Source organism: Anopheles nili, chromosome 2, assembly GCF_943737925.1.
Source record: "Anopheles nili chromosome 2, idAnoNiliSN_F5_01, whole genome shotgun sequence".
In the NCBI taxonomy this organism is placed as follows: Eukaryota; Metazoa; Arthropoda; class Insecta; order Diptera; family Culicidae; genus Anopheles; species Anopheles nili.
The window spans coordinates 75,337,524-75,409,358 of record NC_071291.1 but is presented as its reverse complement, the minus strand read 5'-3'; the positions used below and the strand labels follow the sequence as shown (position 1 = coordinate 75,409,358).

General features: G+C 50.8%; 1 protein-coding gene across 1 annotated transcript; it reads left to right on the top strand.

Annotated features, from left to right (window-relative positions):
• Positions 1 to 40,682: 40,682 nt before the first annotated feature.
• Positions 40,683 to 56,654, top strand: LOC128731467 (MOXD1 homolog 2-like). Its single transcript, XM_053824591.1, has 6 exons — positions 40,683 to 40,937; positions 52,807 to 52,962; positions 54,163 to 54,441; positions 54,548 to 54,733; positions 55,100 to 55,927; positions 56,316 to 56,654. Exons 1-6 carry the CDS (start codon positions 40,683 to 40,685, stop codon positions 56,652 to 56,654), a joined length of 2,043 nt encoding a protein of 680 aa, XP_053680566.1.
• Positions 56,655 to 71,835: the final 15,181 nt, after the last annotated feature.

The following is a 71,835-nucleotide window of genomic DNA, read 5'->3' as shown; positions in this document are numbered from 1 at the left end:
CGGTCCAGTGTCGTCTGGGTCTCTTCGGTCTACCTGTGGGCGCGTCTCCGGTGGTGCGTTCCGTTGTTTGATGGACACACGCGGGTTTTGGGACCCCAAAACAAGGAACCCTTCGGAACCGAGTTCCCGAGGGCGGGCCCACCTTGCGCGATGACTATCGCCCCGATGGATGTAGGGCTTCCATTAATGCCGTTCTCTCTTTCTCTCTCTCTCTCTCTCTCTCTCTCTCGATCTCGGTCTCTCCACGAGATCACGACAACCTGCCGTTGCGCGAATAGTTCTTGCTCCCGGAATCATCCCCCTACCAAAAGGGGCGGTTGCAGGCGTATCGGGATCAAGATCGATGCCGGCAGAACCGGTCCCCGATTGGGTGCTGATCAAATCAGAAGCAACCGCAGCAACGACAGTGAACCGTCTTCCGAGAGCTCTCGCCGGGACGGACAGGAGCTTTATCTTGACGACCGATCATAATCTCATAAATGGAAGCATGAAATTATGATAACAAATCGCGGGGCAGCGCTGCCACCGGGCCAAGCCGAAGATCCACACGATCCGTAGTGGATCGGTCGAGAACGATCAGAGAGAACGTCAGTTGCGGACATCCTTTCGTAGGGCCCAAGGTAGAACCATTCCACTGGGATTCCATTTAGTAATCACTTAATTTAAATTCCACAAACACACGAGGGTTTGCCCTCCACTTCTCGGGATGGTTGGGTAGGCTAGGAGACAGGTTTAATGAAAATCCACATCCCGAGAGACGAGAAGAAACCCTTTTGAAGCCGTCGATCGAAGTCGATCGTTCCCTCGGCGCACCGCTGCGTTATTGATCAATCATAAGCGCGACCGCTGGGTGGAAGTCTCTCCTTCTTTGAGCTTCACCAGCTGGGCACGGGCAGTACAAACTGTGCAGAAAGTAGCACTCGCATCGGTAGCCTGCCTGAACGGAACCAGTTCGACCGTTTTCCCTCCTCGGTTGGACGCGGCGCGTTAAAGAATGGCGAAATATTTTGCAATAAATAAATCATTTACCTCACCCTCGAGGGTTGGGACGGCTTTCCGGGTGGCATTACGCGCCGCGATCTCGTCCCGATCTCGAAAGCCGTGGACAAGCGCAAAGGAGAAGTCAATTACGGGATTTATACACGATGTCTGGGGCGCGTGTGGAAGCTAGAAAATCCCATGCGAAGGGCTCGCTAGACAGGTTTTTTCTCTCCTTTTCTCTTTTTTTGGCTTGTGTCACTTCTATAGCTGCCAATTTGCGAGCAAAATGAAGGAAAAATTGGCACGCGGACGCATTGCTGGGCCTATTTGACCGGGATTCACCCAGGTGCGGCTATCAATTGAGCAATCGTTTTGTGAATAATTGAAATAGCGATCATTCGGATGATCTTTGAGGGACGTCGACCAAGACTTTTCTTATGAGCTTAGACACTGTTTACTTTGTTTTCGAGTCTTTTTTTTCACTCAAGCCATTATGCTCTTGCCAGTGGTTCGGTGTGGGTTTTCTTCTTGAAACAAAACCCCACGACACGCCACCCGTCGGAATGAAATATTCATTTGGCGCTGCGTGCAGACCGGCCTCGACGCGGGAGCAAGCCAGTCTGCACTAATATGGCAGCAAATCGAGCGAAACCAACAATGCACCGATGCACTCGAGCACCACGCGGTGGCCACGCACCAATGCTGCACCGCGTGTGTTCCCACCTCGCGAGTACGCTGGCGTTTCCCTTCGAAAAGGGTAGCCCGCCGAGGCGTTGCGCGCAATGGCTGGAATTAATTATCAGCGACAATCATTTATCTTAATTTTTACAACTTTTAATTTCTCCCGGCTCGCGTCACGTTGGCGCTTTTTGGTCCGTTTTATTCCTCTCTGCACGCGCGTTTCTTTGAGACGCCCGGCGTGCAGCGATGCGTTTTGAGCTGCATTTTTCTTTCCATTCGGCCCAGCCGGATTTCGCCCGAAATGGAGAAACCGAGAAATCGTGGAAGCTGCAACATGAGCCTGCCATGTGCCCGCGATTGTGCACGGTCTGTGTGTGGGGTTGTTTGAAAAATAAACTGCACCTTTTAGCGGTGAGCCCAGGCCCAACGGGGGAGCTTGTCGGTGCGCGTTTCGCATGAATCATAAATTTAAATTGCAGCCAAGTGTTGTAGATTTGGAAGGTCTTCCTTTCCAACCATCCAGCCAGTGCCTCGGCACGCTGGAATGTGAACCCATTTCGCAGCAATTAAGAACGCAAAGTGCAAAGTGTGTTCTGTTCGCGTTCTTCATGTTCCGGTCGGTGGAGAAGAGCTTTCCATGGCATTTGGTTCTTCTTCTGCCTCTCTCACGCCGGTCTGACATGGCACTCGAGATTTTGCTCCTCCGTCAGCAAAAAGGTCAACAACAGGCGATTCCCGGGAGTGGCCGAGTGAGTGTTTGTGTGTATTTTTTTGCGATCCTTCATCATCGTCCTCATCATAAGCCATAATATTGACGTCCGGAGGTCTGATGAGGCCGACATAAAACCGAAGCCAATATAATTTTCAAGACCCCCACCGAAGGAAACGCGAGCCAGCGCTAAGGTTGGGTGGTTCGAGCGAAATGGAAGGAAGCATAAAACTGACCCCACCAGGAGGGTGCAGAACAAACCGTTGCCCACCACGGACCTCATCCGTAATGGAAAAAAGTGCATCCGCCGTAGATTTATTGCTCAATCAGCAGAATACGAATTGGCCCCGGGTTCGGGGTTTGGCTCGCGTCTGGCAGGTTTAGGAACGGGCTCGAAATGAGGCTAGCACACGCGAACTTTCCCCACGGGCGTGGAAAAAAACTAGGTGAGCTGGAGTCTCTACGCGCGTGTTTGTGTGTGCGATTGTCGGGAAGGAGTGTTTGTTTATTTGCCGATTTGTGGACCTCCGGGAGAGGAGAAGGAGACAAACCGGGGGCCGGGGAAGAGCGAAAAAAAAAGAAAACCCATCGCGCCATGGCCAGGGATGGCTCCAATCGGGCTCAGGGTCCCAGCGACGTGGCCATAAAAAAATTCAATACCACCCAAATGGGCCGCTACGGTCCCATTCTGGCCGCTCATTACATCATGCATGTTTATTGATTAATGTCGGTACACAAATAAGCCGTAATAAAAGCAGAAATCTATCGCGAACGCTCCAGGCGGAGCGCGGAGGCAGGAGAAAAGATAAATTATTATTGATTCACATGATAAATTTGCAGCACGGCACAAAAAAGGACGAACCCGCGAGGGGTTCGCGCGCTTGCTTAGGCTAGCCTTCATTCATCGGTTGGCTAACGAAATGGGGGTTGGCATTTGAATGGAAAGCTTTCGGTGGGAGAACGGCGTGGCATAAATCATGATTACTGCATCGGCGTGTCGAACGTGTGCTCGCGGATGGTCAGCGCGGAATCCGATGATCGGGACGCCTCTCACAATCGCATGATTTGCTCATGATCATCACGTTAATAACGTGGCGGCAGTGGTGAAGTTTCTCGTTTGCTCCAAGGTTGTTCCCGCTTTGGACCTACGCTGGTGGGTATTTCATTCGGTAACGCGATTAACCGATCGAGCCAATAAATAACCCGCAATTCGATCACATTTGGCACCAACGGTTAAAATCGCGTTTGCAATACCTGCCCACGCACGTGACGAAAAGGGATAAGCTGTAATTTTTCAAACGCTTAAACTGTCTTTGGATGGATTAAATCAGAGCGATACCTTCGTCTCGATGTTTCCACCATATCGTCTTAGTCGTCTAATTAAGCAGGTATATAACTATTTTGACAGCTGTCACCGGTAATAAGGACATGACTTCCAAAATGGCCAACTCGTGCAGGACATTGCACTTTCTTCCTCAACTCAACTACTCCAACGGTGGAAGAACCACATTTTGCCACCATGCAAAATTACATCGTTCTTGTTTGTTGGCCATGCTAATAAAATCACCTCTGCGCACTTGATCGTACTTTTATTGTGCTTTTTTCTTGCGCCTCCGGAGTTGCTCAATTAATAAACATTAAGTCACCATGCAAAAAGCGCCTCTTCTCCATTTGCCGCCCAGGAGCATCCGCATCTTTTCCTTCATTAAAGCACCTCGAGGACATGAAGAAAAACGCGCAATGAAGAAGGCTAAAAGAACCTCAACACCCGTGTTTACACACGAACCTGTGAGGCGGACAAAATCGCTTTTTATGCAATATGCTGCCACAATCAACACGTTACGCCGTACGATACGGATATGCCACCAGGGTGTGTGTGTGTGTGTGTGTGTATGTCGCCAGATGGCCGTAAGGCAGCGAGGTAGCGAACCCGAAAACAGGTCCCACCGATCTAAGAACGATGACGACCCCAGTGCCCGGGCACAAGGTGGCACAATCTTGCCATCGGTGCGAGGGCTCGGTCGGAAGAAATCTTTAATTAATTGCATCAACATGAGGCCCCGCTGGGTGGTCTCTGGCAGCGTCAATAATTACGGGGTTTGCTGTCCGTACACTTACACTTCATTAGGAACCTCGGGGCCGGCGTTTCGAGCCCCTTGGGTGGCGGCGATCCCGGGACCGTACATATGGCGATGGTGAAAATCCTGCCTGCCCTATCTCGTGATATCGTCTTCAGGTTTCGGGTCTTCTTGCCGCTTGTTTTGTTTTGCTTTGCCAACACCTTCCGTTGCGGAACGACGGAGCCCTTTTTTTCTTATATTCCACCCTGTGCCGCCAGCCGGTTCGACTTCTAATGCCCTTTTTTTCGGACCAGCACTATACGTGCCCTTCCGCAAGGCGGTGTATTATTATTCGCTCGTTTAGCTCGCTCATTCGCTCATTTTCTGGCCGGCTTCATTCTGGACCCCTACCAAGCAATCATCTCGCCGAATTCTCGTTGGTTACGTAATTCCGTTTTGCTGCATTTGCTGGTCAGTGTTTCTGGTGCGCTAGCTCCTGCTTCCTGTCAATTCTGATGCGCGCTCGTTCGCAATTTCTAATCACTTCATTTTTCGCGACCCACTCGTCGGCAGCTAGGCGAACAAAGGCGAAACTCGCTTGCCGTGCAGTTCCGCGATAATTTATGGCGATGATCGACACATTCGCCGGTCGGAGACGCGCACAAGCGCACCGTGAGATGATTAAGATATATTAATTCCAACCCCCGGGTCTCATTCGCACCAGCGTATCTCTCCGGACAACCGTGCCGTCCGGAATGCGGGTCCGTGTTCGGAATCGTGATGAAGTCATTAAAGGAATCCGGATCACTCGCAATGGGCAAAACGGGAGCCCGAAACAGCCACGCACAAGCCAAAGAAACAAAAGAAAAACAGCCCACAAAGCCCACAAATGCCGCCATCACTGTTCCAGATGGAGAAGGAAAACTCCGGACTCCCGTCAAACGAACACATCGGCCCATGGGGTGACAATTTTTTCACCCTCCTCGAAAGCCCCAAGGGACAGCTGCGATGCCGCGACGTTGCGGTACGTGGCAAGCCGGAACATGCCGGTCTCGGTCCGTGGAGACGTTAATAAGGTGCTTAAATGGTGCTGATTGATCGAGCTTCTGACCGGTCCGCGAGAATGACTGACAGTGACACTGAGCTTGCTTAGCGTGCCTTTAGCGGCGAGGGAAATATAAAAAATAGACTACCGACTTACGGCCGTTGTCGCGTCGCGGGACGAACGGTTTGCCGCTTTGGTTCCGATCCGACCAGAGGTTTGATGCCACCGGAAACCGAATTAGCTTCTTCACGGTCCGGTATCGGAATCGGTTCGACGGTTGTCGCCTTTTTGGTGGGACTTAGCCGCGACTATCGGAAAGCCGGTCGCGTCCTTATTTAAACCCGAACGCACCCGGCTAGCGGAGGTTGTCAAAAGTCATGTTACGGACATGGAACCGAGAATTAGCCAGCGTTTCAAGAAATGTGTCAAAAAGAGTGTCACGCCACTGATATTCACTTCACACGTTGATTAGAGAGACGAAAACGAATCTAATTATTTCTTCCGTACGCTCGAGCTCTAGCGAGCTTTCTCCCAAGTTTGGGTTAAGCCCATCCAAACGGCTTCAATGGGTTGAGAATCGAACCAGCTGTGTGGTTCTATCCATAAATCAATCCTTAAACACGCCAACTCATCCCCCAGAACGGCTCTACGTTTAAACTGTGAACTCGACTACTTCAAGCGGTAAAGCAGCCATCAGTAGCTGATTCCGGATGCGAGACAACTTCCTCCCCCGATGACCCGTTGACCCGAGCTCCCAACCACCGTGAAGGGCTTCCGTCTTTCAGACAAAGAAAGACCCACCCAATCCCTGATCCCGGAGGCCCAAGATGGACGGGACTGACGTGCGCACGGAACACGTCGGGATGGCAAGCGAGTGTATCATAAATATTTGATCTAGACAACAGCATTTTTCCCTCTTCCGGTGCCAAACCGGAACCCGGGACCGGAGAGACAACTCCCGGTGCCCGCCGACACATCGGTGGGAGTCGATTCTTCGTTCGATTTCACGGCCCGGCTGAGGCGGAACTTCTCCGGAAGCCAGCTACATCAGCGACCTTCCGTTTGCGGGATCTTCCAGCAAAGAAGCCTGGGCTGTGCCGTGTGTAAGCGAAAGATTAGGCATGCATAAACACGGCACGCACGAGACCTCGACTTCGGGGGGGAGCTTTACCATATTTTTCACCCTCGCTTATTGGTGTCCGGACCCGGAACGGGATCCTGCTGACATTAACCCACTCAGCAACTCCTGCGGTCACCAACTCAACCCCCCGAATGGATCATTATTTATGACAGTTTCGGTAATGTTTCGGTTTCGGTGCGAAACGCGCCGCCCTTTTTGCCCCAGGACATTAGTTTTGATTTATTTGGGATAAGTATTTTCGCTTACGACGGACGATTTCCGACCGGCCTCGACGGAACCGATCGCTTCCGAACCCGATCCTTTGCCGGGGTGATTGAAAATCGCTGTTCTGCAATCACACGGCGCAACAGGAAGCACTATTTATGAATCATTTATTACGGAAATATGCTTCCCGGCGGCTGGTCGCGACGGTTCCATTCTAATGGTCGTTTTTATTGTGATTATGCTTTTTTCTTCCCTCTTTCACGGTAGCGCGTCGGCCATTGTGGCGGCATTTGGTGGCTTATTGGAAACCGGGATCGTGACAGAAGCACGTGGAACAGTGAAAAACATACGTCTGGGGCCTTTAAATCGGTGGTTTCGGTAAGCTGTTTGGCTGGCCATGGAGAAGCAGCTTCCGGGTATGGTAAGTCGATTTAATCGGTTCAAAATGCAGCACCATTTAAGGTCGGTCACATCTTTCTCAGAATCTTGGCATCAAGCCACGCTTATTTAGCTCCTTTTTACCCTTGGGAAGCCGCATCGACCGGAAGTACGATTTTATCTGGTGCGACAAGTGCGACCCTCGTATCTTCGAGGATGTTCCATGTTCGAGGCATTGTTTGCTTTCTCGGGAAACTATCGAACATCTCTTCCTCGCTGCATATGATTGTACACCTCAGAGATGATTTAGGAAGTCCGGTCTGTAGGAGTTTGTTTATTCCAAAGCTGAATAAATTATAGCTACCTTGCTTCCGCGGAATTTTTGGAAAACGTATTCAATGATTTGCTTGATCCCTTTTGAACAAACCTGTTCTCAATATTCCATCGTTTAATTAAAATCAAAATACCGTTGCTTTGAAGATGTAACAACAACAAATACCTTCGCGGAGGTTGAGTTTGTTTTGTGCTCAACCCAACCAACCTTTTCCGGCAGCATGTCCTGGGTGGAGCAGCACAGCACGCACACCAAACCAACCAAAGCAACGCCACCAGGACTGGCTTGGAGTGTAAGAGAGGGAAATTTCAATAATCGATTTATCGTTTTGCAGGCCGCCGTTTTCTCCGCACAAACCCGTTTTGTTTTTTTGGCCGAACCTCTAGCCCACAAAACGGTTTCTCGGAAACTCGCGTGTACCTTTCGTGTGGTGGTGCAAATCTTCAAAAGCCTCCAAACGAACGAACGCAATTTCGAAACGCGAAAGACCGGGAAAAAACGGTCCTTTCCTCCGTGCGGCCCTCTCCCGACCCGACGTCCTGCGGCAGATGTCAGAAATCAATCATAAAAGTGTCCAAAAACGGCGACCGAACAAAACCGAGAGTAGGCAAGATTTTGGCCGCCATGCCGGGGGTGAAAAGAAAAAAACCCAGATCAACCGAAGGCTCACCGAAAGGATAACCGGTGCGCGAGTGGTGGCTCCCTGGTGGGAAGTGGAGCATAACCGCGAAGAATCCGCCGCAACGCTTTTCAGCTCGACCGGGGCAGGTTTTCCCCGAATTTTCCGCACACCGGCCCACGAGTGGTGCGGTGGCATTTTATTGATTCAGGTAGCGCAAAGCTTTTGCGCGGCTTCTGGGGCGTTTTTTTTTTTGCTTCCTTTCGCTTCGTCCTGTTTTGTCCTTCTTTCATGCTCGGTCGGGTTTTATCCCGATATCAAAAGGGGTGGCGTTGGTGGTGAGTTCTGGCAAAACAAAAGGCCCACCCCCATCGGTATGTAAAGCTTTTCCATTTGACGCAGCGAAAAACAGTCGGTGGTAAAAAAAGGACACGCGCACATACCCACCCACACATCGAACGTTCCTAAGTGTTCGTTCTGCTTCGAAGGCATCGACGGCCACCCGTGGGCTCAAAAAGGGTTAAGAATCGAGTGGCGGGAAACGCAGGGATGCTGGGTTTTTAATAATGTATATCGCTTTACGCGCTCCCATGCTGCTCGCCGCAAGCCGCACGTCGATATATTGCGTGCGCCACACGCATCCTGATTGCGCCCGCCATGTGCCATGGGCGCTCGAGTGGACGTAATCGGCAATCGGAGCCCCGGCAGGCCGGAAGCCCCCGAGGATGAAGCATCACGGATCGTTAGAAGGGATTAGTGGCTCCAGGGGGGTTGCCGTGCACGACGAGCGACAAAGTTACGACGCGCCGCAACCAGGGACGAAGGGCGAACAATTTCATTTCACGCCGGAAAACCACCCACAGAAAGGTCCTCCTCGTTCCCGTTCCGTAAGGACACAAGCCCACCTGTTCGGCCCGGCGTACGGTGAGTAATATTGTTTCCATCGCGCGATTAGTCGAGCCGTGCATATTTTGTGCCCCTTTCGTCGCGTGACTCCCGTGATCCTTGGTGCGGATTTGGAGGGTGCTTTCTAGTGGGCGATATGACATTTTGCGCGGGATACTGAAAGGTGAACCCTTTGACGGTTTCACAAAGCCTCCCTCGATCGAACCACCGAACGAACCAACGAACGAACCATCCAAGCAGGCGGCGGGTCGTTTGGGAATCGCGCGTGTAAATCGATATTTTAATTTCGCATTTTCCACGCGGCACTTGCGACGGGCGGAAACTATTCAGGTCAATAATGCCTAATGAGTGCACGCGTGCAGCCAATTTCCACTCGAAAAGGATTAATTTATCAACCGTATCGGAGCGGTGTGTGTGTGGTGGACGGATGTAAATAAAAACAATGGCACCGCCCACCGTTATGCGTAGTGAATATCGGTATGCGGTATTTCCGGTATTTCTCGAGCTATTTTAGGGGGAGGAAAACGATGGCAAATGCTGCCTCCGGCTGGATGACGGAATAATGACGTTAAATAGCTGAGACATGCTTATGGAAAAGTTCAATGGAATGTAAATATCGGGTTTCGGAACGCAGTGTACCTTGCATTTGGCGTCCATTCAAGCGTAATATCACACAAATGCCACAGCTTTTTTCTGTGTTTTATTCTGTAGAAATTAATGTGCACAAATTCATTCACTAGAATGTTTTGTTTTTCGGAGCAATAAATGTTGCGATGTAAGTTACCACAGCGAAATCCGCATGAAAAAGGGAAAACTCCGTCCGAATCGCTTACTCGTGTCCCTTTGATTAAGCCATCTGTTCATTTCAATTCGATTCCATCGTAAAGCTATGCATTTGCGCTCAACTTTATAGGAATTGAAACTGAATTACCGACTTATTGGGATGGAACTGCAAACAAAAAAAACCCTGAATTCAAATCCTTTTTCCCTACATCCCTTGATGATCGCTTGAGGCCAGCTAACAAACCAAAAATAAAAATGATCGCAAATGCATCAGTGACACAAGCTCGTTCGCTCACGATTATCTTCCCGAAAGCGCAACCAGCGGGATGATGAAAGCGCACTCTCCAACCGGCTAAATTACTTTCAAACATCATCGTTTTAATTGAATTCGAATCTCGTTAGCAGCAACCCGGTAGGGCGCCCAAATCCACCTCTGGCTGCACATTTGTTACACCGGATTTGGTGCAACGGAAAGCGCTGCATTTCGCAAACTCACCGTGTCACTTTTGCCCGGCGGCCACTAAGCGACTTGCTTGCTGCAGCACCCAGCTGCACCCGAACCAATTTCCTGGCGCAATTAATTAAATCCAATTTGAACGGCAACCCCAAACCCGCCGAACCAAGTTCGCCCCCTCTTTTCTGCTGCCGGAATTACCTTTCAAACAATTACACGAGTGCCAGGCGACTAAAAAGCCACGCTCTTGCCGGTTGCACCTGTGTGCCGAAATGGCAACCCATCAAGGTCCGTCCTTGATGGGTCCGTCCTTTTCTTTGCCGCTTTGCCCAAGGCGAATGCATCCTATTTGCATTCACACACGCGGCTTCGACACCTCCGGCACGCAGATGCACCCGTGGGGCCATTTGCATTTTCGTTTAACCGCACGCATCCGGTTGGAATAATTTCACCCCGGCTTCTGACGAGAGCTCATCTTGCGAGGAGTGGTTTTTAAAACGTGTATAAATACACGCACCCATTTGGCGGTCGCATTCGCTCAGGAGCAGAAGTTAGAACGCAGCCCGGCATTCATCCCCGAATCTGCGAATGTTGCCTCAAGCGGCAAAAGGTGTCAGTGACTGGCCAGGGTGGGTCGTCGATTGAAGGGCTGCGAAACGGGGCGGTTCCAACCTGCCGTCGTAAATTATAGTTAATCGCGAGAAATTTATGTCCCCATGCGGCAGGCCCTGTCGGAAATTGCAAATCTTCGGCAGTCCTGAGCTCCCAGCTGCGCCCAGAAAGCGGAAAAGGCAACCCGATCGTGGTCACGTCCACAGATGAGTCGTAAAATCCCCACCGTGTCGGGTTGTAAAATTCTATCACCCGTAAACGATGTCGGTGGGCCTGTGCCGCCACCGGAACGGAGGCATTTCGAAGCGGAGTACTTTCTATGCCTCGGCCAATTGCTCGGCACCGCGTCATAATCGGGAGGTCGCAAGGGTTGTAAAATTAGTCCACGGCTTTGGGTATGGGTAGGCGGCCAGAGAGTGTGAATCGAATCGAAGGAATCTCTTCGAGGAAACCGATCGGCTGCCAACCGATCGCGAGGTATGAAATCATCCCGTGCCGATCAATTTATGCCGACCACGAAATGCCATTCTACGAGGGCAAGAAAAACGGCAGATGGGAGCAAGAAAATCAGCTGCAAAAAAAACGCAGAGACGAATGGCAGCGCAACCCGTTTGATGTTGACCGATTGTGTCGCTATTTTCCGCCCCAACGGTCCTCCGTTTGCAGTCACGCGGCACGTCTTCGGCGGCATCTCCACTTTCGCAATGCCAATGCCAGCAACGATGACGACGACGACGACGATTAGCCCGTGAGATAGGTGGAAAAGTTTTCGAATTTTAAGCGCAACGACGGCACCGTGGCATTCGACGTGCTGGCTCGCGTGGAAATGTGGACGCTGCCTTGGCTGCATGTGTGGCTCCGAATGTGCAATCAATTTTAATCGCTCAGAAATAACTCACCCGCACTGATGAGTGCACCGTGGATGCTTTGGGGTGTTGCACGGTGGTTAAGGATGGTGTGGTAAAGAGACTGGGCTAGATGGACAATCTTGGAGGAGAAATACCTACAACGAACGCCCCGGAAAGGGTTCCCCAGCCGGACGTGATTGGAAGTGCAATTGCAACGCCGATCGCAGTGCACCCAGAGCTTTAACATTGCGAAATTTGTATTTTTTCCTTGTTATTTTGTGAGGGAGAATATAGAAGAAAAATATTTGAAATAACTCTTTTGCAACTGATACGATGAAACGCTTATTAATATTGACTTAAATCAGAAAATTTTATTACTTTTCAAATAAATATTCAACTATCTGCCAGAAACCACCGTCATTTGAAGTTGAACACATTGACGCACATCACCCATTTAAGAAGGAAATGTTTGCCCGTACAGTAGCTCCATTAAGTCATCGACCGTTTCGCGAGCTAAACCCATTCCATACACGATCCGGTAACCCTTTAAGCGTAAAATAAACATCACCTCTCGAGCGCACCCCCCAAAATGCCAGGTTTGAGGTCGCCGGGCGCAATTTTGTCGCAATTTTCGCCATCGCAATGCGCGGTGCGTAAGTGCTTGCCGGTTCCCGCCGGAGTTTGAGCTCGTCGCAAAAGCGAAGCGGGTTGATAAATTACACAACCCAACGACACGCGGGTTCCACGAGCATTCCCGAGCCCGGAAAGTGAGGTCAATTACGTACGGTTTGACCGGAATGGAGTCCCGGTTGTGCGGCGTTGTAATGGCCTCGGAAATACTCGAAATCGCTCGTCCACTGGCATGCGTAGGGAATGGGCTGGCGAGTTGGGCAAAAAATAAAACAACAGCATAACAAAGCAAAGCAAAAACCCCCGTTTCGTCCGATATCCACGCTCGCACGGTGCGTAAATACTGCCGCGTGTTCCCATGGGTGCCCGGGTCGTCCTGGGCGCACTTTTCGGTCCAATTATCACGCCACGAAGCCATGAAAGACGGGAAGACTTCAGGGATGAAAGGTTCCCACCTGGCTCCTGGCCGATAACCCTCTCCCGGTCGGTCTACCCTCGGGGACGTTATCTCTCCCCAACCGGAGGTCCTATTTTTGCCGACGAACATTCCACAGCACTCAACCAAAAGAAACCCGACCCGCGAGAAGGATAAAGCAACGGCATCTGGAACGACGTGTTTTTCCACGCTCGATTTTCTTTCCAATCCCACCCACCAAAAGTGGGTCCTTGTCGGACAAAAAAAGCCAATATACATATGCCATGCCTTTACGCGGTTCTCCTTTCACTTAGCTGGAAGCTTATCGCCTGTCGCTCAGGCTTCGGCAGCAAATGTTGAGACGAAAAAAAAACGCCCCCACACGATCCTTAGAGGGTGAAAACATGAATGCCCTTTCGGGTGGCCTCGATAAGCGGTCCCGAGGCCCGGTAGCTTCCCTCGATGGAAGGTGGGAGGAAAAACACGTGAATTAATTTGTGCAACCGACAGCTGAACGCGGATAAAATACGTGCGTTTCGAGATAAAGCGCATACAAATCGTTCAGCTGCGCTTTGCATCGTGGCCCTTTCGCGCAACGCAACATCGTATTACAAACATAAAAAATACACTCCCTCTACGAACCACCAGTGAGGACCTTTGTGGTCTTCGATCGAACCGGGATACTACAGACCACACGGAAGCGCTTGGGCATAGGGCCAGGACCAGAACCGGGAGTCATCCGGGACGAGATTGGCTATCGTCGGGTATCGCTCCCCGTCCACAGTCCCGCGGGTATTAATTGATTAAACGCATTCGTTTAATCCACTCTAAGATAATAAACGTATGTATGGACATGAAATTTAAATCAATTTGCTATCATCATCGAGCTTTCCCGCCCCACCAACGATAGCGATAACAAGCTCTACCTAACCAGATGGGGTGCATTGCAGCGTCGATTGGGGTGTTGTTTGCTGCTGACGGCTTCACCGCAGGAATGCAGAAAAGTGCAGTGCAGTGCACACGCTACCAGGCGCACTGTGGGTGCGAATCGGGTGTGTTCTCGATATGCAGAAGCGTAACTTTGGTCCTTCGAACCATCGATCGTTGGGTGAACTTTGCGCACTCAATTTCACCCTCAAGAGGGCGCTCGACTTAAATCAATCGCTTAGTGAGATGGTAGAATGCACCCATTTCGCCCACTGTGCGTGATAGGCACATCTTTTCCAACTTTTCCCTGACTCGCTAACATTGGTTCACCAACGCAACCAACGGCTGGTGCACCACTCGACTGCACCAAAATCGTTGCACATGCACACGAAACGCATCGCGCGATACATGAGCTCGCGAACTTGAAGTGATAGAAAAAGCGATGCCAATCTGAACCGATTGGAGCCACCGAGAGAGAGAGAAAGAAAGAGAGAGAAAGAGAAAGAGTACAAAAAAGGCTACCGATTGGGAAAACAAATCGAATGCAAACGCACCTCACCTCGAGCTCTGACCACACCGCGGAATGCATGCGAGTAAATTAATTCAAAAGGCATTTAGCGATCGATTGCATATTATCGAGAACGAGCTGGCGTTGGGGAGAAGCATCAGTTTGGGATTACGGTTACGATTTTATGTGGTGAGGTGTGGAGCACTGCAGCGAATGCACACTCGTGTGCGGTTTCACATCAATGTCAGGTTCGGAACCGCGCTCTTGTTGACCTTGGAACATAATCAACATAGAGCGCATACAGCAACAACATAAAAAACAAGAAACTTTGAAATAAATCCCTCCCATTTTGGAGGAGGAAGAGATCCAACATTTGGCAAACAGAAAGCCCATGATGTTCCTCCTCGAAAAAAAAAAAAGAATTATGAAGCCCATACCGACGAACGAGCCAACAAGCGTCTGACCATGCACCAGGTCTGTCTAGTTCGTCTGACGTCGGCTCGGGCAGGGCGTGATAATAAAACTTCTTTATGGCTTCGAAAAGAAGGATTAACATTTCACAGCATAGCGGTGAGTTTGGTCGGCAGCGGTGGTTTAGACAGTGCCTAATTGAAAGCGATTGCGCTAGGATCGGATTAGACAGCGCAGGAAAACCACACGGAGTGTTTTTGAGAGTAACGAGGGAATAAATATTAAAAAACCACGCGCGCCCATGAGCCGTACGGTGGAAGAATAGTTCCGTCTGAAGAAGAGCGAGCGTAGATGAATTCGGGGGTTGAAAAAAAAAACGCCTGAAACACACAGACACAAACCGAGGCCCACCGCATGCCAGGTCCCGCTTGGGAGTACAAATTTAATGGTAAAGACCCGTCAAGGGCCCGGTAAAGCCTCTCCCGGTGCCACGGCACACATTGTAATCAAACGAGGTAAGCCGCTTAATTTATTGCAGCTCAAGCGATCATAAACATCGGGACGGCCTGCTGCTTCTGGCTGGCTGGTTTGGTTGTCTGGCCCGCAGGTGAGCGCTAAGAGGTTTCTGGAGCAAGCCTCGCCAGTCTAGCTGGAAGTGACGTCGTTCGTTGAACTATTCCCGCGCGCGCTCTGTCGAGGCCTCACGGGGCTTTGAAGGCGCTCGCGCGCGCGAAATACGACGTACCGGGGTGCAATTGTGCTGAAAAATGAAAAATTAAGCCCACAACCGAGCCTTACCCATCCGTGAAGTGAACCACGGAACCGCTCACCGGAGTCCGAACGATCGTCGCGCGCGCACGCTCGTCCGCCATTGTGGATCTTCCTTTGTCGGCTCCGGTTTGTGTTTGCGGATGGAAAATCGGTCGAGCTGAGAAAGAAAAGGGCGATCTTCAGGTCGGTCCCGGTCTCGGATCGTTGGTACAAATAAAGCTGAAGGGAAGGAAGCGTATAAAAAATAAGAGAAGCAGCTCGAAACGCAACGTTACCCCGGATTATCGGAGGTTCGCTACCAATTGCTACCGCGGAGCGCAAAAAGAAGCAGCCCCTACAAGCAAGGGTCTTTAAAACCTGCCCGGGCGGACCTTAATGACGAATATTTATCGGCGTTTAATTGAATCTCGACCACGGCATCGTGAGACGGGACGGTGGTCTTCACTCAGCCTGTCATAAGCCGCAGGGATTAGCCTGTTTGCGTTTAATTGGTGAGAATGTTTATGGGAGATTCTTCTCATCGCTTGGGAAACATAATTACAATTTACTAGATTTTCCCTCCCGAAAACAACGCCTCATCACAGGGTGAGTTTTTCTAGCTCGGATTGGGTAGCGTTTTCCGGACGAAGGGAATTTGAGGCCAGAATCGAAACGTGCCCAAGTGCCTTATGCGGGGGATTCACCTGCGCTCGACGAACTGATGCCCCGGGCGCGAAGTAATCAGTAGTTAGAGCCCCAAAAATGGCAAGTATAAAAATAAATAAATAAATCAAACACCACACCAAGCGGGCAGTGACGTGCCACGGGATAAGCCAACGCCAGCACGTCGAAGTCGGAAATTTGCCTCGTCACGCAGTGTAACTAGCGGCCAGCGGCCTCTAGGTGGTAGCTGGCATCGAGATGGATGAGGCTTTCAGGAGCGAACCTCCAAAATTGGACGGTTTCTCCCGTGGGGGCTTCTGCAGGGGCGGTCTGGAAGTAATTGAATAATTACGCTATTATTATTAACTCGATGTTTCGATGAATACATCACCCGAGCGCGATGGCGGCGATGCGAGTGCGTGACTTCGGTGTGCTGGCCTAGAATTGGAAGCTGGGCATGACTTCTAACACCAACCGAGAAAGAGAGAGAGTGAGAGAGAGACCCTTCAGTAGCGCTAATTGGCCGGTGGCGGGTTCGTGACGACGTTCCGAGAAGCCTTCCGGCCCTACGCGGTGGCGGGATGTATGCGTCAGATGTCATCGTGTGAGGAATTTCCAGCAATCTTCCAAAAGTGGTCCTCGATGACAGGTCGACACTCCTGACGACTCAAGCCCCCAAGGGGAGAACGGACCACGACGTGATTAATCCGAATCAAAATATAACCGACCACAAGGGGGGAGCCAAATTATCGCACATGTTACGTTGCTGCGTCCAATTAGCGGCAGGTTTCCCGAACCCCGGCTTGCACCAACGGGTCGCTTGTTTGCGCTTTACTCCGCTAAGACATCTTCTTCCGGCTTCGAGACCGAACGCGGAGATTTGTGGCATGATTTATAAAAGGAAACAGTTTTATTAGTTTCCCGGTACGGTGTGTGATGGTGAAATTTAAAGCCAGCTCTGATGCTGGCGTACGATGGAACCGTCCGTTAGCATAAACAGTAAGATTCGCACGGTGTGCGCTTATGGCACTCGAAGTGGCCCATTAAATTTTCCCGCTGCCGGTTCGTGTCGACAGATCCCTCAGGCAGCCATTGCCGGGCCGGGTGATGATCCCATTGATGGTGAAACACATAAATAGCCAGGCGAGTTTTCCCGGACCAGTACGGGCGACAGTTCTAACGTGCCAGCCGTTCGTCGTGGAAAACGAAAGCACAAGTAGTACCATGTTTTATGCCGATTTTCCCGCCATTTTCCGGCGATCGTTTGTCGGGTCGCGTGTTTGTTTTCTTTCCTTGCCCAGCTGAGATATATCCGTACACACTCACACCAAATACGTCCTAAAAATCAAATCGTTCCTTTCAGAAAGGAGCAGCCCTTGAAATGAAGACTCTTTTGGAGGAGACCGGCTCCATCTGGAAGCACCCCAAAATGGCGGTGCGGTCTTTACTCACGCTCGTTTATGAACCGCTCGATAAAAAGGGTAATCTAGCGTTACGGGCTTGGAGCGCCTGTCGCTTGCGGCAACTGCTTCATCTTGTCGGTAAAAAAGAGCACCCTTGAGAGCAAAGAAGAAGTAAAAGATGTCTTATATTTATTGTTCAAATACTCGACGAGGCGCATAGTCCTTTCGTTGAACGATTTTTCCACCGTCGCACGAAAGCCGACAATTCATTCGGATCGCGCCCAATGATCAATAAGCCAGATAACGCACAGAAACTGAAAATTAATCGCACTCGTGATAGAACCGCTAATGACTTCATTTCCCAAACGGGCGTCCCAACGGCATCACTCACTCCATCCAGAGGGCACGTTCGGCAATAGACCTGTCACGCAGGACATTCGAAAGAGTGCCCATTTTCATTAGAATCCTCGTCCATGGTTTGGGTCCGCCATTAATTCCCCAAGCCTTGGGGTAATATTTTACACGGCGAAGATAATTTTGATAGATGTGTGGCTGTGTGCGCCGCCCTTTTGCGATCCGAGAGCTCCGAGAGCTCGGAGCAAACCAAGAGGCCCTCCTCGGCAGTCCGATTATGTCACATCCAATTATTTGAATAGCGATTGCACCGGCCGTTCGATTCGATGTTCATGGAGGGCAGCCCTCGCGTTTGCCTCGGGTTCCCATCCAATTAATCGGCGATGTCGTAAATCAACCCCGGCAGAACCAACGGCTGTGACTCCCGGTGCAGTGGCCGGGACCTTGGCCATAGCAATTTATGATTGCGCTGAAAACGCAGCAACGCGGCAACGACATCGCGATCCTGCCGGTGCATTGTCGTGTCGCTGGTGGCCGGAAAAGCTAAGGGAGAAGGTGTATACACGCGCTGGAAGGATCTGGGCGCTTATAGTGACCTTAGGAGGGACGCGTTCCTGCTCGGCTATGGCCGTAAAAAATAAACAACGCCAACTAGAACAATCGCATCGCCAGAGACCCTCACTTGCGCGATACGATCGCAACGCAAACAGGCGCAAAAGGAAGCGAGAGCGTGCACGCGCGCGACCACCATTATCGGGCTCGCTTATTAGCTGGCGGAAAAAGCGAAGACCCAAACCCGCAGCCAAGGTGAACGACAAACTTCTTAAGACCCCATGAGCCGTGGCTGGGAAATCAAACCGAACCGAACCGGGCCATAGAAATGTCTTAATTTAAATTATCACACGAAAACAACCAAAACACGAAAATAATTAGTCGAACCGGTCGAGGAAACCCGGGCGACACATGTTAAAGCCATGCGGGAACCCATCGTGGCTGTGCGTGCGTGCCGAGCGAGGGTCTTTCGCCCTCGCTCGAAACCCGGAGGCCATCTTTCTAGGTTGCATGTTGCAGCGCGCCGTGAGCTGGAGAAAATTTATGATCGTCCCAAAACTATCTCCTGATCTGCCTTCGCCGCTGCTTCGCTGGTCCTTCATGCGGCGTTCTCTGCACCCTGTTTGTATGGGAAAGCGAACCAAGTACGGGGCGTTGCAAAGGAGCCGTATCCTCGGAACGGCCAATAAAGAACGTTAAGCACTTTCAAACGCATCCGTTTTCCAGCCCGTCTCGGGATGCCAACGCACCCGCGGTTCCTTACGCACCCGGCGCAATGATTATAAATTAATCCTAAAAATAAAGACCCTACGTATCTTCCGCGAGGCATCTTCCGTCTCAAACTCCAAAGGCCTGCTACTTATCGCGGATGAGGTGAGCCAGTTTTTTGGAGGTTTTTGTATGCATGCGTGTGAGTGTGTATCGTGTCGTGTTGCCATTTTTTCCTTCTTTCATTTGTTTGTTTGTTAACAACAAGACGCGCTCGGTTTTTGGTCCTATCACCGCCGCCGGTCGCGAGACCTCAAGGATGACCAATTAAATTAATCCCCTCTACGGTTGCCCTCTCCCCTCACTCTCCATCCATGAAACGGGGTAAGCAATTATGGAGAGAAATATTCCGACGGACAGCGCGATCCGCAAACGACGTTGCGCCACGGGTTGCGTTTTGTTTCGGCCGTGCGATGAATGTCCTTCTCGTTCTTGTTTTTTTGTACTGCCTTGTTTCTGGCTCTTCACGCCCTTGAATGGGGTCCAAATTTATGGAGACAAACCGGTGGAATAATATGCTCTGCCCTCCCCCGGGGGCATTCCCGCGCGTAACTGCAACCACGGAAATCCAGAAACCCTCACCAGAGGGCGCTTTTCCGTCTCATGATCGAGCGCGAAGATTTCGGCGATACTTTTCGCGCGCGCACACGCCTCAGCCAAAAAAAAAGCGAAAAGATAAATTAGAACAAAGGTTTCGGCGGTTAGCGCTTCATTCTTGGACTTTCTCGCGTTTCGTATGACCCACGGACGGAAACGGAGCTGGAAACGGAGCAAAAAACAAAAAGGTTGTGCTTCATTAATTTGCGTCCAGCGTCGAACTGGCGGGTTGTTTTGAATTTATTTATACTTGCAGTTTTTCCTGCGCCTTTTCCCACCGCGGCGAGTCGAGTGCGCCACCCTCTGCGCGTGCTTTAGTTTTTGCTTAAGAGAGCTCCAATGCAATAAACTCCAAAACACGACACGGCCGCTCCCTGCGTGAGCCTTCGCATCCCAGCTGGATCGTGGTGAGTCCGCCCGGTTGCATAATCAATGATAACGCAAGCAATTAATTTGTATTCCGTCCGTTTCGGGGATGATTTCCCGCCGATTTTGACATAAGCACGACCGCGGGCCCCCAATAATCATTTGTTGCGCGATGTGGGGATCTTGTTAGCGTTTAATTTACGATAACGATGCTGGGAACGGACCGGCACGGGGTCTTTCGGGGCACCCGAATGGTAATGGGTCAATGTAAAGGAGCACGGTGTTTTGAGACCGTCCCGGTGAAACTGGAATAGAGTTGTACGATGAATGATCGCCACGCGTATCTACGCGGAATCGTTCTGGCGGCATTCATTTGCATTTTAAAAAGCAACTAATATTTGGACAACCGGCTGTCGCAACCGATTGTTGGAAGGGCCCTTCAGGTGTGGAGTTTGCTTACGTAAAAGACCCATTGTCGTTCGAGCGGTTTGGGTGATTAATTTACAAATTTCTTCCCATCATGCGCGGCACACAAGGATCGTTAGTTAAAATTTGTTCTTTATGTCATAAAACACACACACAATTATAGATTCTGCAAGGAAGCAAACAAGCCGACGTTAATAACAGTTTGAGGATCTTACTACTCGATAATCAACTGGGCTGGGCGTGATAGAAGTTCGCACAACGTAAGAAACGACCACTTACTCGACTCAATTGCCGCTCGGTAGAACATTGCTAGGGGGTGAATTAAATCAACCCCCCACACACACAGCAACTAACCGTCCAACAACTGAAACAATCACTTATACTCGATGCCAGAGCCCATTATCAGCGCTCGAGCATCGGAAACGGGGTGGTCCTGGCGGCCTCCGCGAACCAAGTATTATAATTTATTTTTCGATTGTCCGTCCAGCGATGCACCGCGTGCGATGCCTACGATAATGAATGCAATCATTCCGTTCATTTCGTTCCTAATAGCTAAAAACTGCCGCAACCGCAGCTTCAAAGCCGAAGCGGGCAACCCAGCGGGATGATTTTCAATGCAATCGAGCGCCCGATGTCGGCGTCGGTTGTCGAGAAGGGATGAAAGGCAAAAATATGTACATATACGCGTTCGACTCCGGTCCTTGCCTTGGTGGAATGTGCATTCGATCCGAAAAGTGCAGCGCATGCGGCACGGGTGCTAGGAGGAAAACTTATCGCACCGCCATCGGTGGAAACCCCAAGGAAGCTCTACGATGGAAATCACGGAAGCGAACGAACAAAAACGAGTGAACGAGTGAGAGTGAGAGAGAGAGAAGGACACAATCCAGCACACCTCCCGGTGAAGAAGAGCTTCACAAACTGGTTTGAGCTTTATCAACGATCCCCTATCAGCAGCATCTGCATATTTCCGAGCCACCATCCCGGTTTCGCGAAAGAGCTGCAGCTTTGTGCTTTTTTTTTTCTTTTTTCATTTTTGCTACTCCTTCGTCTTGGTTCTTGCGCTCGCACTCGAACACACTTGCGTCACCTTCTCTCGGTTACATTGGTTGGCGCTTACGCGCGGCTGCTGCCAAGTGCAGCGCTTCGGATCTGCATACGAACGAAGGGATGCACTTTGTCGTCGAACCGCCAGTGGACTGGGGAGAAAAACCACAAACCATTCCGGCGGCATTCGGCGGCGACTGAACTCGTCGCGAGTGGCATCTCAGGAAGAGAGCGAACCCACGGTGGCTTCCGCCGGGCGAAAGTAAGTAAGAAATTTAAATTTATATTGAATTTTAAAGGCATTTGAATAAACACCGGCTGGAAATTGCAAAATAAAGCAATAAATTTACCGGAGTAATTGAATTTCCCGCTGCTGCGTTCTTGGAGGGTTTTTTTTCTCTTACCTTTTTACCTTACTGCGTGTGCCTTCCGTCCCATCACGGATGCCGATTATACGTGTTGTTTTGGGTGGTTTTCTGATAGCGGGGGCCATTTTTTGTTTCCCTTTGGCTTTGGCGATTGCCTCACACTGCTTCGTCGGATTGACGGGTAAGCCGTTCCAGAAGTCGGTGTTTGTGCCAGCCGGTGCAATAGTTAGCGATAAACGCAACATAAACGGGCGGATTATTGGGCAATTATTATATCTTTCGTCGACCAATTCCGACCGTGCGGTAGGTCTTTCGGCGTGATGCCATCCCCGTGGTGAATTGGCCGCCCGTGGGAGTCGTGGCGCGTAATTCAGTACCGTCGTTCGAAAAGGGTGCCACATATATTACCTTCACTTGGCGAACGTTCGGACGGTTTTATTGGGATGTTAGGCTTTTCTTTCCTTCAGCGGCACTCCAGTTCTTTTAGGGAACGACACACGATTTTAAAGGGAATCGAAGGGAAGTGTGCATAAGTTGAGTCGAGTTTTACAAGCCAACAAACAAGAGCGACATAAATTAAGACGACATCTTCAATGGTACGATGGATTGACGTTGGGCTGACGAATTCACCGGCTGAAGCTATCCACCCACGTAAAACCAGCGCAGGAGTGCCGGAAAACGCGTGTAAGAAGTTTTATTGTAACCACGCAGCATCCCTCTCACCATTGCCCCATTGCCGATATAAAGCAGTGCTGTGTAGAGCGTCTTAACGCGAAAGAGGGTGAGATTTTGCTGTTTGAGTACACAGCTTAACTGCGAGTTCGATGTACGAAAACATTGTTTTCGCGAGGGAAAAGTTTAGCCAGTAAACAACTTTATGATTACGCCGGGGTAAACCTGCAACCGCGCGAGTACGGGTGCTTTTATGGTGCCCATTTCGCCGTCGTAAAGGATTTATGCCACCTTCTCGCAATCGGGTGCGTTTTTCGCGGTCTTTCCCGCGTGTTTGACTTACCTCTCGGTTGAAACTGGCTGGTCCACGATCATCGTACGCCGCAATTGAAAGCGCGATGTAATTATCCACCAGCAGAACGAGGATGGATCGTGTCCATGCCGCGATTGCCGCGGATTCCAGAATGCATGACGATTTCAGCCATCAATTACGAGAGACCATCGTTCCCGCAGATTGCTCCCGCGTCGGGCCAATCTGCGGTGACAATCTGTCAGTGGCCAGTCGTCCATATGTGCCCTTCCGATCCGTGAAAGGGCCGCGTGCGGTGCGGGTCATGCGACCAATTATCTTCTCATTGCTGCTCGTTTCGTCAGCGGAACGCTTATCTGCATGGAATCTCGGGGCCGGATCTGTCCCCGTGGCTCCTTCGACATGAGTTTTCTTTTGCCCTTTCTCCCCGGTAAGGCCCTCGACGGGAGCGTGTTTTTATGGGACACAGCCCTTTGCTATCGCCTTTCGCGCAAGGGAGGTGCGTTCGGACCAGAGCGAACCATTTGCCGATTGCGGGCTTTGTGTGGACTGGCGAAATTGCGTTGACTTTGTGTGCATCGCCACCCGGCATGCTTATCGTTTGACTTGCTGCACTCGTCCGTCTGTTGCAGTCGTTGCCCTCGTGAGGCTGTAACGGTTGTAATCGCTGTAAGTTTGCTCAGTAATCTCGGTACAATCGTCGGTACGCGGACTCAGACAAAAGATGTGTGCACTTGTTGACTTTTCGAGGCGAATCAGAAGGTCTACTAATCGAGCTCAGTAGGCACTTATGGGAGGAAGGATGATGTGTGCTTATTGTGCTCCTTGAAGCTGCGTTTATGGTGATGAATTCGAAACTTTCATTTTGTTAACCCTTCATGGATGCTCCTTTTAAACTGTTTTATGTCACGAAAGGTATCTATATCAGACATAGCCATGTAATGGAAATTATAAGGAAATCTCTCCCACCGTTCATTTTTGTCCACAACAAAGCCTTGCTACCTTCCAGGACCCTTCCGAAACATCACCATCACCTTTCAAACGTTACACTCCTGCGAGTCGCTTTGATCTCAACGGCTTCCCTGCGTATCCAAAAGTGCGCCCTCAACCGATCCCTTAGCGGTCCCTCACCCAACGGAATTCTGACCCACCAGAAAGAGGCCCTCGGTTTCCTCTTCGCTTGATTAGCGATTAATTTTCCAAATTAAACAAATTCCTTCCGCTATAGTTGGCCCAGGCGGCCGGAATCGATGCCTCGGGTACCGGATTCCGGCAGTCCTCGGCCGCCGCCTGGCGTAATCGACGTGAAACATAAATATTTATTCCCGCTTCGAATCGAGCGTGAAAGCGAACCAGTCGAAACATATCGTTAAAACTAATCGGTAACGATATGTAGTTTCCTCCTTTGGGCTGCTCCACTTGAAATTCGACGTGGCCACTGGCGGGGCCGTCGCCCTACCCATTCTTGGACCTCTCTCTCTATCTCTCTCTCTCTCTCTCTCTGTAGCTCCCTAGAAGGTGCATTTTCGGAACCGATTCCGACCAAAAAACACCATCCCGCGAGGCAGAAGGAATAAAAATCGAACCATAAAAAAGCACCTTATTGTGGCGGGAAGTACATCGAGCTGGGCCGTCGTCGTTTGAATATGTTCATTCGGTCATGTTCTACTCTACATCTTCTCCACCAACAGCGTGTGTGTGTTTGTCCGGAGCGGTTTCCGTGCGGTGGACGGCTTAAAAAAACACACCGTCCGCCGAAGTGCGTCACGTACCCGTGGCCAAATCGTTATTTATGGCGATCGGGAAAAGGTTAATGCTGCGCCTTCGCCCGGTCCGGAATCGATGAGGCCAAAAAGCCAGCACCCGAATATAATACAAGCAATCATCGAAAACCAGGGGAGCCCATCCCTTGCCGAGATCGACTGAATGAAGGAGCAGAATGGGAAGAGGAAAAATAATGCGCAAGGAAAAATGCCTTCCCGCAACGAATCGGATAGTTCTCACTGGCGCGTGTGTGTATGCACGCGCGGTTCACCTCACAAGCCCTCGATCGATCGAGAACCGTGCGAGATCGAGCCCAATCGGCGATTTCTCAGGCCCTTAAGACGATTCGGCGGCGAATTCGAACGGTTTTTGTTTTTTTTCCTCCCCTTTGCTCGACAAGAAATTAAGAGATAAAACTCGACAGATAGCCTCGCCTCAGACTGACGTCGGGGCTGATGCTTAGATTTTATGTCTCTCCCTTTTTCCCGACCCAGCCCGGAGGCCCGGAGAAACAGGAAGGCTTCCACACCGGGGGAAGATTCCCGCATCCTTCGGCGGGACCTCGCCATCCGCTCCGTTTGATGTTCAAAGTAAAAATCTCCTTTCTCCTCGCGTAGGAAGCGGCTCACAGGCCCCGGTGCGGGTTTTTCGTTAGGAAGTTTATTTATGATTCCGGAGAGGATTACGATTCCCCCATCCCGGTGCAAAGAATTGACAGCAGCAACAACAAAGATGATGTGGAAAATACGTAACACACGGCGTTTTTTTTTCGTTCGCTTCTTCTCCTCCCTGTAGGCCCTTTTTTCCGGAACGGCCGTTCCTTGAGAACGCGCGACGGCCGCGTAATAGGGTTGCCGATTCGTCTCGAATCCTTCCGAGGATGTTTTTGATGTTTTGCGGTATCGGTTCCGGGGAGGGGTTGGCTTCCTAAATGGCTGTATTTATTCGTCAGTTTGTTTCAATTACACGACGCTGATCGATTGTGTCCCATCGGGCCGTATCCCAGCAGAAGGGTCCTTGGCTTGGTCCTAATTTATGCACCCGATTCGAGCGATTCGAAGGATGCACCCAAAAAACCGTGCTCTACTGCGTCTGTTTACTTTGCTCTTGTCAAATTGGGAAAGCCGCGCTCGGCAACAACAAAAATGCAGATTCCTTTCGCCGGCTCACGGCGCTCCTTCTTAATGCCCTGTTTACTCGTTGTTGCTGCTTCTGCTGCTGCTGTCCAAATACAGGAAGCGGCATCTTCGCAAACGACAAGCGAGCGGCACGTTTTTAAGTGCTTTCTTCGGCATCGGGGAGGGAAAACTTTTGCGTCGGTGTGGCGAATTCGTTTGCCCTCCCAGGAGGTTGGCGGTTTCAAGATGCCCTAAATCCGCAGGGACCCGCTCGCAGGAGGGCGCCTCGAGACGACCGGCTCCACTGATAAGAAGCATGCTTTGCTGCACAAACCTGCACGCCCGGGTTGCAGGATGGGAAGGGCCACCGCTGCGAGGAATGACCGGACGTCCGGTCCCGGCGAAGGGGAAGCAGACATGCGAATGAGCAAAAATAAGTAGAATGAAAATTGATTTTGGCTATAAATCTTCCGGCATTCGTACGGTCAGAAGCACGGCAAACCCGAAATGCAAAGGAACGCCAGCGCGATGCAGAAGAAGGAGAAGAGATCCAGGCAGCAACAAGCAGAAAAAAAAACAAAACATACAACACGAATATAGAGAACCGAACGAACTTGACGATAAAAATAGGCAACCGAAGCCAAAGTCGCCCGCCCAGCGCTACGCTTGCAGCAAAGTTGCCGGGGTAAAGTTTTTCCCTATTGGATCTAGGATTTATAGTAACAGACACGTGGGATAAATCTTCTTATAGCTAAAGCTCGAGAGCTCGGACGCCACTGGACTGGACACCGAAGGACGGGAGCGATCCGGGTGGAAGGTTCAGTCAAAATGATAAGACGTAAATATCTCGCCAGGATGGCCGGCGTAGGTGTAGGAGCAGGCGAGATGTAGCGCTAACTTTCAGCAGCAGTAAAAAGCTGCTGCTCCATAGAAAGGTAGTAGAGCTGAGGCAAAAAACGAGAGAAAAGCGTAGGGAGAACCAAACTTTCCACTTCTTAACCATGTGAAGCCGGTGCAGCTTCGCTTTCCCGCCGATGAAGGGCCACAGGAGGACAGAGAGAGAGATAGAGAGAAAGAGAGAAAGAGAACCGAATCCTGCTTAAGTCGTGAAGATCGATAGCCGAGCATGGCGGGTTAAACAGTGGCAAGGATAGCAGAGCTTCACCGTGGGAGTAAGAGGGGTTGAAGCTTAAACTGAAACAGCAGTTTTGCGAACTAAAGTTCTGGCCCCGGCTATCTTTTCGCGTTGATGGAGCAACTTTTAATTTCTTCATGCTTTTTATGCCTTGCCCTTGCCTCCACTGTGCCCGAAACGGAAAGTAACTTTTGCACTAAAATGACATTAGTTTACCTTGGTTTCGGGTGAGGTGGAGGCCATTCCGACTGGCAGAAGGACGAAGGACAGGAGGTAGACAGGAACTCTGTAGCTATTTATTGATGCCTGATGACTCCGAGCCTTGTTTGATGTTTGAGGGACTTTTTTACTGCGACCCAGTGAGATGAGAAAGTTAAAGATGTTTGGTGGCATGTTCGCTTTCTTCGGCGTACGGTCGATCCTTCAAATCATCCAACAACGAAACAGAACCACCCGAATCAGGAGGCCAATTTACGAGTGACATTCGGTGTACGAGCACTAATTTGTGCTAATTTAGTACGGTTGCCATAAACGTCAAGATTTGCTCTCGTTTGCACGAAGTTTTTATGGTGTCGAAGGTGAGCGTACTATTTTCTGCGTCTAAGCCACACGCCGGTAAACGGTAAACGGTTTCCAGCCGGAAATGGGTACAATGCGACCTGTCAAATGTAGGCAAAAGTTTTCCAGCTGCTGGTGGAAAGTAGCCCCCGGATTTATTGGCAAACATATTACCAGGCCTCTCGCCACCGGGTCTCTCGGCATCGTGTAAGGGGTCGGCCCATAAAGCTGGTTGCCTGCAAAAAAAGGCCTGCGAGCCTGCGAAAGCGAAGGGCACCTGTGTTTCCGGCATTTGGGGGGGTTTTATGACCAAAGGAGCTCCCGAACCGACGTGTCAACGATTTGCAACGATCCGACCGAACGCGCATCGTGCAGGTCCGCAGGCTCGTTTGTGGGATGAGTTTTCTTATTTTCTCCTGTTTTTTCCAGCACCATTTTGCCCCCACGATGTGCCCTCTGACTGACCTCATTCACAGGTCTGGCTAGCACGGAAACGGAAAGCTCATCGATAATGGCCCACCGGTACGCGTCGTGAAAGTCACCCCATCTGGATCCTAGAGGTCTCTCGGTCACTTCGGCTCCATCACGATGGCATGCAGCCAGCGGCCAGCGGCCAGTTGATTAACGAAGGGTTTTACTTGATTAAATTAACTCGCGTTTGCGTGGCGCGAGCGTGCACACGTGTGTGTGTGTTCGCGTTCCTTTTATTGCCGCACTTTGTTAACCAGCTTACGCCCGGGATGCTGGGGGTTTGGATCCAGGCACGAATTGCGCCACGCACTTTGACGCGGGTCGTCTGGCGTGAGGCCATCGTCTAAGTAAATGGCGCTCGCGCGCGCAGAAAAGGTACTCGGCGTGAATTCGCAGGCTAACCTGCCTCGAAATGGGGACTGCTTTTCGGTGAACCGGATAAGTTTTCCTACCGGTAACCGGTGAAATGATATACGGCCCGCGAACTCCGTTGGCTCCAACCGGCAAGACCCTTTCTCCCGTTAAGTGCAGATCGTAAAAACCCAGACCTCCGGGTGACCCGGCCGAACAGACTCCCGTGGCAGTAAATTGAGCTTTAAGACCCCCGGATTCCGTGGGTTGACAAGTCCATCTCTATTCGTTCGCTGAGAACCTGTGTGCGAGATTATTCGGGAGGCGAGTAACGACTCACACCGCTACCGACTCGGCCATGCCCAACCTTGGAATTATGTTGTTTTTTTTTTCGAAAGGAAATCTTCTGACCACGGCGTTTTAAAGTTTCGCGTGGTGGAGTGCTGCAAAGGGCAACCAAGGGCACCCTTTTTATGACGAGCATTGCCGCACTTAATGCGCTTTCCCAGCTGCGCGACCCAGAAGCCAGGAATGTGCGCTTAAACTCACCCAAAGTAACTTCCAAAAACGAAAAGACAAAGCCAACAAAAAAGTTCCCCGGCTTGGGAACGACGTGCCCTTCGTCAGACACGGTGGAGGGACAGGCTTAACAGTGTGAATTAGATAGTGCGGAGATAAAACTGCAGGACTGTTGCAATTACATGTGGTTTGCCGGATTTATGTGCTCCCGGGAGCGGGTTTCCATTCGTGGAGGGTTTTTTTTTCACAATTCGACGGTTCTACACGGGCTGCAGCTAAGCGATTAGTCCGGAAAAGTTAATATCACGCCTCGGAGGCCCCGAGCACGATAACCGACCGGGTCTGTGTGGTCCGAAAAAGGGAAGGTAGCGTTGCCTAATCGCACTCTGCAGCACGCACTCGTGCCCGGGTCAGCATATCTTAATTCTTCCCAAAGCCCAAACTGTCCGGGGAAGGGCCACTGAAGGAGTCACCGAAGGAGTCGCCGAAACCTCGCATCGTCACCTCGTCCACAACGGACGACTCGGTGTTGTACGAGGTCCCAAGGTACCGTGTGCCCATATTTCATTCCACTGGGACGTTTATTCGCTCGAGCACGGGTCCAGCAATTCCGGTTCGTGTGTGTGTGTATGTTGCCTTTTTTCTCCCGCCATCTTGAAGTGCAAGTTATGTAGCAGAATGCGTCACCGAGCTCGGAAGCTATCGTCTCGATAGCTTGGAGCCTGGTGCCACGGAAGGCCTACGGAGTAGCCAGGTTGGGCAGTTTTTGCTTCTTTGTTGAACCCGACCCGCTGGAAGCGCGTCTAACGAACGCTTATACCAATTGCACGCACGTATATGAGGGTATGAGCCGTGGCATGCTGGTGTCTAGTAGGAAACCGGCACTCGGACAGTCCAGCGGGCAGTTCACACCATCCGCCACGGTCAAAGTGTCAACGGTGGTCGTATAATTTAAATAAACTGACTTCCCAACACGCCCCGGACTGGACGTTGGCGTTGCTTGCGGATCCCCTGCTTGACCGATGCAATCTAGCGTTGGATTTTTCCTGGAAACCGGGAAGCACCGGGGACAATTGGTTTCAGGTTCCCGGTTTCGTTCGGGTGGGAGTAATTTCATTTTCCTAACGGTGTAACGATGATTTATGCACGACGGTGCCGTTGATGGTGAAGCAAAACCAAACCGTTCGGCACGTTATGTCACGGTCGCAAATCACGCTCCGTGGGTCAAGTGCACCGGAGAGGTGTTGTTTGCGTCCTTCCGTGTTCCGAATTTCACCCTTCACAAACTCGCGAGTCTCAAAATCGAGTTGGGGAGGCGATTTGATCCCTTCTCTCGCTGCCCAAACGACCAGACGCGCGTTCGTTAATTTTGATTTGTTTCTAATGAAATTTATTGCTTTAAATTTATCCCTCCGCGTGTGATAGGCGACGTCTTCGACGTGTGGGAGAGAAAAGCGAAAGGCAGATGGAACGCGAATCGATCGCGTGTGGAATTTATCCCATCGATGCGAACGGCCGGTTTGCCCGGTGAAGAAGGAATGCGAGTTCCACATCGCATTCTAACGCAGCTCGAGTCATAACCCCGGCAGGTAACGGTGGACCATGAGGTCAGCATGTTTTCCTTTTTTTTTCTTTGAAGCGCGCGTATGCGTGTGTGTGCTTTGAGCGAGGGCCTTTATCGCGCTGGGTTTCAATTGGCTAATTTTTATGATGGCCCCAGCTCCAGCGGTTCAGTAGGCTGAGTAAGCAAGCAAACATGTTGCCTTCCGGTGCTATTCATTTAGCTGTGTGTTTTTTTTTACAAAGTCCATCAAGCTCATCTCCGCAAATATATGGCCGTGGCTACAGACTTTTTATTGCACCCCGTAGACCTCAGGAATGGGGTATGTTTTGTGATGTATTCAGAGCCTCTTTTTTACGCCCCCCTCGAAAAATGCAAATAACATTTCCATTAATAACTCGCACCTATTGTCCGTCAGTTCGCGCGGGTTGTCAGTTTGACGTTTATTTGTGACCCAAGACGGGTTGCTGCGATTCGCACATCGTGTGGTCGGTCATCTTCTCGCCGAGCTTGACACTTCTTCTCTCCACTCGGAATCAGCGCCTACTGCGGATTGGTTCTAGCAAATTGGCCCCAAAAGTGCGCCGTTAACCAAACACCTTCCCAGGCCAGGTGGCATCTGCCACCTCACGCTAAGCTCGCTGACGCTGGTAGCGGGCGTAATTGGCGCTTTCCCAAACCCCAGGAAACGATTTTCCCTCCCCCAAATCGAGTCCCTCCCCCAAGTGAAGGGAGGAGCCCTAACGAGTGAGCCCCACCGCAACTCTGCCATTTATCCGCTCGATGGTTCTTCATTTTCTCAGCTCCTTTTATATACCTTTTAACTGCCCAAACGGTGAGGCTCAACTACGCGATTTACAGTGTCCGTGCGAACTGTTTGAGGTTTTTCCTACCCCTAAATGGGAGGAGGTAAAAAAAAGCGCGCAAGAAGATAATCAAATCCCAGCGCTCTTAAATCGTCAACCGCGTGCGCGCGCGTGTGTGGTCGTTAAAGTTTTTGCGCGACCATCACCAGCCTCTGGGACTGAGTCCAAAAAGAGTTAGGGGCAGTTGTTAAACTGCCTGAGAAACTGTCAAAATCGCACTCTGATAGCAAAGCTGTGTCCTGTGTGAGGTGAAAACGTGGTGCGAAGGGTGGTTTTGGTCGGTCAACCGAACCGCATTTCATCCCTTCACGCATGAGAGACGCCAAAGCGCAAACCGAAACTCGCGCAGCCATGCGTAAATTTCTCTCTTTACCATTCTCCCAATTTCGCGCTCTCGCTCTCTTTCTCATTCTTTATGCTGCGTTCACTCGCTAGTTATCTCTTTCTTGCTTGAATGGGCCGGCACAAAAGGCCGCAAACGCAGCCAAGCATGAACGATGAAACTGTGGTGGGGATGAACTTCTGCGCCGAGCTTAAGCCCTTAAGAATGAACTCAGTGCTTCTCCCACCCTTATTTTAAGGGATGCTTGTTCACATTCCTTCACTCACACACGCACAGCCATTCGCCATTCGTTCGTTCTAACCGGTCAAAGAAAAGTGGTGGGGGAACGGTCAGAACACGTACAGAATTCATGTGTTCATTCACGCTCTCTTTCTGTCGCACCAACGTTCATTTGAAACATAACTCATTGACGCTGGGCTTTTTGCTATTGAACAAACAATTAAGACAATATGAATTATATTGAAATGTGAAAAATACCTTAAAGAACAGCTTAAAAGATAATTGAATGAATCACATAATTTAATAACGTCCAAACAGCAGCAGTTCACTTCCTTTCTTTCTCACTCTCTCTCTCTTTCTTGTTCCATTCCGTTATGCTCGATCGCGTGTTCATTTCCCCCACTCCGGCGCACATGGGTTGCGACCAACTGCATCATTCTGGCATGCGGGCACGTGTTCATTACGGCATTCATTTCAAATCGAACCATCAAACAAGAAGGGTGTACGTCCGTCCGCGTCGCGATCGAAACCAACTTGTGCGCGGCTTGTTGGCAACATAACCCATCGGACTAAACGCGCGTCGAGTGTCAGCGTGGAAAACGAACCGAGTGAAGAGGGTACATAACGGCGAGCTCGTACCGTGGAAAAGTGGCTTGTGAACGGTTGTGTGGCCATCGGAAAAATCGCCTCCACCAACTGCTCGGCGAATTGCAGCTAACGGGCTGTGTTTGTGTTCGTGTGTATGTGTGCGCAAGTGCATGTGCATATTGCATGCAGTTTTTTTTTTGCCGCTCGCTTCCATCCCTACCGAGGCTCATTTTACGTAAACGTGCCCACGGCGGCGCGAGTGAAACGAACCGGAGGCAGCAGTAGCGCATGAAAAAAGAAGCAAGTTTTTAAGCCTCTTGGCCGCTGGCGAAAGGGTGCAAAAGGGCGAAGAAGATAGCCGGCGGGAAAACAGGGTGTATTTATTACGTCCGGAAAACGTAAAACCGCAAAACCACACCAGGGAAGGCTGGCTGGCTGGAAACTTCTGGCTGTGGGGTGCCTAAGTGTCCGCTTGAATAGTGTGTGTCGAGTGTTCGTTTAAATGTGCATGAATGCACGGGTGCGTGTGTGAGGCACAAGAATTCACCAAGTGCACGGTGCATCATCTCGGGGGTTGGTAAATTTTTCCACCCAACAAGTGACATCGCCCATTGTGCGTTGTGAAAATCAGGCGCACCAGCTCTCAACGCCCGCGAATGTCAATATTTGTCAGTGATTGATGCGCCTAGTGCAGTAAAGTGTGTCTGTGCTTGTGCGTATGCGTGTGTTTGTATGTGAGGATCGGTGTCCAAGGTCCAACGACAAGTCAGTGCCGAAGTTACCGCAGGGGTTGGCGCAGCAGAAGATGCCCTCCGGCGTTCAGGCGGTCCCGCTGCGATGACGATAATTGTGAAGTAAGTGCACTGCCCGTTTGCGGACAAACGGCGGAGGCGATTGATCGATCGCCTTTCGCTCGTCGTAACATCTCCTCGATCATCATCTGTCGTGGTGCGACTGATAAGCGCGCTTTGAGCGATTAAAACCCGCGAACAAAGCCCTGCAGGTCGGAAATCGGAACCACTTTTTGCACCCTGCGAGGCCTCGAAAGTGCCCTGAGGGTATATTGTGATGCGATTCAGTGTAGCTTGAGGTGGAATTCGTGGAACGCCGTAAAACTCCGGCACAATAGCGGGTCAGCGGCACCACAATGGGTTGAAAGTGGGTGGCAAAAGCAGCAGCTGCAAAAGCCTACCCGAAAGTGCGCTCGCATACGTTTACGGGCGATAACAAGCGAGGCAACTCGTGGCTAGGCTTTTCCAAAACCCACCCCACTCTAATAGGTTTTATTTGCTTCGTTTATTTCGGCACACCGAACGGGGTGAGATAATGCCGCGCGGTTGTTTTTTTTTTCTTTTTCTTTTTTACTGCTGCCTTTCGTCTTCATCTCGACATAATGCGGATGCTCTTGCGCTCGTCGAGTGAGCTTTCCTTTCCGCGTCCGGTTTGTTTTTTTTTTTCATTCGTTTCTCGTGTGAGTGTGTGCGCGTACGTCTGTCCGTGGTACTCCCAGCATGATGTGAAAAGCGAACTCTGCGCCATTACGGCATGCCCAGCGGAAGTCTCAATTGATGCGCGCCCGAACGTTTGCTTTTTCGGTTGTGTGTATGTGAGCAAAAGTGAGCAGTACCGTGGGGGCTGTGCAGCCCTTTTCCGATGGGGTGGTGGGGTTTTGAAGTGGCCCGAAGTGGCATTCGCCTGGCGTAGAAGTGGGAGCATGATTCATAGGAAAATTAGCTCCCATCGCTTGGCCACAGGGTGCTTGTTCGCGTTGCTTTTCCGTTTAGTTTTTATTTCTCGTTCCGGCGCATTCTCGAAAGGGCAACAGTTGGCCCATTCGTTGGAAGCTGCGCGCATTCCAGCGAAGATGCGGCCCGTTTGGCACTCGGAACATCTTTTAGGCTCATGGAAAATTTATGGAAATTGTGATTGAACCCCCTCCCATTCCAGCCTTGGGTGGATGATCCTCGCCAGGGTTAATGTCACGCGTAAATTCCAACCCAATCATCACCGCGACTGTCTCAGTCCCGAACAAAGCGCGCGCACACACGCGCTAATTTGTGGTGTGATGCGCACAGGGAAAGACAACCTGACTGACCAACCGCAGCTGTCGCCACATAAATTCTTCCCGCGGCCGCTTATGGATTATTAAAAATAGACCCTTTTGCGGGAGCCGCACGCACCGAGAGACAAAATATTCCATTCGGTGTCACAGCACCCGACGACGGGTAAAAAATAGACGAAACAAAAAAACACACAAACGCACACTCCGCCTGACAGCTTTCGGCGTACGAGTCTAATCCTTGTTGCCGGGGGCGATGTGTGTGCCTGTACCTGTTGGGCGGCTTCTAGACCCCCATCGGGGAGTGGTTAATTAATTCCTAGCCGCACGCACCGCATGGGGGAACCGAGACTTTTCTCGTCTTGTCCATCAAAGTTTTGGTCGCCCGCTAGAACCGGACACCCGACCCCGGGAATCTGTCCCATCACTCATAACACACACGTCGATCGGTGGCGGCAAACAACAAATGGTCGCCATCATCGGACGTCCTCAGAGGCGGCCTCCCCATCGGCATGGAGTTATGACAACGCGCCATTAGAAGTGCGTTTTATGATCCACCCAACACCGAGAACCGCTCGATCGAGCGCGATCGAGCGTGCTGTGGTAAATATTTACTCGATCGTGTCCTCGCGATCCGTTCCAACACGTTGGTGCATCTGCCGCGGCACATATGGTCGTTGTCTGACGAGATCTGGCTTCTGTTGAGATCGTGCTGTTCCGTAAGTAGCCCGTCGACCCGGAGAAGTGATCTAAATCATGCACTTCCGCCCCGATGCGCTGCCGGTGTCGGGTGACGTTGCCGGGATTTCCATGGGTTGGCAGGCGAAAGGACGTCCCGACAACCGTCAAGTGGGTCGCCGATACGCTCCTATTAGTCCTACGCACCGAAACCATTACACGAATCGCTGTCACGTACGCCGTACATTTTGTGCATCTCCAGCTCACTAGTAATTAACTGCTCTCCCTTCGCTTCACGGTTGATGTACGGGTGTGTTTTCCGGGAACAGAGGACTTACCTCGACATGGCAGGCTTCCTGAGGGAATTAGGAACCACAGACACAGGCACAGTAAGGCTTGGGTTGTTTTGATCCTTGTGCGCGATGGGCGGAATGTGTGAACTTTGGCTTGATCATGCGATATTTTGCGAGCGCAACCGAACGAAGCGAGTCCTTCCCGGAACGGGATCTACCGCAGGCTCTTCCAGGAGGTCGATAAAAACAGCGACTACCCCCTAAAGAAGGTCCTTCAGGTGTGCACCTTTTATGGTGTTTGTTTTTCTTCGAGCGCCCGGGCAGAATCGCATCGATCAGCGAGAGGAGAAACGGGCAAGAAATCGCAGCTGCCACGATAAATCAATCCGGCCGTTTGGGCCGTTTTTATATCCGTGCCGATCCGTCCAAAAATGGCAGCCGAAATACGCGCGCGAGCACTGCTCCGTGAGATGATGGTGTTCGATTTCACACCACCGAGGCCGGGTTTCTGGCAGCTGTCAAGTTGCGTGTGCAGAAATGAAAAATAAACGCGGTGGAAAAAAGCATGCGTGTGATCGACGTGTGTAACCTAACCTCACTAACCGCGGTGCGAGATGAGGATGTTTCGCCCTGAGACCGAGAAGAACTGAGCCAGAGTCCTGGGCTGGTGCAGGATGTCAGGCAACTTCCGGAACCGGGCAAATCGATAAAAGGCTCAGCACCGAGGGCGGCTTCCGCGGCGGCTCTAAATATTTACCTACAACATTTCAACTCACATTTCGCGCTGCTGCGTTACTGCTTTTGGCAAAGCAAGCGGCTCTGGTGAAACATTATCCTTCCAAAGCGGAGACCCTGCCCGACGTCTTAAGGGGCGTTCGTGCAACCTGCGCGCGAATTAATTCGCCGGGGTTTGAGATTTTGGGCTGGTGTGTTTTTTTTTTGTTGATTCGCCTAGTTGTTGGCTGCAACTTTCCCCTTGCAAGGGGCAGTTGTTGTGTGGCGTCATTTAATACCACATTTTATGCGTCGGCAACCGGGCAACGGCGGCTTAGCCGGCTGCCACTTCCAGCGATTGCGGTCGAGAGGTTCCTCCGGTTGGCGAAGCAGAGAGAGAGAAAGAGAGCGAAGACACATGAAAGATTGGATTTCAAACATTTCCCAGCATCTCTGGCCTGAGCTTGCGTGGCTTGGCTCCTCAGCATATGCCGGGAGGATTTTGGGTATTCTCTGCTGGTCGTGCGAAGAGACGTCCAAAAGGAAAGATTGAAAAAAAGCACGTCCGCTGGCGGCTCAAGTCGTTCTTCCCACGCAATAGTTTTCTTATTCTTGTTCGCGTTGGAATCGAAAATATTCGTGCCTCAAGCGTATGGAAACGAACCGGCGATCGTCTACTCTACGAGGGAAGAATTTGTTGGCTGGTTGTTCTTTTTTTGTTGTTATTCATCTTTCTAGACTCCTTCTGCTCGTTCTTGGGACCATTCCGAGACCAGAACTCCGATAACTCACCGCACGGTGTATCCTCCCGCGCCTCGGTGACTCACGATCGCGTCCATTTTCGATCGACGCCCGACGTCTGCGTCTCTATTAGCCTTTTTCGGTTTTGGGACGGGCGATAATTATTGATAGTGGATCGTGGGCATCCATCGGTCGTAGGACAGTCGCCGAACGAAACGCCTCCGACAACCCACGGGACACACATTCCACCAGGGGCCAGTGCTCTTAAAAGCCGGTCGGGCGGGTTTAATTGCTCTAATAGGATAATTTCATAATCTCTAGCTCTCTCGCTTGGAGTTGTGTTTTTGTGGTTCGTTGGTCTGTTGTAGGGACAGAAACGCACTCTGAAAGCGTGGAGAAATGATTTCGATTCGGGTTTATTTTCTCCTTTATTCGGGGCTGCAGTTATTATTATTAAAAATTGGGTAGGTAAATAATTATCCCTTGTATGGTTTTTTTCTTCACTACACTCCTTTGGGGATGCTCACGAAATGCGTCCTTGCGTGCTGCTGCGCCGGACACCTTTCGAGGGTGTGTTTGAGGAACGTAATTAAACGATTCATTCCGGATGGCTTCCCGAATAACCGCGACTCGGGATCGCCGACAGGCACCGGCATGGCATAAATCATCCAAGTTTCCAGCCGCGCCTGCAACCCCAAAGGGATGTGAAATTCGAACCGCTTCGAGAAGGCCCATCGGGCTTTTGTTTACGATCGATCGGCGCGAGAAGGCGATTCGATTCATTAATACACAAATATACACCCCTCGGAATGGCCCCGGGAACGGACAAGGATGCAAGAGAGAAAGAGAGAGAAGGAGAGGGTATTTTGGGTTTTGTTTGGAGATAGATAATTTATTAACACACAACGCCGGACGCCCGTCGATGGTCTAGCAACTCCGTCGCCGTCCCGAAACTAGTTCGGGTGGATAAATTCCCGGAATGGAATTTAATTTACTTGATGTACGTTGCTTCTACCTCTCTCTATCTTTCTTTTCTGCTCGATCCCGAAGGAGTGAGCGAATGAGAAACGTTGCGAAAAAAGCGCTGTCACCGGACTAGAAGCTTATGGCCATTCATAATAATCCGCCATCGTCCTCAAAAACCCCAGGACTTCTGCTTCGATCCTCGTCCACGATCTGTCCGTTTGTTTGTAATAACTTTCCAAACATATTTTGACCCCCGATTCACAACCCCCTGTGTTGCATGCATGCTTGTTTTGCCAACCCTCGATCGAAGCTGTCATCCCTCTTTTCTCGAACGGTACGATCCTATGCAGTTTGTGGCACCTTCTTGCTGCCGGCCATGCTTGTTGGTAAAAGGTGTCGCACACATTCCTGAACTGCTGCTTTTGCTGATGGATCGATGGGATGGGATGTGGAATGTGTCCTGTTTTGCCTTCGATTTTTCCCAACCAATCCCCGGTTCGCTGTGCAAACAAGCGCGCGGCTAGTAACTTTTACCTTTTACCGGACGAAAGCTTCAAATAAAAACATTTCATTTTCAACGATCCCATGTGTGTGTGTGGGTTTTTGTTTCGAACAGCAGACAGAGGTCCCTTGGGAAGGGTTTTTTTCCACATTCCCGCTCCAGCCGTGTGCTGTCATAACATGCACGCATCGTTAAGGGAAAAGAGAGACAAAAAACCAGTCTCACAAAGGGCTCCGGGGGAAGGATTTATGAGGCCGGACGGACCGGCGGGGGTAAAAGAGAAATATTTTATTAATGTTCACTAGTTTCCTGTTTTTACGATTTTCTTTCACTCGCCTGCAGTCCCCGGGTTTTCGTTGCGCCCTTTCAGGAAAATGTGCTTGTTTGGCGAAAAACACGCAAAAGCCGGCAACGATTTGTTGTCTGGCGTGTGTGTTTTGATTGCCCTTAAGAGCCGGCGGGATGGGCATAACAGAGCGGAATTGGAAAGCGACGGAGAATTCCTAGACACAATTGCCCCGAAAAACAAAACCCTCCCAAGAAAGGGAAGGCCATTTTCCGCTGGCATCATCGATCGGTGTTTGTGGGATGTGCACCGGTGATCTGCAGGTATGAAGGAGAACCCCTGAAAAGGGACTGGCGTCGCTTGATGCAGGCGAATGCATCCGGCAGCATTGTCCGCCCGAAATCGACTGAAGCGAACCGTTTCAGATTTCGAACCACCGATACACCCATAACACGGGTAGGAGAAAAAAAAGGGAAAGCCCAAATCTGGAGCCGTCGGCCCCGGAGGGTTACGTTCTTTTCTTCTTTCGTTCTTTTTTTTTGTTTAATTTTCGGCTGTCGCTGGTCAATCGGTGAGGGGCTTTTTGTTGTGGGATCATAATCACGAAACACGATCTTCTGCTCGCTGCCAGGACGCTGGCGATGATGATGTTGGCCGTTGTGTTTGTTGTACGTTGGATTAGGTGTGTTTCTTCCTGGAACAGACCGGGAGGGCGGGACTCGGGCTTTCTTTTAGAGGAGCGAAAAATCTAAACAAAATCTTAAACCATCATATCACCTTTTTCACCTTTTTAGGACCGCAGAGCGCAGAGGATGGTTCCATTTTCTGGAAGGTATTCTCGCACTGCTTTGGGTTTGTGTGCCTTTGAGTTAAATAATAGCGAAATTGATTCCAAATAACAAACTGTCATGTTTCCTCGCTTTTCAATGGAATCAGCACTGATCTATGATTGGAGAAAATCGGCCTTTTGAGTTTATTTCTAGCCTTCGCATGCATTTTGTGACGGCTCACTTAAAACGATCGCTTTTCTCGCTCGTTATCATCGTACAACGATCCGGAAAGCGATGCGCGTTTTGCCATTAGCGGTTTCAATCTGAACCTGCGGAAAGCAAGGGTATTAAATATTTTTCTCCCACCCAGCGTGCGCTCATAAAACACAAAATACCCACAAAAACACACATACGCATTCGCAGAGAGGAGAATATTGAATTCGTCCGTGAAAATCTTTCCTAGCGGCGCTCACATTAGCAATTCAAATCCACCCAACCGAGGCCCGAAATGCGTTAACAGCACCAGCAATGGGGCGGGAAATGCGGGAAAAGCGGTCCTCCCATTCCAAGCGGGGGTGGCGGCAGGCCTTAATTCGATTCGCTCTTTTTCGCGAAACACCTGCGCGGTTTTATTTCGCGTGGCGAGAAGAATCACCGGAACCCGGAAATGGAATGCCTGTCCGTCGGCACCTCGAGGGTGAATGGAAATATTGCAAGGATATTTCCCCGCGATCACGATAATCGATCGCTGACGACGTGTGTGCTATGTGTGCGTGTGTGTGAGCGGTACAACGCATGAATATTATCGCAGGGACGCGCACTGAAATATTGTGCCGTAATTTCCGCTCCTTACCGGAGGGCGCTTCTTTTATTTATGAGTTTAATCCACGCGAAATTCCTTCCACTTTAGGGGGCGCTCGTAAAGGGCTCTCTGTTCGCCTTTTTTTAATTTCCACGCAATCGGCCCTCTGTTTAATGCTTATTTATTAATACGTTTTTCGTGTATCTCTCTTTCTCTCTCTCTCTCTCGCAGGTTGTTCACCGACGTGCCTTCGGTGTGCGAAAATTTCCCGCACCGCAATGCGTGGCGTTGTGCTTGAGTCGTGTTTCGTGTGTTAGCGTCTAATTTTTCGAAAAAAAAGCGTAGAAATATTCAAGTGCGAAAGCAAAGTGAGCGAATAGAAAATTAGTTTACAAATCAAGTAGATCCTCATCGAAGGAGGAATCACTCAAACCAACACATCAAAGTGCACAGACCAACATGTGCTGCTCAACCAAAGTGCTGCTCGCCGTCGTTGGCTGGCTATCGGCGGTGGCCGCGGCCGCCCACTGGGACCATGCGGTCGATCTGGATGAAAACTACCGGCTGCTGTGGAGCCTCAGCAATCAGGACATCACGTTCGAAGTGCAGGCTCGCACGCAGGGCTACGTCGGGCTTGGATTCTCCACCGACGGAACCATCTACGGTGCCGACATCGTCATCGGATGGGTCGACAACGGCCAGGTCCACTTCCAGGTAAGCTTCCAAGGCCGGAAACGCGGCCTATGGCCTTTTGGCGTTTGGCTCGAATCTTCATCCTATTCCTGTGCCCGATCTTCCCGCTGATTGAGACCGAGCATATTGATTTGATCGCCCACGCGCATCACAATACAATGCAATAAAACCCCATGATCAATGGCTGCTCCATCGGCGACGGCGTCTTGTGGCGTGCGTGACGATTTCTTATCCCCTTGCCAGAGGATCGAGATTATCGATCCGTGATCGTCGTCGTCGTCGTCATCGTCATCGTTGTAGCGGTGTGTTTCGGGTTCGCTCATCCGTTGAAATCTTTTGTTCTCCCGAAATGTGTGAGATGCGCGGGCGTTGTCGATCGCGTGTGCTGCGCATGCTGATCATCCCTAATGGCGTTCGGGGGGGATTATTTGTCCAAGATAAATGCTGGAATGTAGCGAGAGAAAAAAAACATGCTGGTTCCCCATAAATCATACAAATGAGGCGCGGATGCACGCTTCGCGGCTGGGCTAAACGGACGGATTAAAAGCACTAAAAGCGAGCGAGGTCGATGATTGGGGAGGTCAATTTGCCGTTCTTGTGACGTTGGTTTTTCTGTTTTGTGAGCTGGAAAATAATACTTTGTCTGAATATCCGCCGCCCCCGAAAGACATCCGCGTTGATGGGAGGGTTGAACAAACAGAACGTTTTGCAAACGGGACGATTCCGCAGGCGACAGAGAAAGAGAGCTTTATCACGATTGCACGATCGAGCAGCTCAAGAGGCTGCTTATTAAGCGAGCTGTTTTTGCGTCTTTTCGAGACACCGTTTGAGTTCCCATTTCCCTTCAGGGTACTGCTTTTTTTTTCGCTCTCTCCATTCCGCCTGCCAGTGACCGACCAGGCAAGAATGAATGCATTCATAAAATCTTATGATTCTATTATGCTGCCAGGCCGCGTGTAGGCGCAAGGGAGGCTTCTACTGCTCCACGCGTTGCCCTTCGTGCGTTTTCTGTTTATAATTTAATTAATGTTATTAATGAGTGGTGATAAATTTCTCGCTCGTCCACGGGTGCGTTTGTGTCGTGTTCTCATGTTGTCGAGCCACGGCATGTTCCGTTGGCCGAGAAAGAGCATAATTTTCTCCTGTGATCTTTCGAATCGTTTTGGGTCGGAACTTCTTCTTCGATTTTTTTGTTCTCATTCCTCCCGCGTTGTGTGCCCCATTCCAGCCGCTCCAGAGCAAGATTCAGCGCGATCCGGGGTCACTGATAAGCGAATGCTCGAGAAACGACACGAAAAAATAATGCCAACAACTCCCAAAGCGTTCTCGGCTCAAAGCGTCTCGCAGCATCTCGCCGCGATAAGCATCACCGTGAAACCGTGGGCTCGGTCCGATCTCTGGGCTTTGGAACGCGGAATTATAATTAGTGGGCGGTTTGCGTCTGGCAGGACCTCTCGGGTGGACGTGAGGTTGACGAACTCCTGGTGCGCGCGGGGGCACGATCGTTTGTTAGGGAGGTAAAAAAAAACCATCCCCACTCGGCCAACTCTGGCACTCGGTGCATCGCGATAGCGTGAATGTTGGATCAATCGTCCACCGGGAGGAATGGAAACCTTTTTTTTTTGGTTCATGTAGAAATGACGAGCGCTTGAGATGATGCCTCTGATGCCGCGCGTTCTCGAAAAATGCCTGCTGATGACACCAAGGCCCGTTTCCGTGACGCAGGAGGTTTAAATTGCTCCGTTCTTTCGCTATTTTTTCTATTCTGTGTTATTGCGCATCCAAGAAGCAGAACGCAAAATCATCAGGGTTGGACTGGGGCGTTTCTTCATCCCCTGCTTTCACCCTGTTTTGCTGACATTCTTCATTGAGTTTTGCATGCGTGGCATTTTTCTTCCTTTCCCGCTAATTACAGTACGGCCAGCAGAACGGAATCATGGCTCAAAACGCGCACCAAAAAGCAACCGAAAAAAGCTCTCCCCTCGACGGAGGCCAGCTTTCCGTTTTGGGGGTCTTAATCTGCCCGTTTTTCTGCGGGCTTGCGAAGGAAATCCGTTTACGCGTGGAAAGAAATAAAGTTCCCCTCCACCAGGGGGCGCTCGGGAAACGTAAAGCGGAAACCTTGCTGTGGGGTGGCTGGCTTTCGTAAGTCGCTGGTGGACCGCCCCGGTGGTCGCGGGCTTATGCAAATTCGCTTACTTATCACGCCGTACCGAGGGCCTCCTTGAAAATGGCTTCCTTTTCGTGGTTTGAAAAAGGAAGGCGCGAACCGGGAAAGGAAATCACCGAAACCATTCTTTTTTTTCGGGGGGCGTGGAAAATCGGACCACTCGGCAAACCCCAGGGAGTTGAGAGAAAAAGAACGAAAGAGAAGACACGTGAGCTCGGGCGACTTTTCCACACACACACACACGCCAGAAAAGCGAGTCGCGGAAAAAGGTGAGAAAAAAAAGTCCACCAAACCGGCGACGAGAAGCTGTTGCATAAATTACGTCCATCACCTGCCGGTGGGGCTTCGCCAGTGGGTTTGGCCGTTTTTCGTGCCGCCAGGAGAGCGGGAACTTTTCCGCACTGAAGCGCACACACCCTCTAAGTGTGTGGGGCTCGTTAGTGCGATGATTTAGGGGTGGAATTGAACGCCGCAAGCCGCTCTATCTGGTCGGTCCCATCTGCCGGGTGATGGTAACGGCAGCGCTCCAGTGGTCGGGGTGATTTGAATCAATTTGAAGGCATCCTCGCGCACATGATCGGCGCAGTGTCGAGAACCGAACCAGAAGATATAGATAAACTGGCTTGATTGGTGGCAATCATTTCGGCTTGCGTTGTGGCGTCGTGCTGGTTGACCGAAAAGTTTCGAAATCGAACCCGCAACGCGAGAAAGGAAACGGGAGAAACAAAACAAAAAACAAAGTCAGTCTCTGAAACTTGTTTTATGCTCACGGAGCATAGCCGCGGGTTCTGGCCTGGTTTACCCTTTGGCGGTCGCCCCCCGACCGAGCCCGTTGGGAAGACCTAGAGGGACATAAAAATGGTATCATATTAGACGGCGTACCGTCGAGCGGCAGACGGTTTCTTTTCCGTTTCGGACACAAAGGTCGACGAATCCAATCCCAGGGACGGCGCGAATAACTGTGGCCAACTTCTTGCGCGTTGGTCTCTCATTTACCCTCCTGCTGTTTCGTAAGGATTTCAGCCGATCTAGTTTTTTTTCTTTCATTGCCTGCCCGAGCCCGAGTTCCGAGGCCATGCGTAAATTATGACGGTGTAATTGAAGATGAAGGGAGTATCAGTTGAGTTGATTAAAATCAATTTGTTTTGATTTGAGCCCCCATTCCTTCCCCGCGGGTGGAAAAGGGGGCCTTTTTTTCGGGGTTTCGCCGCATATGCCATCCTCGAAATGGAACGAATTTCTCCAATTTACATTCAACGCTGAATCGCTTGATTAATGCGGCGGGCGATCTCGTTTCCTTTCCGCCCCAAAGTGGCCGGCAAAATCAACACAGACGCGTGTATACAAACACATTCACAGGCAGGTACCCAAACCCAAACATTGTGAAGTGAGTTTTCCCCGGAATGAAGTGTTCCCCAGCTGGTGCAGTGGCGTGCAATCCTTTCGTCCTTGGAGCGCCTAATCCCACCGTCTCGGTGGATCCTTTCGTGCATCGGCGTCGGTGGTGGCGCATCTGGCAGCCGGAAGACCGATGAGGAGCCATTTATATAGCCCTCCCGAGCCCGTCTGGGGCGCTAGCCACCAGGACGTCGACCGCCATCGGCAGCAGGGGAGCGAAATTAATATGAGCAGATTTTCGCTTCATGTTCGCTCCTTGCCGAGGCCGAGAGGCCCTGTACGGTTGCATCGTGTGGGGTACGATGATTTAGAAGACGGCGGCAAAGAGGCTTACAGATTATGCGAAGGCAGCTGCGCAACAAGGCGGGCTCGCTTTCATCTTATCACATGGCGGAAGTGAGAGCGAAAGAGAACCGACCGAACCAGCCGAGTTTCGATGCGATTGAATGCATCCCGGAAGTGGGCGCATTGTCTCGTCGGTCGTACACCAGCAGCCAGGAGCCGTGGTAACGACGACCGTAATAACAATCACATTACAACCCCCGGCCGGTGAAAAGGACGAACGTTCTCGTTTTTTTTTTATTCTTCGCTCTCTCCCCTGCTGCCACGACACCTGCTTTACACGTTTTAAAACAATTTAATATCCCCTGCACGGTACGAGTTTCGTCAGGTGTAGCGAGGATACGTTGGATAAACAAATCTTTAACACAAGCCTCGGTTCCTTTTGGATCGCTATGGGGGCCTCTGGTGCCATGGCCTGAAACCGCAACCCGTCGGTCAGGACGCTCGTCCTGACGCAGAGCGAGCATTTTATCTTCGGCCCGACGACATCGGTGGGATTTGCTCGTTTTCCGGGCCGTTTCGTCCCCTGGGGTTGGCCAGAAAGGATGCTGATCCTGCGAGCAGCTGCGCCCGAGAATGCAGCCTGGGAAGTGGCAAAAAACTACGAGCAAAATTCTGAAAGAGAATTCCGAGAACGTTTTTCTCCGTTCCTTTTGGGGGCGCTTGGCGTAAGTCGAAATCAAGCACCGACTCCACGCACACGGTGAGAGTGCTGGTGTCCTGGTTGATAAATGTAATATGCAAATGCCCATCCTTGTACACGATGCTGGCGACGCCGAGTTCTAGTTCGGGATGGACTTCCGGGCTCTTTGCACGCACGGATTGGGGCTCTATCATGAGGCACTTTTCGGTCTAGACTGTTAGGTGAAAGCACTAGCATTGTCCTACCCTCGGGCTGGATGAGGAAATTGACGAGTGCAAGGTGATTGACGCCAGCCCGATATTGGACGGTTCCGAGATCGTGTCCCGGAGGCTAAATCGCAATGGTGTCTGGTCTGGCCGCCATTCCGATTTTCCTCTAAGCTCTTCATTGGCTCCATTCATTCAAATGGCTTATCGCCGTCTCGAGCAAACGGAGGTTTTCCTATCCAGACGGTCACGAGGGTGTGCATCCTGTGGCCAGCTACACTTACACACGCGTCTGGCGCATGAAACGCCCTCGAAAAGAATGGAAATTCCTGCAAGCGCATAAACGCATAAACGTCACCGAAGACGGGCGCAAACATTCCGCAAAGAATACTCATTTCCCAATGATAGAGATTTATGATTTGCTTACCTTCCCGCCACCCGGGGGCCACGAACGCCCACTTCCGGGGGATAAGGTTTCGGGGAATTTTGTGCAAAACTTTACCCATCGAGCGAGCGAGAGGCAACTAAAGCGATGATAAACCGTCAGACACCGAGAAGAAGAAGCAAAAAAAAAGATACGGAAAAGAAATAACACAGAAAAAGCCAAGCCAAAAAAGGATGATAAGTTCGCCCGGGGAACGCACTCGCATATCTTCTGCTTTATTATTTTTTTTGAGGAACGATCGCAGTAAAATAGGGGGCCGCTCCTAACATTAATTGGTGGGAGGAACGACTTTGGATCGCTTTTCTTTCCCCGGGATTCTTGAGCGGATCCGACGAGGCCAGAGCGGAGACTTTGTTGAAGTTGAAGTTCCTCGGAAATTCCAATTTCCTCACCCGCGCGTCACAGGAAACCACCAAGAGGTGCGGATTCGTGCAAATCGGACTTTTTTTAAGGGAGGACGCTTCTGTTAGTGGCTTTTTTTTGGTTCCCTGCTTTTGCCCTGGAAGAATGGATAGCTTTTATTGCCGTTTTTGGAGGTCCACAAAAACGCACGCTCAAATGCAAATTATGGTCCGGTCACTAATTTGAATGATTTATCACCGTATCCCGTCGGCTTGGGTGGGAGATCGAGAAAAACACACTCACACGCGGGTACCTTCCGGAGCGGTTTTCTTGGGACCATTAATCCCGATCGGTACGCACTCGTGTGGAAGCGGGTGGTCTCAGAATGGCTTAAGGGTCGTTACCGGAACGGAGCTCCCGATATCGCTGTGGTCCTGTTCCACGGTTCAATTGTTCTGAGGATGGAAACTTTTGACACAACTGGGAGGGATCCTAGGATCCATAAAACTGTTACTTCCACGGGGATGAATTACGACACTTTGGTTCCCGATTCGAGCGCGTTCGGATGCTTCACGATGACTCAATCAGAAGTGAGATTTCCTGAGGTGCTGGTGCGTCGTATTTAACCTTACGAATGAATTCGGGTGAAGTTGGTGCCGCAATTTAAGTTGTCCTGCGTGAAGCGGACCGGCGTGTGAAGACTCCTGAACTGCTCGCAAATGGCCCAGAAAACTTGTGAACATTTCGCACCTGCCGCCGGTGTCCGTTACTCGAGATCGCGCGCGCGCGTTCGTCGTCCTGACGGGTTCGTTTACAGGACTGGTGGTAGCATTAGCATTTAGATTGGGTTCGGGTTTGATGACACCAACAGCGCCACAACGGTGAGGTGCCGGAATTCAATTGGTAAAGTCATTTTGAATAGAAATTACTTGGGCAACAAGTTTTGCGGTCCTTGAAAGCGACCCATCACTCGGAGTTGGTGAACCGAAAGGTAGTTGGAGCGAACAAAAAAAAAATAAAGGGAAAAACAGGCCAAAGTAACCAGTTGCCTAGACAAGAAGTCCTGCTGCTGACCCCTGCTGATGATGATCCGTCAATGGCCAATGTTTCTGATCCGTCGAGAAGTTTGACGTGTCTGGATGGGCGTCGACGTTGACTTCGCTTCCAGGCACCATTGCTCGATGTTCGTGGCTCGAGCCTCTGCATCCGGTTGGGGTTATATTTATACGGTTCCGGATGGACCGGTTAGCGGTGGGTTAGCGCTGGTTTGATTGAATGGAAACCCAGCAGCACTGAGTGGGTAACATGCTGACGTGGCAGGAGATTTGATGAAGAATGGTGCAATCCGCTTCCAAAAATAACACTTCCATTCGTTCGGTGTGGAATTTTTCGACCGCTAAATGACGGATTCCCCGGGCGCAATATGGGCACCGGACCAAAATGCAATCGAACGGGAACGAAAGCGACATATTGCCGGTGGACAATAGCCCCGAAGGAAAAGCTCATCTCACGCTAAAACCCCCATTTATTTACTGCCATCCATCCGAGTACCCGTGTCCTTCTCGGGGCAGAACGGGTTTAGGGGATTTATTTCACCGACCGAACGAATAAAAAAGAAAACATATTTTGCTCGCCGCACTCAATGAATGTAATCACAACATCCCGATCAAGTTTCCCGATGTGCGCGGTGGCGTCCGCTTTCCAGACGACCCCGACGACGACGACGACGACGACAAACAAAAAACCGGGAGTCATAATAATTTGACCGTCCATATTTGTTTGTGCCCTTCAGTGTACGTGGTACCTCTAGCCATCGTTGAAGGGAAATAAAGCAGAAAGAAAAGCAAGCGGTAGCAAGAATGCAGCCACCGTCCGAGAAAACGAACCACCGGCAAAGACTCCCGGTGGTAAACGGGCAAAGTTTTTCCCTTCGCAGGTCCACAAGCGTAGGGCAATAACAGCCACCGAGCAGCGCACCGGTTTACGAGATGGGAAAAGATGTGTAGTTAAGCAAGAAAAATAACCACCATCGGGGCCAAGCAGCAGCCGCACAGGAAAGCAGTAGCACCAGCGGGGCTCGATTTCTGCATTATGATCCCTCATTTGGTTGTGCCGCTACTCATCTGTGTATGTGTGTGTATGTGTGTCTGTGAGTGCGTGCGTAGTCATAATAATCATAACCTTCTGCGTCCTCTGGCCCTGGCAATCTGGCTGGTCGCCATATGGTTGGGGATAATATTGTGCCGCGTCGGTTCTTACCATAATGATGATGACGCCCTGGCAGTGATACGCGCCTTGTGTCCTGTGCGTCCTGCGATGGCTTCGGTTTTATCTCCACCACCCAAAAGTAAGTCAACTTGCGGGCGCCTTCTAGTCGAAGGTTGCCCCCTTCGAAAGGGCGCCCCAGTCTGAGCCTTTGGAGAAGGATCGTAATTTTTATTAATTAGTGCGCATCCATTTCGGGAGAACCAAACGACGGAATCGACGGTCGACGATCAAAGCGCGTGGTTGGCGCCGGAAAACTTTGGAAACCACGAGAGCGAATCCCGCCTCATGGTACGCCAAATTCGGTGCATTCTCTGGTGCCTTCGTTGGTGCAGTTGGTAGAAATTACTTGCCTCAATTTTTCCGTTTCAAGCGGCATTTACTTTGCATCTGAGCCGCGAGAAACCTGCGCATGGGAGCGAACAGAAAATCGCTCGCCCTTAACAATCGAATCCGGCCCGTCGGACCCCAGTTTGTGCCCTTCGTTTTGCGGCTTTTAATGCGTATGGAAGAGAGGCGCAGATAAAGAACGTGCATAAAACCGGGGAACTGAAGAAACCGAACCGGGCGTCCATTAAAAATGGGGCCCGAGCTCTCTCCCCACGTAAGATGCGCAACTGCTGCTGTTGCTGCTGCCAGTCTTCTTGGGCCACACTCATGTGGTCGAGTACGCGGGTCTCTGCCCTTTCGGATGGTAGTGGCTTTGACGAGGGAAAGAATAATTGCTTTTAATTAACATTACTTCTGCTCGCCGCCCTACTCGCGCAAGTGCAGTAGCACCCAACCAGTGGCGGTGGGTTTTGGACGCGCTTTTACTGAGACCCAAGCTTCAGAGTGGCTTCGAATAATCTGAATTTCAGTAGAGCCACGCAACATTAAAATGAAATATTTCCCATTCCGAGCTGGGAGACTCGACGAATCGAACCGCCAACCGAACGGAAGCTTCTTCAGGCGCTTCTTCGTGAGAACGCTGGTTGGCTTTGATGTGGCGAGGCGATCCTTGGAACACGCCTTTACCGCCACTCAGTGACTCACGGGTCGGCGGCATTTTGGGATTTCTCAAGATTTACGCTCAATTAACTGGCGTCGTTTGCGATAGAGAAGGAATTCCTCGAAAGAAGCCGAACAATCCCTCGTTTTACGCGCGGCTTTTCGGCTGGTGTGTCCTTTCGGTGTTCTCCTTTTTCCAGGCGCTCGATGTTCGATCCGTCCCAAAGCCAGCCACACCGCATTCCGTGCGTGGGTTTAATATCTATCTCTCTCTCTCGCTCGCTCTCCCTCGCTCTCGACCCTTTTCCGAATCGGTTCTGTCTAATTATAAAATGATTGATCGTACCTTTGCCATCATCATTAGCGATAAATACAGCCCTTCACTGAGGTTGACCGCGAGCTCCCGATATCTAGGAATATTTTCGCAAGTCGAAACGCCATGGCCACCGGCAGCCGTGCTCTATCATCATCCTCTTCGGCCAAAAGTAGGCCGGAAGTCGCAGGCAAGGTGGCAAGGCATTGCATCAGACCACAAACCCGCCGTGGCCACTCCTCACTCGTCACTGGAGTGACTTGACACTTTCGTCCCGAACGCCTGGCCATTTGACACCGATAGTTCCCAATCAAATCATCCCGCGCGTGCTGGAAAACCGACCCTTCTTCCTGGGCGTCTCCAACGCGCAACGGCCACGAAATGGAGCGGAAATTGATTTCAATCAAAGACGATTGTGTTTCGCCTGCGATTCCTGCTAACGCACCGACGACCGTTCGAGTAGCGCACCCCGTTTCGGGGCAGCATAAAACCCGCCCTTGCGGAAGTGGGTTGGAAGCGAGCCCCAAAATCCCATCACGGCCTAGATTTCGTGGGGAGAAAAACCAAGCGCGCGCGTTTGAGATCCGGAAGTAAAAGCGGGTGGAAAAACGATCGATCCCAGAGCCGTCCCGATCCGTTTGTTTTACGTGCTTTAGGGTTGGGGGAAGCGCCATAAAAGAAAGGGCACCAACCTACACACACACACTTGCTTTCCAAGTGAGAGAGAGAGAGAGATGAAGAGAGCAGATTGATTCCGACCCGAGTGATCTTCGTCGAGGGAATTAATTTTACTTTCTGGGTCACCACACCGCATTATAAGGGTGAAGTCTTCCCATGTGTGTGGAGCTTTTCGTGTAGGTTAAGGTAGCACCAGGGGGATGCGTCTTGTGCATGTGTCTGTGCATATTAACCCCCATGAGTGCGTTGATTACAGGGTGATGGCAAGAAGCGCGATGCGTCCGTAATCAAAAGTTGAATTATTTTTGCTTCCCACCACAGTGCCCGTTTTCGCTTCGTTTTCTTTTGTCCTCGTCACCATCATCGTCATTGCGCACAGCGTCATGATCGAGCGAGGTGTTTTGGGGGTTCCTTTTTGCGAACTTTCACCTCATCACACTCGCGACATGGCGACGAGAGCGCAACCTTTGATAATAGGGACTGAGGTTGCGAACAAGGGCGCTCCATGTGTGTCGGAGGCCGCCTTTGGGAGCCGTAATTATCACGACCCCACGAGTTAAGTCGGGTGAAACGGCATCTTTCGAAGGGATGGCGATGGGTGCGTGTTTAATTAATCAAAAGCGCGTCGGTGAAACTTGGTCGCATCCGCATTTGGAGCGCATTTTGCGACCTGCGATTGGGTCTCGCTCTTTAACTGACTTCTTTTTTGTGTGTGTGTGTCGGACAGGTTTGGAAGGAAGTGAAATTAGCCTACATATTTGGGCGACAACACTCGACCCATTCGAATCGAAATCCGACCCCCATTTATCATTCCCGGGTCTGTCCGGGGTCGGATTAAAATTAGCGACACGCCGGAACATGTGTCCATTGGATTCTATTGGATGACGACACTCTTTTCCAGTGTTGAACCAATTTTTTTTACTAAGCATTCCAGACACACACCACGGCCGAAGATCAGAGGGATGAAACGAAGCGACCGAGAAAGGGAGCGAATCAGCGGAATGTGTTTTATTATCTGCCTTCCCGACATCTTGACGACTCGCCCGGACTCCCGGGTCCCGGACACGTGAGGGACTTTTTTTTCCTTCCTGTTGCTCTTTCTTCCTGCTCACGGAATGTCTCCCAAGGGTCCCAAACTCGCACTTGTTTGTCGACGTCGTCGTCGTTGTCGTTGCTGGCGACAGTGTCCTGAATCTGTCTTGAAGACGTGTTGCCCTAGGATCACGGTGGCCGCAAAGTGTCTCGTCTGCAAAGTTAATTACTTTTTAATCCTGCCTGTGTCTTTATTCCTTTCTCGCCGTCGCCGGAGATAAGGTTTGAATTCCGTTCGCTGGCGTCTATTCTCGGACGTTGTAATGGCTAGGCAGAGACAGGCCTTTCAACAGGCGCGCATTAATCGTAGGCAGGTTGAAGTGACGACTGTTGAGCTCCACCGAGTGGTGGGTGGAATGAGGCCCACTGAGCCGCTAATTTATTGGGACAACATAATTCTCACCTTCCATTGCCAAAAGACAGCGAAAAGAAAAAGAAACCCTAATAAATAAAAACACACATAAACCGACAGCGGGCAAAATGAGAAATATATGATCTCCCACGCCGCTAGCCATCCGTGGAGTGTGAAGTGACCTTCTGGAAGTGGCGACTCCCTGGGGGCCAAAGGCGTTTTCCCCAAAAAAAAAAACAAAAATTAGCACCCGCCATTCGGCAAACTTGAAAAAGGGGTGTAAATTGTCCACTCCGTCCGAAGGGTTCCGTTTCTTCCAAAAGCAAGTAGGGGAGTTAGCCACCAAACGGACGGTGTGAAATAATTAACACCATCGTTCACAGTTTTTGCGATTCCAGCGCGTGTTTAAGGGGTCCAATATCCATCCCCCACCGGCGATAATCGGTCACCGTAATCGGGAAGTGGCCAGCAAGCTCCCGGTGGTTGATTTTCATAATTTATACACCTGCCCCCGGCCAGTGTGGTTAATTTATTCTAGTCGATTTTATTAAGCGATTCGCTCGCCCATCCCCTTCAAAGCACAGTACACCAAGGCTTAAATCGACGCGACTAACAACGTGTTTCGTTTTGTTTTACTTTTTCGTCTCTACTTAGGACCGGCACTTTAAGCAGAACAGTAACGGCGAGCCGCACGTGGACCCATCGCAGGACTACGTGCTGTTGCTCGGGTACGAGAATGCAACCCACACGGTGCTGCGGTTCCGCCGGAAGCTCGATACGTGCGACATGGCGCAAGATGTCCCGATTACGGTAAGTTTGGGGGAACACAAGCAATGAAGCAAAAAGTTGCCACTCGCTCGCACCGGTTGAATTTGAATGATCTTCAGAGGATGGTCGACATTGGAATGTCTCAATGGTCCCGTGCGTCAGATCGATGACAATGACAACTCAAGGCGATACGTGTCTCACTCAGGATCCTTCTTTGGATTTACCGCCTCTAAACAAAGGCGCCTTTCCATCGCTAATTGTTATGCTGGTACAATTTCTGCACCATCGTGGCCTCGCGAGCAGAGTCAGCCCTTGTCGCGGGTTTAGTTTTACGACATGAATTATCACTTGACGGCCAGCCCGCGGGGACCAAAGGAGTAGAGTACCGATGCACAATCTGCAGAAAAAACAAAATCCCATCCTCGTTCAAGCGCGGGTTGAGCACCAACAGAGCTTCAGCTTCGCGTTGCCTGCAACCATGGGGCCGCGATGATGAATTTATGCAAATGGCAAAAATTGCGCACTGTTATGAATGCAAATTCAAATTATAAAACGCTTACGGTGGCGTCCTCCCACGCGGTCACCCTTTCGCTCGTCTGGCCACAGGGAACGTGATGGATGTGTGTGAGCGTAAGGCCAAGCAGGAGCCGGATCTACTTTCTTGCTGGTGGTTGGGGATTTTTTTTTGTTCTTGCACCGGGCGCCAGTTCAGCGGAGAATCTTCTGTCAATGATGGCCATTCCGACAACTACGACTGGCACTTTCGTTACATCGTTTCGTTGGAGGGATCCGGGAGCGCAAGGAAAAGGTATAATAAAATCTATCCCCCTCAACTGAACTCGGGCCGAAAAAAGGAGCCCCCAGTTTGGATGAATGGTGTCTAGCACACGTCCCGGTCCGTCGACGGTTCATTGAGCAGATTCGGTTACTTCGACAAGTTGACACAAACCCCTGCTCTTGCGCTTTCAGTCTGGTCTGGTGGGATTTAAATAAATTTACATTTGAATAAGCCGATAATTGAAGCGAATGTCCTCCAGCAACCGTTGGGTGGCGACTGTGGCAGGTTGCGACTGAAACCTTTCTGCCTCCGGGTGATTCTCCCATGTCAGTAACAGCAGATGGAGCAGAGAGTTCATGAAAATTGCAACCTGGTCCGAGCGAGTGGGTTGGGATCGGTGCATCCGATAGCAGCACTTTCGATTGAATTGAAAAATTAATCGTTTGCCATCTCCATTTTCCCAGAATGACACCATCCGGATCATCTACATGTACCACAACAGCGAGCCGCTGAACGGTGCCCAGAGTATTGGTGCCCTGCCGGATCCGACGGAAGCGTTCAAGGACTCGGTACCGATCTTTCTGACGCAACGCGTCAATCAGGTTCCGATTGAGCTAGACTCTCGCACTCGTACACTCGAGCTGCGTAACAAAAACGTGCCAATTCCGCAGACCGACGACAATCTGCGCTGGTGCACGATGTTCAAGCTTGATCAGTTTGCCCGCAAACATCACATGATTCGGGTAAGTTATTCCAGCTCCAACGATCGTACGACGCTCTATTAGCTAAACCCTTGCTCCAAGGACGTCAGTGCTAATGCTTATTTTGGTTTTATTTTCGATTCCACAGTATGAACCGGTGATCGAGTCGCGCTCGACGATCCCACACCTGCGGCATATCGTGCTGTATGAGTGCCAGGGTTCGACACCCGAGCTCGAGATCATGTCCCGGGAGTTTGGCCGATCTTGCATGCAAGCCGAGAAGGAGCTGCTGACGTGCAACTCGATCGTGGCAGCGTGGTCACGAGGATCCGAGGTAAGTTTGACGATCGTTTTCCAAGCGCTTCTGAGAAGGTTCAAACCCATCAACGGAGAGATCAGCTTGTGATGAGTTTAATCTCCGTTGCTCTAAACATTGATGTTTCCAGACATCGAACATGGGGACGCTTAATGTAGGGTGTTGTTCCCGCACACAAAGAATCAATCAAGAGCGCTTAAGCACCCACGATAATTGCTCCAAACGAGCGCCCCAAGGGCATCAGGGCGCCGATTGTTATTCCTCCAGCGATTCGGTGTTGAAGGACAGCCAAACCCTGGAGCTGTGGGAGCGCATCGTTTAGAGGTGTGGCTGGCATTGTTACTAATCTATGTTCGCTTTCTTCGCTCTTTCTCCGTTTCGTAGGGCTTCACGTATCCGTTGGAGGCGGGATATCCACTCGACTCGTACCAGGCACGTTTCTACATGATGGAGACGCACTACGCCGGCTTCCAGAGCAACTCCGTTGACCTGACGCCGCGTGTCGACAACTCAGGCCTGCGGCTGTACTACACGACGACGCTGCGTAAGCACGATGCGGGCGTCCTTTCCGTCGGCATGCAGCCCAACTGGCGCCATATCATCCCACCTGGTCAGGATCGGGTGCTGTCCGAGGGCCACTGTATCGAGGAGTGTACTCAACGGGCGTTCCCGCGACCAGGCATCAACATCTTCGCTGTGATGATGCAGACAAACGGCATGGGTCGGCAGATACGCCTACGGCAGGTGCGTCATCGTGAGGAGCTGACACCGATCGCGCATGATGCAAACGTGGATGCAAACTACCAGGAGTACCGGCGTTTGCATGCACCTGTGAAGGCGCTACCGGGCGATCGGTTGATCGCGGAATGCACCTACGACAGCACTGGCAGGAAGCAGATCGCACTCGGTGGCTACTCATCCCGAGATGAGACCTGTCTCGTGCTGAGTCTGTACTATCCCCGTCAGAAGGAGCTCACGTCCTGTCACTCGATCCCGAGTCTACCGACGGTGCTGCGAGCGGTCGGTATCAACGAGCTAGCGGCCGGAACCAACCCAATCCGGATCGCATCACCACCCGAGATCGCCGGCATGACGCTTGAGGAACGCCTGCTCACGTACGACTGGCGAGTCAACTTCAACGACTTCCAGTACGTCGTTCGGAAGGGTGCTTTCAAGCCGCTCTGCTGGAGTGCCCGTAATACGCCCATCCCGGTAAGTGTCTTTGGTGATCGCCATTTTTCAAGTTCATTTTGCTGCCTTAAAACCCCCGAGGACCTTGATTTAACCTTTAAGGATGACCTAATGAATTCTAATGAATTTTCAATGCTTCCAATATCCAACCGCACGGTCGAAAACCCGACGGTGGGTTAGATCGATATCTTTGCCAAAGTTTGTCCAACTTTCAATCCTTCCACAGTCCCCCGGGGCTGAGTCAGCCTTCTCCAGCGTGCTCTTGCTGGTGTGAAGTACTTAATAAATCAATTTTATGCAAATATTGAGGTTTCCCGAGCGTCCAAGCGGTGTTGATGACTGGCTGGTTGGTGTACCTTTTCACTAACATTCTCTCTCTATCTTCATCTCTCTATCTCTATCCTACCAGGGCACGGATAATGTGGATGCGTACGCACCGAACCTGACGAAAATCTGGCGTCCGATGCCGACGTGCAGCTTCAGCGGTGTTAACACCCACGGGACCGGAAACGGTGCCCTCAACCACGGCTACAATAGCGTGAATCGGTTCGTGACTGAGCGTGACATTAGCCTCGACCGACCGCCAGAGGACGACGAGGACGAGCGGTTCAACGTGATCGAGGGTGCGGCTCGTAGCAAATCGATCCGCAGTTCTGCCTCATCTGCGAGTCTCGCCAGTGGGCTGACGGTGGCCGTCTCGCGGTTGCTGCTCTTCGTGATCTTCCTCAACACCGTCAGGTTACTATGAGGTCTTACACCTCTCTAGGGACCGAAAGGGACAGCCGTGTGTGATAAGCGAAGAGCGAAGCGCTGCTAGGAAGACGGCGTTGCACGTGATACAAGACTGGGTCTATACTATTCTTATAACGTTTTTTTTTTGTTTTTGACCCGACCGAAGTGGGTCGAATTGTACATAAAACAAGCGCCTCCACCAGGTGCGTTTGCTAGCTAGTTAGCTCTGTAGATAAAAGGTGTGTGCGTGTTCCCCGCTGCGAGAGGTAACTGGAGCTGGCTCGAAGGATCAGTTCCAGTTCTCTAGTCATTATTATTTTTTTATTTACCGCGAGCGGGGAATGTTGAGTAGTGCGTATTTAATTCAGGGATTTGTAAATGAACGATAGCACCCGAAAGGTAGTCGATTTTGAGAGCCAGTTTAGTGAGAGAGAGCGGAAACGAGGTAAAACAATGGAAATGGAAATCTGCCCACCGATTTTCGGGGCGGTTTTCGTATTTGTAGCTAGTGCACTTGTACCAAGAGGAAACTGTAGTTCGGTAAGGTCGTAGGAATAACCCGTGTTTTTTTGTACATACATCTAGGATCCCGTAATAAATTGAACGAATAATTCAAATGTGCATAAAACAACCCACAAGCGTGCGCTGATTCGTCTCAAAGAACAGAATATTGAAAGAAATTCGGTGCCCCGCTTCCGGGTGGTGATTGTGTCGAAAAGGTGGTGTTAAACAATGCCCTTTTGGATCGTTTGACGCTGCGAGTTGTTAAACGAGGCAGAGAGCAGCGGTTGTTGCGAGTTTGTTGCAGCTTGTAGTAGTCGATAGTAACTTTGCCGCTTGCCGAATAAAACGCTCCCGGAAGGGTCGTTCAGCGCTCGGGAGGGAAAATCTTTTGTGCCGCCTGTTTCCGGTTTTCTGGGGCAGGGCACAAACGCACGGAAACATCCAGACCGCTTTCCCGGTGCCCACCCGAAGCGCCGGTAAACTTACATCAAACATTCAAATTATTTCCGAAACAAACTTTCGTACAGCTCGGAAGACGGGATATGTTCGCACACACACACACACACCGCCAAGCGACCGGCGGTCCGGAAAAAGGATATGCACCGAGAGAGTGCGTCGACGTGGACCGAGTAGCATGTGTGTGCCAGTCGAGTGCATACACAAACAGAGCTAGATTGGGCTTCGATGGACAACAATGCGCAAGGATGCGAACGAGAACGTCTCGTGTTCCTGTGCCCGGACCGACCGACTGAACGAAAGAACGGCATCCGGAACGCACCGGAGCAAATCCGGTGGGGACCCGTACCGATGCACGACGTCGAAGAAGTGCGAGTATCTGCAGCGGTGCAGTCGGTGTTCCGGCTTTTTGCACATCCGGTTCTCGGGCTATCGGTGTGCAGTGTTGAATCCTGGCTAGAAAGAACTTGCTCTCGGAGTACGGCGCCGGAAAGGCAACGTGAGCGCGCGGAAAGACAAATGTTTGCCGCCAGTAAACATAAAACTTGAACACCGGCAGCTCGGTTCTATAAGTCAAATCTATTGCCGTGGCCGCTTGCTGGTGAATGGTGGTGGTGATGTACTAGCCCCATACGAGGATGTAAGCAAGGATCGGACCTTGGGTGGCTGACTCTGGGAGTCGAAAGTGAGAGCATTTCATCTGATGATAAATTTTCCGGCAAAGATAAACTTCTCACTCCCCCGGAGGCACCAGGCGTGGTCACCGGGACATGACCGAGAATGATGACGAAAGTGCCCATCCTGGGCTGGAAGAGGCAAGATTACAGATTAGAACCTTCACGGTTTGGTGGTCCTGATCACTGGCACTGCTAATCGACTAGAAATCATCGAGAATGCCGACGCTCCATAATTCATTGGGGCAATCGCTTGCGAAGGTTCGTTCTCGCCTCCCAAAGAGGGTCAATTACCGATCAATCAGATTGACGTTTAACGGGAATCATCGTGTCCTTTTCCTTCGCGCAATGGGCGTTTTTCACAAAATCAAGCGCACCACTGATTAGAGCTCCTCGTTTGAGCGCTCTCTAGCGGACGTTCGCGGTACTAGTGGAGAAAGATTTATGAGCATTTCTAGCGTCGCGCTCGCGCTTTCCATTTTCTATTTCCATCAATCAGCCTCACGTAACCTTAGCGACGCCAACCAAGGGCCACTAACGCTCTACAGCGCATACCATTAAAAGGGCAGCACGCGGGCACGAGGGACGAACGAAAAACGAACTGACAATGGAACTTTCTGCAAATGGATTAATTTTCGCTCGTCCATTAGTCTTATCGTCCCGCTCAGATCATTGCTGGAGACGCCACAGGACGAAGGGCAGCCAGAAGGAAGAAAAGGACTCGCACTAAGGACTCGCTTTTCGGTGGAGCCATTTTCATTAGCTCGCGGAATGACACTTTCACCCGAGAGTTTTCTTTGTCTTCTTTGGGCACTCGTTCCGGTCGCGAGGTGTGGTTGTGTATTTTTTACGTTCGTTGTCGAGCATTTCGAGTTCATTTCATTGAGCTTTTAATGGCGGCTCACATCATCGATATCAGGCGATATGTTTGTGAGTGTGTATATGCGCGCGCGCGAAGGGATATAAAACAATTTAAAGCAAAATTTCGTCCCCCAGTCGCGATAAGGCACTTCGTAAGCCATTAGCCGATCGGTTAGGTAATGAAACGAACCAGAGTACGTTACGGTTTGGTGCGGTTGTAGAGTTTTACGATAAAATGAAATCGAACAGAAGATACGGCCACGGCCATCGAGGCCATCGGCCCATCATCGGTGGATGAAGTTTTTCGGGAAGGGAAAATCTCTTTTTAATTTATTTTTATATCCTTCCCGCAAACTTTACGCTTTCCGGGTGGTCAACGAGTAGTTTTTTGTTCAACATCAGGAGCAAAAATGGCTGCCCGATCGGGAACCCAGTCTTCCGGTTGCATCGGTGATTGCTCCAGCAAGGTTTCCGGTTCGTTTCCGGAAGTGAAAGCGCAGTATCGAAGATGCGACGGAACGACGCCAGCGGATAAGCCCCGGCGGGGTAAAGTGTTGTTTAATATATAGTCACATAAAGTTGAACATTATCACGTACCCGCGTTGGAGCGCGCCGTTCGATCGGTGGATTTCCCGGGATGGTGGCATTTAATTTTCCACTTTCACTCGATTTTCCCGACCCACAGCTCCCACAGATTGCGGAACTCAACGGCGCTTCGTTCTGTTTGCTCAAGCGCTAAGCCGCACGGATACCCGGTAGTTCGCAGGACTTTAGGTTAGTTTCCGTATCCATTCCTCCGTATTCATGTTGCTCGCTCACGGACGGAATCACGGCAAATTAATCCACTATAATTGAAATTTATTCAATTTCACTCCACTAGACGTTCTCCGTCGAAGGGCCCGGGTCCTGTTAACAACTTTCACGCGACGTTCGAGCAGGGGATGAAACCCGCTGGAGGGGTTAAACTTTTACCAGCCCGACTCTTTATCAGTCGCTCAACAAGTTTTAAAAACATTCCAACAAAATGTAATCGCTAATGGATGGGAAAACTACTGGCTTGGACTGGGTTTTCTTCATTTTTTGTTGTTGTCGTCCCCTTGTTTGGCTGTTTTCCCTTCTTTAAAGTGGACAATGTTTGCGTTCCTTCGAGAATGAGGGTCGAACTAAAAAAAAGCGTTCAAATCCAAAGAACATTCCGCGTGGGCGTTGTCGCAGGGTCCGATCGGCCAAACCCAGACGGGCCGACCAACACGAATCAATTCCATTAACACATGCGGCCGATCTGATCGGAAGGAAGAATAGGAAAAAAATGGGATTAGGACACGTGTGTGACACACGTGTCCTAATCCTTCGCAATCGCACCGTGCCGTTGTTTGTTTAGGATCCGGGACATTGGGCCACTTTTCCGAGCCTTGTCAGCCTGTTCGGTGTGCTAACGGGCAGCGACAATCGTTTTAAAGTCCATACTAAGGCAGGCGGTTGAATATTGGATGAGATTTACTTTCTTCAATTAGCTGATCGCCTTTGCTGATCTTTCCTTTTTTTCTAGCGCTGCTTTTTGACTCTCTCTTTCACTCTGTCCTTAGCTCGTCCTTTTTGCCGTACTCCGCCCGTTGCACACACCAAAGTGACTTTTCGTGTCTCGGTACCGTGGCTATGGGGACTGGTTCCAATTCCAATTACTCCAACACCGATGCAAGGGCAGGAGAAAATGGATTTTCGGGCTTTACCGTCTCCATCCTCAGCGGAGTCGTCATTTGTGTCGAGCGTCAGTTTTTCATGTCCAGTTTTTCACTCAAGATGGCCTTAGAAGTCGCTGCTCCTTATCACCGACCGGGCGGCCCGTGAATGAGCTCCTGGGACGCCGAAGTGTCGGTGTTGGGGTGTAATGAATAAATAAATTAAAACGCCTTATTTTCTGTTTTTTGCATTTTCCCATCAAACCGATCAGTCTATCTCGCTCACTCTCGAGTGTGCGCTTTATCTTTGCACCGAGACGTCAGCGAGCCCCGGTAGGACGAAAATTATCAACCGAATTTATGTCCTTCGCGCGCGTAAGGAATCGTCCTCGTGTTTATCACTGCACAATTTTCCTTCTTTCGACAGGCCGACAACTCGACAGGTCCTGGCACCGACGGCCGTGGCGACATCGCCTTGTGCGATTATTTATTTCCCTCCTTGTCTTGGCTACCTCGAGGGTTACCTCCATCTTTCGCCCACGGGAAGAGGATTTAGCGAAAGGACAGTTGCACTTCCGCCGTCAGCCGTCGGTGCTTATCACCTCTTCCGCTTGGCGTGTATTCGTTCGAGTCGCTCCGTACTTCCGATCGCTTGGGACGTGCCCGTGTTCGTGTCCGTGTTCCATTTCAACCTGTGAGACGGTCGATCTGATAAACATTTCACCAGCAGCAGCAGCAGCAGCAGTACCACCGGTTCCCGGTGTTGCCGTTGACATCGGGAAAGTGTCCTTTCCAACCCCCGTGAGACCGGAAACCGGCTCGATTTCGATGCCAAACGTCGGCAAATGAGCTGACATCAGTTCCGGGGGCCATGAGGCAGTGCGAAAGCACTCCTGCTTCAAGCAGACGGCGCCGATCGAGTTGCTTGGACGATTTGTACAAATTTTCCACGATATTAGCGGGCGATGGAAATTGAATTAAATATAGTGAGAGGGAGAAAAAACGAAACAAAACAAGCGAGCCAGTGGAAAAACGTAACAGCAAACACTTTGCGCTAAGTGAAAGCCGTACTTGTCGGGATAAATTACGGCGTGGCGCGTACCGACCGTCCTGGAGGTGTTCAAACCTGCGCGCCATCGCCCTGGACCAGGCAATCGTTTCGGTCAAGGTTCAGGCAAACGAGAAGCCCACTTTGGGGGCTTCCCCTAGGGCTAATGCTTGCAGGCGCAGCCGCACGCAGCTGATGATGATGATGATGATTATGATGGGGAGGGTTACTTTATCGCTATTATTATTATTTATGAACGCATATTACCTTTGCGTTGCGCGTTTGCCGGACGCGCGGTGTTCTACTGCGCGTATCTCCCGCGTGGCTAGCAGATTGAAACAACGAGCTGGAACGAGGGGGTAAAAAAAAATCATAAAAAAAGGCTCAATCCTTATATCCACCTCGGCGCTCGAAGCGGAGCAGAGTGGGATTCGGTAATCGCCACGAGTTGGCCACGACCAAGAGCGGCAAACCGCACTCGCGAGACCGCGCCGATGGAAAACAGTTATGTTAAACGGATTATGTTCATTAATTTTATCTCGCGAGCTCATTTGTCCGAATGAAAACCGCACCGCGAGACCATGGCGCACAGAATCGCGCATGGAGTGAGGAGAGAGAAGGAGAGAGTGTCAGTGAGTGCGAGCGAGAAAGAAGCACATCGAGCAAGCAAAGCAGGCGTTGCCAACGTGTGTGGTTGTCATGTGGACCGCGCGCAAAACGACCGATCCAGCGATCGTTTTGGTGGGGGGAAGTTTTCGCCTTCTTTTTCTTCCCACCCGGTCGCGCTATTTAGTGGGATTAAAAATAAAAATATCGCCCCCATCCGGAGGGTGGAATGCACGTTTCAACAAATGCGTCGAGTTGGGCCCTTTTTCTGTTGGGAAGGAGGGACTGGACAGCGCACGGGGGTCCAACCCATTTGGGGGTACTAATGCGCGAGCCGTAAAATTGTTTCCAATTTTCCCACCATCCGTCGATGATGGAAATATTCGCCCGACAACGGATTTACGAGCGCTCTTGAGCGTGCAGCGTGGCGCTGACTCCTTGACATGTGCTGTGTCTGATCGTTCAGGAGCTGGAGCTGTAAAAGTGCTGAAAACTTGCAGGGCGTGTATCTGGAAATTGTCTCAAAATCGCTGAGCCATTCACCAACATTTGCTGGGAATCTGAATGCTTAGAATTCTGATCTTGAACTCTGCGAAGCCGACGAATTTGAACGCCCGCAATGACTCACCATTGTGTGCAGAAGTTGCCGGTCGTTTTCGACATCCTGGAGTTGGTCCAGGAACCGGAAAAACCTGCCAACATGACGAATCTCGTTACGCGATCCCTCGACGTCGGTGCGCTTTTGATGCATTATTTCCACTTCCATTGGCTCCATCAGGAGGGATGGAATTTTCTCGAAAGAATTGCGCAATCCAACACATCAGAAGCAGGCAGGCTATAATTCCAACTCCATATTGCATGACTTCATTCGGATCCTAATGCCTGATTGTATGTTTTGTACCCTTTTTTCAGGTGCATGCCCAATTCCACGTGTCGGATCCATCATTGGGGCTCAATTTCGCCCGCTCAACAAATCACCCTCCAGGACCTCAGGACCCCCGGATGCCAGGACGCCAGGACCGACACATATATGCAGCGAACATGCAACGGTCATTACTCAAGCCTGCACATATCATCAATATTGTTCAAAAATTAGTCGCCGATAAGCATCGGGCGCCGTATCCTGTGGGCAGAAAGGCAACGTGGCTCCTGGCTGGGTGACGGTCACCGGAAGTCCCGACACAAAGGGGCTCCCGTAAGACGCCGTCGCCAGCCACTAGGAACGCCACTAATTAAGCCTAATGGCTTCATCGCATGGAAAGGTGGTAGCAAGGGCTTTGCTCGTTAGCTCGGCGCCCATTGCGCTCCCGTGCATTCGATGTGAAATCGTCCAATTTAGCCCTCCGGAAGCCCGCCCCAAGCCCGGTGTGGACGGATTTGTACGGATTCCTCCACGCGGGCTAATGGAGGTCAGCCAGCGACATCCTTGCTGAGGGCAGTACTGCCACGCCGGGGTGGGACTACGATTTCTTACAGTGGTGAAAACCTGCACCGATGGGTGAAATTATCACTGACATGACCCGTTATGGGGATTGTGAGAAGCGTGAGTGTGTGTATGTTACCCTCACGAGACGAGCCCTTTGGTGAGCGCGATCGGTTGAATCTAACGCTCGCTGGCGTGGAAAAAAGGAGGTCATGTGCGGAAAGAATCGCCCATAAACCATTAGCCAGCCAGTCCGGCCATCTTTCCCGATGCACGTACACGTTGAAAGCATAATGCGCGCGCGCGCTCCAACGCGGCGTATCTAAATCTGTCCTCTCGTCCCCAGGCTTTGGCTCAAGTGGGGGATAGCTTTCCTTTCGTTATTGTATTTTATTTCGTTTTCAATTATTTCTTCCCACCACACAGACCCATACCGGTTTGGCGGGATCGGGGCGTTGATGGGGCTAGCGTTGGCCGACCGGAAAATTGGACGGACCATCTTCGGTGAACCGGGGTCTGGCATAACTCCACGCGGGTTATGATTGAGCGTACATGTGAGCCATAGCCACGAGATGTAAGTCCACCGATAGCCTACCACCTCATAGCGGACGTCTTAGGCACTGGACAAATGCCGGGCTCTTTCGAGGATGTCCCGACTGTTCCCAGTCGTTCCCGTGTGTGTGTGTGTATGTCTTGCCTTTCAAACCAACAAGCCATTTTCGACCAGCGACCTAACGACGGCATGGGAAACCGCGCGAATGCGCTGTGACCTGCCTCACGCAGCCATGTGATGGGGTCCGGATGCGGGAAAAGCGGGCCATCACCCGGTTTGTGCCACTTTCGCGAGCATGAACGTGCGAGGGCCAGCCCTGCCTGGGTTCGGTGGGTCATAATTTTAGCGCACATGCATTACCGAGCCATTTGGCGGTAATGCTAACTTCCTGATGATGATTTTCGAATGAATTACCGCGTGCCTTCGAAACGGGAGGTGTCTTTTTCCTATTCGTTCGTTTTTTTTTGCGATGACTCCCTCAGGAATTTTAGGGCGCCTCATTCCATCGTGGCTTTGCTCGAGGTTTCGTTTCGAGCTGACAAAGAACCACGAACCGACTGCAATGCTTGCGACACGACGTTTGAGACACCAGAACGGCGCTCTTGTACCGGGAGCCACATTCTTCGTCCTGTTTTTGCTGGGCTGGGCGTGTGTAAACGACCACAATATCATCATCACGGAGTGCATAATTTATGCGCCGATTCCTGCTGCCAAGGTGTTGCACGGTTGCGCTTCCTTTGTGCCAGACCAGCTGCACGTCCGCGTGTCTTATGCCGAAACGCCACGTGACGCCTGACAATGATGGGGTGGTTTTGGGCGCAAGTCGCGAGACTGGTGCAGTCAATCAAGGGCGCTTTTTTCCCTCCGAGAGCGAGTGTGTGCGAGTGCATGTGGCATGAATTATGCACGATCGTCGCTGTGCGGAGAAATTGGTCGCCTTTTCTTATTTCGGACTCGTCTCGTTACGCCAGCTCCTTCGGGGGCGTGTTGTGAAGTTATTTCTACTGTTGGGAAGCACCTTGACACGAGTTTTTTCGAGCTAGTGTAGGAGGTTTCAAAATTCGTAGAAGAAGCTCTGGAACTTTCTTCGGTTGTAACAGCAATCGCTTAGAGTACTGACTACCTTAAAAAGATAACACACTCGAAATTGAGACGAAACAGTTGCAGTTGCGATCGGAAGCAGGCTTGAAAGCTTCTTCAACAACGCCCCGATAGGTACATAAGTAAATAACGTGAGTGAATTTCACGCTGATTACCCCGTTAGAAAGCGGATCGCGATCGATTAGGACCCAACGCTTCGGGGATCCATTTAATGGGTTTAACGGCCACTTTCAGTTTCATCAAGACGTCCCAAAGCACGCAACCGATTTGTCTATCGGGCGTGTTTGCTCAGCATGTCTTACTTTCCTCTTCTTTTTCTTTAAATTTGAAGCCGCGTGCCCCTTTTACCGATACGCCACACCCGATATGCACCTCCCGGTTGATCAGCTCACCGTGGGTAGATTAACACCTTTCTCTGGGCGTGCGCGCCCGGCACGCCATACACCTTTTACCTTGCGCGCCTAATTTCCTGCCGCTCGTGAAAGCGTTAAATTACCAGCCGCAAATTAATAACCAAACGAGATTAATTGGTTCAATTTTCACCGAGCCGGCGTATCGGTAGAACCGCAGCGAGATGCGCCCAACGCCCGTTGTTTGGATTTCGGAAGCTTGCGGAATCGGGGCCACCGTGGGTGGGGTGTGGGCCGCGGCCCATCGGAAGTGGTAACCTCCATCTTTTTTTTTGTCGGTTTGTTGCTTCTCTTCACCAACCGGATGAGCAAGCGAAACACTATTAGCCGCGATTCGCCCCGCAGGGTGAGGCTGCGGAAAAATCCATCCACCCTCTCGGTGGGGGTGGGTGGAGAAAAAAGTCCCGTTTCATCGCCCAAACAGGGTGTCCAATAGGGGTGCTGCGCAGGGTCGTACCCGGAAGCGCATCGCTAATTGAGCGGCGTGCTCTGCGCGATCGAGGATGTGCTGGGAAATGGATAATTTGGCGAATTTTCGCTGCGTAACGCGACCGCGTTTGACCTGGTTTTTGGGAGTGCTTTCTTCGCCAAACACACACACACACACCCACATACACACACCCACATACACACGCGCACACCGATGACGATGGCCTCTTCGATGTGGTTCCAATTTTGTAAGGCCAGCTCCACCATCTCCACATGAGCGCCCGAGGGGGTGTCTCTTATTCACGGGGAGCCTCTTCGAGCTGCTTGAGTCATGGTGGGCTCTTCGTACCTGTTCCGCACCGCAAAAAGGATACCACTTCGAGGCCGTCGCAAGGATCTACTGCCGAAACCCGGAACGTGACTGAACCGCATAATTTCGGAGGCAAATATTTGAGCACGTTCCTTTAGGGGGGACGAACTTTGCCGGCTCGTTCTACCTGACGAAAGTGACGAAGGGCTGCCGAGTAATGGCGACCGGGAAACATCAAAGCAACCTGGGTGTTTGTCAGTGTGTGGGTGTGTGGTGGAAAGTTCAATCGTAGCTTCATCGTAGCGGATGCGAGTAAATCGCCCGAATGTGGGTTATTTAAATGTTCTTTTAACTCAATCAGCTGCAATGGGGTGTGACCGGAAGAAAATGGCCGCCACCGACGCCGTGGTCGCCTGTAATGGGTACGCTTTCCCGCCTGATGGCTTACAGGACGATCGGACTCGAGCGTGCAGAAAGTAGGCCATGGCACACACGCTGACCTTCCGCCGGGACCGTTAGCTTCGACAATGGGCTTGGAGGATGAGTTGCATCGTGCCATCGGATGCGCCCTGGAAGCACGTTCGATTGAGCCATTCCTGCGAGCGGGTGGCAATGCAGACAAACGGTATGTTCCGTTCCCAAGCCACGTGGATGGCTCGTTGAAGGAAGGCATTATCGAAAGAATGGTGCGATCCCGTGGCACGTATCCACGTGGCCCCAGTGCCAGTAAACGGGCCAGTAACAGTGCAAGCAGGCCGTGATTGACCGTTGGAAAATGGGCGAAAAGGGTGCAATGGAAAGCCGTAGAACCGTTACGCAGCCTTTGTTCGGGTGGAATTTCAATTTTATTGGCTCGGTTGGGTGATTTACGGTTGGGTGCTTCAATGTTTTCCGAATGAGGCTTGGCTTCTGGATACTGGGAACTGGAAATTCAACTCTTACATGAGTTAAATCTTGCGCCAGTGCTCCCACTTCACTCCGTAATGGGAGGATGTATTCAAATCCACGCGTTAATGTACGCAAATGTCATGTCTCGAGGAAGCCGTCGTTCGTCTCACTCGCTGGATCATATTTCCCGCCATTCACTCGCAACCGATTTGCCCAACCTGTCGTTCCGAAAACTCATCCCACACATCGACACACGCACCCGGCACATTCCAACCGCGTTAATTTCACCTCCACTCGATCCACGCTCGCGGGGCTTATTAATAAATATCCACACCCCCGTTCGGGCACGAGCGGCGCAAGAGTTATTAGATGCTACACGCAAGCAAACAGACATCGGTGCAGCAACGGCGACGACGGAAAAACGCGCGTTCCATCTAATTCGCTCCGCACGGGGTGCGTTTTTTGGGGGCAGTCTCCATCCACCCGAGGGGCGGGTTATTTCACTAAATCAACATGCACGACGTTTCAGCGGCCCCAAACTCGGGCCTAAACAGCCGGAACTTCCACCGTACGGCGGCCCACTCGCCGGCCCACGCACGTGCCAGAGGTTAGGCAGCTGCCGGCGGCTAATCGCTCGCTCTAGATGTTAATCAAAAAGTCGTGTCACATTAAATTATGACTCGGGTGACAGTTTCAACATCAACATCGTCACCGTCGTTCACACTTTGGCCTGGGTGTGCGCGGATTTTCCACTCACCCGCATCATTCGCCCGGTCCGGTGTTGGAAGATGACGCTGAAAAAACAGTCAAACACCTCCAAAACACAGGTCCCGGATTCGGTGCGCGACACCGAGAGCTCGGTAAATGGGCAAAGTTAAATGTTGCCGAAGGTTTATTGGATTTATTTTTAGGAATTCGGTTAAAGATCAAAAGCATGTCGCGTTTTTCCGGTGCAGGGGTAGTAAAATTGGCTCCATTCGCAGCGCGCCACGGGGATGAGGCAATCTTGCTTGGTCTAAGGGATGCCTGGATTCGGTAGACGGGCAGGAACCTTCACCCCGATCGCATTAGCATAAAGAGTGATAGAAAAGATGGAGTTACGCTAGCGCACCCATGGGCTGAAAAGTGGAGAAAAAAAATGGAAAAGTTCAATCAAAGAAACCACGGGTGAGCATTTCCGCGGGACCGATTTTCCACTTCATCAGGCTCGAATGCATCAAAGTAGGCAGCAGCCCGTTGGCAAGAGGCGTTTACACTGCACCGGTTTACGGTTGGAAAAGCACGTGTTCGTTCATTTTCGTCGAGTAGCGCCATAGCCATGTTGTAAGATTTCCAAATGAACCGCAATGGACGGAAAACTCGAAGCGCGCCAATAAAAATGCACTGCCGCCCGACTGTGGTTGGAATTTTTTTTAAAAACCACCATTTTGCTTGCGCTCGTGCTCGGTTTGATCGCAAACAAAAAAAAACTACTTTTGAAGTGGTGGAATGCAACTCGAAGGATTTTTTTCTCTCCGTCTTCTTTCTTGCTCCATGCGCTAACCGTTGCGAGTTGCATTCCGCAAAGGCACGGACATCAAAGCAGTCCGACGCTGGGCTGAGATGGTTCGAAAGGCGGTGATAGTGATTATGAGACGAATAGCAAAAAAGAAGAAAGTAGCACTTCGTCAGAAGCATCATCGCGCATGATGGTAGTCTCCCTAGAGTGTCGAGGAAATTCTAGTTTATTTAATCGTGTGGAAATTTTCCCGAAAACAACCGCAAAGAGTCCTGCAACGAACCGTAGCCAGAGAAGGCTCGTTTGTGGTTGGTAAATTAAAATCATTTATTGTAATCAGCGCCAAGCATTCCTGCACGACTCGTAAGAAACATAACTGAATAGAATTTGCAACACTTTTAATTAGTGCTCTTTGGTTCGCTAGTCTGTGTGCGTGTCGCTTCAGGATATCTACGATGTTTTTTGTATATGCCTTCCTTGAGCTACATCTGTTCCTGCCGCTTCTGCCATGTGTCATCGTTGGGTCTGTCATCGGACCGCCTGCAAGAGATTCACGCTTCCGCGACAAACAAGAGGCCAGGGAGCATCACTGCATGCTAATTAATTAATGTTGTCACTTAAATCACTTTAAATAGCGCTCGGCCATTCCATTCCACGCGCGCTTTCCCTCTCACTGCGGACGCATCCGGCGCTGCGTACATCATCATTAGGATGCGCATTCCGGCGCAAATATGTGCTGCTCATCGGTGAGCGACCGCTTTTTATTTGTTTTGTTTTTGTGCATTGCCGCGTCTTATGCCACGGAATCTATGGATCTCAAGGCCGCAATCGCGCATGCTATTTTAAAATGCACATATCTCGCGGTCCGCTACCTTGGCATGCTTCCGTCGCTTATCGGTTTGCATGTTCAGAGGGATTTGGGGTTGAGCGCTAGCAAGAAAAAAAAAGAAGCTGAAATGAATGATGTGCGTGTTCGGAAGAAAAACACCTTGCTGCGCTCTCACGGCCGCATAATTCTTCTGCAATAAATCCACCATCGTCAGAGTGCACGAGGACGGGGAGTAGTTTTCGATTTGGCGACACACGAACTGGCTGGCTGGTCAGGAGTGGATGATGCGTCTGCTTCCGCTGCTGTTGACCTGAAAGGGAGAATTAATTTGTTGTCCCTAACTAATGAGCCCTAAGCACACAATGCTCGGACTGGCATGCAAAGGAACGCAGCTCACGAATGCATCCGGCGCCTGCAGGAGAACCTCGATGGGAGTTTTGGTGAAAAGGGTATCCGTTTTTAATTTGCAAGGTTTTGTAGCTGTGAGGCGATGTGGCAGAAAAAAATCAAAGTGTATGATTAAAATACGCCACGCAGCTGCGGAGTTCACACGCAATTGCTTTCAAATTGCGTTGCGCGTGACACGGAATGGCGAAAAAACAAACTGGGCGGAATCGATACAGCGACATCTATATTTATCATGTGACCTCATCGTGGTCCTCTCGGGGGCAAATGCAGTTACCGCGAGAAAACAACTGCTACGGGGTGGAATTATGGTTAATTTGTATAACGCTTCTATTTGAGTTATGCTGTGACGAAACATCACGGTCCGTGACAGTTCAATGACAGCTGGTGTCAGTAGTGATTAAGTAGTACTCAAAATAGTGCCATTTAAATTGTCTAAGTATTCCGAGGCTTTTTAATTACTGGTTGTCATACGGATGAACGTAACAAGGGACATTATTACGAAAATTATACTAATTTGAAGTGAAATAAAAGATTGATGAGACAAATTGATACTTTCTACGTGGATTCACTACCAGAGTTCTTCGCATTCTCTCAGCGACAGGGAGCTGCTCCACTCAATAAACTATAAAATAATGCCTCAACATGCTTTTGCCGTTGCGAATACTACCCGTCTTTAAACCACGTTCCACGAAAAAAGCACCAGCAAAAGGCGAAACTCACCTAGCTACGATGCAGCGCAATAAAAGCTCGTTGAAATTCAACACAAACGATTCGTATCGAACGTAATGTTACGGTTCGGTGCTTTTATTGAGTGATAAAATATTACATTAACTGTCCGATCAACCACGAGAACGAGCGAACGATAAAAAAGCAGTGATGCTTGCTGTCAATTCGCTGCACCATTCCGAATGTCATGCAAAATTGATTAGAATATGAACGAAGCGCGATGGTTTGGGGTCGCTTTTGCTGATTCATAGTTTGAGCGGAGCGTTCGCGGGATTGAGAAATTGCACGTCCTGCACCGGTTTTCCGTTCTCGTGTCCTTATTCGCGATCGATGCAGATCTGATCCCGTGCCCAGGGTTTCATCTCGCGCTGGAACGGGCCCTCGGAAACGGCTTCATTTATCATTACTCGTACTTCGCCAAGCGGGGAACGTTTCTTCCTAGTCATTCTCGGGCAATAATGTTCCCTGGGGAAAATCGATTGCACTTCGGGTGCTTGAAGGGTTGATTAAGGCACTTACTGGGGGCGCCCTCGCGACAACCGATGGATTCGATATTGCTCTTCGAGCAGGCCAAAGGAGCGTTGAATTTATCTCAGCAACGGTCGCAGAAGCTGCTCAAGTGGAAAATGCAAACGCACCAACGTTTGTCCTGGGAGGAAAGCAAATATGTATTTCGCGCGGCTGACCAACGATTGGGTACGTTTGTCCGCAATTCCAGGCGCACGTGCGGACCCTTCCGTTGACGATAGTGAACCCTTTCGGCGTTGCGCACCTACGCATCCGGCTGGCCGTCG

Excerpts from the sequence above, each read along its gene's own strand:
- LOC128731467 (XM_053824591.1), top strand. The coding sequence starts at position 40,683 with ATGTGCTGCTCAACCAAAGTGCTGCTCGCCGTCGTTGGCTGGCTATCG. Across the intron at positions 52,963-54,162 it reads CGCAAGATGTCCCGATTACG|AATGACACCATCCGGATCAT; the intron begins GTAAGTTTGGGG and ends CCATTTTCCCAG. Across the intron at positions 55,928-56,315 it reads CCCGTAATACGCCCATCCCG|GGCACGGATAATGTGGATGC; the intron begins GTAAGTGTCTTT and ends CTATCCTACCAG.